General features: G+C 39.8%; 1 protein-coding gene across 2 annotated transcripts; it reads left to right on the forward strand.

The window, feature by feature from the left end:
* The first annotated feature begins 1,384 nt into the window (after window positions 1-1,384).
* LBR (lamin B receptor) lies at window positions 1,385-43,517 on the forward strand. 2 transcript variants are annotated; one of them, XM_067729639.1, is made up of 14 exons: window positions 1,385-1,514; window positions 6,405-6,582; window positions 8,172-8,387; window positions 10,356-10,439; window positions 10,697-10,889; window positions 12,226-12,422; window positions 14,314-14,368; window positions 17,036-17,227; window positions 17,966-18,069; window positions 18,982-19,107; window positions 22,129-22,297; window positions 25,039-25,119; window positions 25,217-25,339; window positions 43,184-43,517. In XM_067729639.1, exons 2-14 carry the CDS (start codon window positions 6,418-6,420, stop codon window positions 43,216-43,218), a joined length of 1,740 nt encoding a protein of 579 aa, XP_067585740.1. In that variant the 5' UTR covers window positions 1,385-1,514; window positions 6,405-6,417; the 3' UTR covers window positions 43,219-43,517. The 2 variants fall into 2 exon arrangements, with proteins under 2 accessions (XP_067585740.1, XP_067585739.1); XM_067729638.1 differs by lacking the exon at window positions 43,184-43,517 and adding an exon at window positions 26,077-28,039.
* The last annotated feature ends 28,572 nt before the right edge of the window (window positions 43,518-72,089 follow it).

The raw sequence follows: 72,089 nt of genomic DNA on the forward strand, positions 1-72,089 counted from the left end.
TTGCCAAAAATCACAAAGGTTTTCTGACTTTGAAGTGCAGTGTGCATTCCTATAGCTCAGATTTCCACCCAGAGCAAATTTGATGACAATGAAAATTTGATGTCAGAATTTGTTCTAGGGAAAGGCTCGGATGAACTCATTCACACTGGATGTGAATGACAGAGAAAGCTCAATATATATATATATTTTTTTTTTTTTTTTTCTTATTTTTGTAGTAGTAAACCTGGGTGTTTTGTAGTTATTAAGTGTGAGAAAATGAGAGCTCTTGCACCTGAAGCTGGGCTATAAATGGTAAAGCCTACTTATTATAATTTAATGGATAGTGCTTCCAAAATAGAAATTCACTTAAATTTACCTAGTAAGTTAGGTTAACCTAGTAGTTGGGTTAAGAAATACTTTGATTAAAACCACACTGCAAAATGGGGAACCTCAATGGATTGCTTTAAACTCTTGACCTCAAAGGAAGGAAACAAACTAACCAATAATGATAACCTGGAGAGAAAAAAAAGGTTTAGGATCCATAACAGATTCGGAGTTAACAATGTAATGATTCAGCATTTTGGAGGCCAAGTAAAACCAGACTTGTGGGACGCACGTCAAGTGGCATCTCACTGTGTACGGCACAGAATTTTCTCTTCCACGCCGCACGTTGTTGAATATCTTCTACCATATCTCTGCAGGACCTCCACTTAATGTTAATCCCCCTCCTCACAGCGGTCGGCCTAGGAACGCTGCGAGCTGTAGGGAATCCTTGGACATTCTTTACCAACCCCCTCCCACCCACTGGCCCCACTGCCCCCAAGCTGCGGTCCAGGCCAGTTTCTACCGACGTGCAGCCATCGCCAAGACAAAGGAGCCCCAGATTGCCTTCGTAGCCACTGCTTGGCCTGGAGTCTTCTGGTTTTTTGGGGTTTTTTTAAACACGGTAAGGAGAGCAGTAATAGTGTTTTAGCAAGAAGTACTTTCGGTCTCGGTCAATTGATCTTTAGTTATCACTACGCAAATTTACTTTATAGCCCTTTTATATCTCTCGCCAAGCCACTTCACACACCAATTTCCCTACTGTGCATCGCAAGACAACTGTGGCGAGTGCCGGGAGGGAAAGGGCGGGGAATGCGCGCGGTCAGCGGGCTAGAAAAGTGCCTGGGCGGCTGAGATAAGGCCCGCTCAAATATGCCTTCTGGGCCGCACCACGGCTAGACCCGCGAGGATCCTCTTCCCCCATCGCGGGCCTTGACGCGGAGTGGGGCGGGGCGGGCGGACGCGCCATGTCTCAAAACCAATCGACAGCGCCGGGCACTATTCAAAAGGCCGAGGGGCCAATGGGAGCCCTGGGAAGCCAACTGGGGGGCGGGACGAGGAGAGGGCGGGGCCGGGGGGCGCGCGCCCGGGCTGCGGGACCGCGGGGCGCGAGAGCGCGAGAGCTGGCAGTGTCGCGCGCGCGGAACCGACGCCGGTTAGCTGCTCAGCAACTCTCCCGGAGCTGTTCGTGTTCCCGCCGGAGTCCGGAGCAGGTGAGCGCCCGTACCCACGCCCCGCTCCCCACGGCGCAGTCTCCGAGGGGCCGCGGGGAGGCCCGCAGGGCGGGCGGGGCGGGCGCGGCGGGTGGACCGGGGTTCCTGGGCGCCGGGCCTGGTGCCGCGGCCTCGCCCTCCCCTTCTCCGAGTCGGTCCGGGCCGCTGCTGGCGAGGCTGAAGGTGCGTCCGGCCCGGCCAGCTGCGGAAATGGAGCTGCGGTTTTAAATTGCAGACGTTTCCCTCCATTTTGGACGCGCCGCGTCGGTGTAAAATGATGTTGGCTGGGGAGGATGAGTGGGTGGGTGACCCACCCCGGTCCCTTTGTCCCCGCCCTGCAGCACCAGCCCTCCCAAACCGGCTCCGAGCGCCTTTTTGACAGATTAGCGGGTGGCTTGGTGGGCCCTGCTCTCGGGGAGGCAGAAAAGGCGCGGCAGCCTGGCGGACGGGGAAGTGGGGTTGCAAAGTTGCCTTTAATTCTCGTTGGTTGTCACTGGCCTTGAGGGTCGTGGCGGTCTCTGTTCGGCTATTCTCCAGTGCTGGCTGCGCGCGTTGCATTCCCTCGCCCGGTGTTTCCTCACACTCAGGAAACGGGTACTTAGGCAGGTTTGCGTACTCCAGCTAAAGCTCGATCCTACTTTTTCATCTTTTTAAAGGCTTTAAAAAAATTCTTCGTAATGACACCTTCCGACACTCGCAAGGGACACTTAGCGCTTGATGGCAGAGGGCCTGGTTCCAGGCGGTTCCATCAAAATGATTGCACGGTCTGGTCGGGAGTCAGGCTGTGGATATTCAGAACGACCCAGTAGATACATTGGACAGCGCGTGGACAGTGCAAGGGTTCAGCCTGGAGCGAGCGAGCTTGCTCACGGGCTGTGGCGGGCATGCACCCGGCCGGAGCCCAGGTAGATCCACGCTCCTGGTCCCAGCCCTCAGGGACCTTGCAAATAAATACGTGCAAATCTGTAATTACACTTTGTAGCAACTGCCGTGGAGGAAAGGGTGTGTGGGTGTGTGTGTGTGTGTGTGTGTGTGTGTGTGTGCGCGCGCGCGCTAATTTAGACTGGGCACCAAGTCCAGTTTAAGTTTAGTTTCTGAGAGCTGTCTAGGGAGGAGGGAAGAGAGTGAGTAGGAGGGGAATTATTGTTACCTTCAGTTCTTTATATTGCTTAGGGGAGAAGTCAGGCCGTGCCGCCCCTACAGCCAAGAAGGTGGCGTTTCTTCTGCTTTGTGCGACAGAGGCAGGAGATAGGCCAGGGGTTCCTGTTTGGGTTTTGCCTGCCAGGCCAGCCTTGGGCCCAGGTGTTGAAGAGGGAAGCTGTCAAACTTCATTTGAGCTTCCCTTTCTCTGCCACGTTTAGACTAACTTGGGAAAGTGAGGAAAGATGATCAAAGGCCTCTGTAACACTGCGATCAGCAGAGAATAGCACATTCAGTTGTGCTGATAAACAGTAACATATTGGAGCTGATATGTGTGGAGATTCCAGTGCCAATTGCCACTGAAGTTAGCAAGCATGTTGTGGCTTAATAGAGAAAAGCCTGAGGGTCCCCATGTTTCCACTGCTAATGGGGAATGGAGACATTGTGCTCAGTAAACAAAATCTTTCTTTGCCAACCTACTTGGCTAAAACCTCCCTTCTGAGGGAGGCTGATCCCTGTGTGTTTTGATTCCATCAGGTGAGCATAGCGATGTGCGCAAATGTCCTGGGGCTTTTCTGTCCTACCTGGCTAATTCACTCCTGCAGAATTAGGATGTGATGCACTGTGTGACACTTGTGTGTGGATCTTGTGCAAAGTGGAGGTGCACATAATGTTGGTAGTTTCGCCTTTTGGAACATTTGTGTGTGAGATAGTGGTCTCCGAAGGAGCGTGCTGGTTTGTTCCTATTTTTTCCTTTTTTCAGCCATTATATGAAAGATCGTTATCGAGTCCTAATTCCTAACTCTTTTTTTAAAAATGTTTAGAGACCTAACAGATATCCACCAGCTATCTTAATTTGTTTAACCCCAAATATTTAATTGATAGCAGAAAAACCTCTTTGGCATTGACCTGTGTCCAGTATCGCACAGATACTGTGTGTGTGGCGTAAAATAGGTACAATGGAAAGATGCCAATAAATGTATTTTCCAAAAAGGACAGAATCTGCTCAAGGGCCTTTTAAAAAATCCAGGTGGCTCCCGAGTCCTGAGGGCCTGTGTTTCAAAAGTTTACAAAGAGTTGTTTGAAACTCGGATGGCATCTTCACGTAGAAAGATGTAATTGCCTTCTGCTCACCCTGGTTGACCAATGTCAGAGAACTAGTACTAATAGCAGTGGTTTGATTTTAGGGGGTCCGAGGAGAAGGAGGGGGCACGAGAGAAGGGCACATTTCCTTCCTCTTTCTTAGTGTTTGGAGGCTCAGAGCTAAATGTTGAAATAGGCAAAACTTGCTGTTGTCACCTTCCTTTTTTGTGCCCCTCCTCCGGGTCCCAAGGTGTCTACCGCCCTCTGCTTCCCAAGTGCCCCTCACGTGACTCCTCAGCCAGGTGTGACTTCATTCCCAGAGTGTCTGGGGTCCTCCCGGTGCCCCGACCCCTCCCCCCAACCTCCGCCCAGCCCAAACCTTCTCATTACCACAGTGATGCTCTCTCAGGTAGGTTTGGGAAGAAAGCCATCTCTTGTACCTAATGTGTAAATGGACTGACATCCTCTAATCACCACCTAAGTCTCTGTGTTTTCTTTCATCTACTGACCTAGCTCCTATCTATCTAAGCAAGTGAAGCTTGTGAAGTTTTTTCCTCAGGCGATTAACAGTGAAGAAATGTGGTGCTTGGGAAAGACTTTTTCTCAGGAGGGGTGTGGTAATCTTTCTCCTTTCTTAACTCTGGAGAGTCTTCAGAAGTTCTCAAGTGTTGTTTTTGTTGACAGGAGCCGGGTGAGGATTGTATCTTTATATGCCCAGAGGATGTTTCGGGAATTGCTTCGTTGGTGGGATGAGGGTGACTGTAAGGAGAGATTTTTGGGTCCTCCTGTCTCCTTCTTAGACGAGGCCCAGCTAGTTCAGTTGGTGTTGGAGCTGTCGGCAGGCGCTGGTTTTGTCCTGTGGAAAGGTGAATCTGTTGGTCCGAGGAGGGAGAAACATCACTACCTAAGAGCTTGAAGCACCCAGCAGTCAGTTGATGTTTGAAAAACAGGCCTCATGTAAGTGACAATTGCTGCAGATTGCTTGTGGCTTCTTAGAGTGTTGTTTTCATACCAGGCTTCGTGGGCCACGTTTTGGTTCGGTGGAGAAGAGGGTTATAACTGGGGGTTGATGTCTGCTGTAGGCTTTTGAAAAAAGAGCTAGGATGCTGGCCCAGGTATGTGGTTGGCAGTTACTTGGTAGGCATTTGAGACTTCAGCTGTAAGACTTGAAAGCTTGGTGAAAACCCCAAATTTGCTATTCATTTTAGATTTGGAGTTATATTGTTCTCCCTGTTGGTAGGTTATAGTAATGCTAATTACACAGCCTTGATTTTCCCCATCTGTTGCCTAGTTTACTGTTTTTAGTAAAGGTAATTTGTTAAAAGTTAGATAATACATCTTTAAAGCTTTTGTAAGACTACAGTCATCCCCCCTTATCTGCAGTTTCACTTTCTGAGGTGGTCACCTGCGGTCCAATAATATTAAATGGAGAATTCCAGAAATAAATAGTTCATAAGTTTTAAATTGTGTGCCACTCTGAGTAGCGGGATGAAATCTTGGGCTGTCCCTCTCCATCCAGCCTGGGATGTGAATCGTCCCTTTGTCCAGCGCATCTTGCCCATTAGTCACTTAGTAGCCATCTCGGTAATCTGTCGAGGTATCACACTGCTTGTGTTCAAGTGACCCTTATTTTACTTAATAATGGCCTCAAAGCACAAGAGTAGTGACTCTGGCAATTCAGATATGCCAAAGAGAAGCTGTAAAGTGCTTCCTTTAAGGGAAAAGGTGACAATTCTTGGCTTGATAGGGAAAGAAAAAAAATCCTATGCTGAGGTTGCTGAGACCTATGGTAAGAACGAATCTTCTGTCTGTGAAATTGTGAAGAAGGAAACAGAAATTCCTGCTAGTTTCGCTGTTGTACCTCAAACTGCAAGTTACGGCCACAGTGTGTGGTTAAGTGCTTAGTTAAGATGGAAAAGGCATTAAATTTGTGCCTTTAAGGTATTTTGAGAGAGGGACCGACCACCTTCATATAACTTTTATTAAAGTATATTGTTATAATTGTTTTATTATTAGTTATTGTTGTTAACCTCTTACGGTGCCTAATTTATAAATTAAACTTTATCATAGGTATGTATGTATAGGAAAAAACACAGTATGTACGGGGCTCTGTACTATCTGTGGTTTCAGGCATCCACTAGGGATGCCTGGGGGTCTTAGAATATATCCCTCTTGGATAAGGAGGGGACTACTGTATCTGCAGAGTTATCAATCAGAAAAGGTGTGTCCTTTGTGAGATTGTGCCTTATTAATTAAAGAAGTATAGTTACTGTAGGTGGGTAGCGTTTTGCATGGTGCAGATCATTTGGAGCCTTTATGTTTTGTCATATTTAATCCTTAGTGCCACTTCCGTGTACAGTGGCTGTATAAAGTGATTCCCAATGAGATATGGTGTAGCAGAAGGAACAACCTCTATGTCCTGACTCTGCCTCTTCATGCCATCTGTTTCTATAACCTTGAACAAAACAGTTAACATCTTTAAGCTTCAGTTTTCTCACCTTTAAAATAGGAGTTGTTCACCCTCTCCTCTAGAGGCTTTTGTAGCCTGAAAGTCTTGACCAGTTAAACATTTTGGAAAGTTGTACTTTAGCGTTTAATCTATGAAAAAAGACAAATGTAAGTGTGTATGCGCTGACTCTAATTTTTTTTTTTTTTTAAACTATTCAGTCTGATTTTCAAAATGCCAAGTAGGAAATTTGCCGATGGTGAGGTGGTAAGAGGTCGATGGCCCGGGAGTTCACTTTATTATGAAGTAGAAATTCTGAGCCATGACAGCAACTCCCAGCTTTACAACGTAAGATACAAAGATGGAACTGAACTTGAATTGAAAGAGAGTGATATCAAGGTAAGCACTCTGGTTTACAGAGCATGTTTATAATAGTTGGGAAATCACTGTAGGTGTGGTTTTTAAGCTTTAGAGCAGTCAGGTCTGGCTCTCTGCAGGCGTAGGGTCACTCTCCTGCTTTAGGTCAGATCCTGTTTTTTGGCTTTGGGAATGTATGAATGAGGCACAGTGCCCTGTTGCTAAGAAGCTGTCAGTCTGCTGAAGTCAGACACTTACATCGTCCTCTCCCTGGTTTAATGCACTCTGTCATTCTGTGACAGTTTGTCATGCATGGCGTTGGAGCACATCAAGGGTAGGGAAGGGCACTGGGTTTTGGGGAAGGCTTTCAGAGCTGAGTGCTGAGGACAGATAGGGAAAACTCAGGTGATGGGGTGGGGGGACTTCCACAGCGGACAGCATGCCAAAGGCTTGGGTCGGGAGTCACAGACGACCAATGCTGAAAGGGTGTGGTGGGCGAGGGCCGGAGGAGGGGAAAGAAGGAGCCAGAACTGGAGGGGTTTGGGCTTCATCCCAGACACCGAGGATTTAATCAGGAGAGTGACATTAATTAGATTTGAGTCCAAGGCTTCTCAACCTATCTGGTGAGGACCTGAGCTTGCAAATATCTGGTCCATGGTATAGAAGTATTTACGTAACATACCGTAATTACTAGGCAAATGGGAAAAAAAAAAAGGTACAAAATAAAACCCTAACTTTTCACTGTCAGATTCAATAGACATAAAATTGCTTTGTCAAAATGCTATAAAAATTGCTGCCCATCTCTTCTCAGTTTCATTCCTTGCTGCAGATCAGTAACGAACAGTTCTTGAGCCCGCAGCTTGTGGATCACAGTCTGAGTGCTCTAGACCAGGGGTTGGCAACATTTTTGAGTAAAAGGACTTGTACATATAGTTCGTGCACTGCAGGAGCAACTGTGGACATGGCTGTGTCCCCATGCAATTTTATTCATGGACACTGAAATTTGAAGTTCAGATGATTCTCACATGCCACCAAGTTTCATTCTTCTTTTGATTTTGTTTGCAGTCATTTGAGAACTGTAAAGCCATTCTTCACTCCTGTGCCACCCATACTGGGTGGGAGGAATTTGGGCTGCGCGTTAGTTTGCCTTCCTCAGGTCTAGGTTCCTGGAAATATTCGGAGTAGGTGAGGGCAGGGTAAAACATTGCTGTGTAATCCAGTCTTGGACTCGTTTTCAAGATCTGATCGTGTTTTATTCAGAGTGAAACTGAGATGAATTTTCTTGTTATTGTTTGTGTGCTAATTTTTTTTTTTTGTCCTATCATCTCAGTTTTAATCAATGTTATTTGTATCTCTTACATATGTTATTAGGAAAATGTACAGCTGCTTGGTTTAGAACATTCATTTCCTGGCAATACCTTCAAAGAAGAGTTAGGGGTGGAAAGGCTGCTTTGGTCTCAGGAGAGACGGGTCATTATAGCTGAAGCTGTTATTGGCCTCACCTGATGGATGCTCAGATCCCATGAGTTCCCAGGGTGCTTTTAGAGTCACTGGTGCAGTCATTGCCGTTGCTGCCCTCTGGCAGTGTGTTATGACTTATGGTGAAGCTCTGCCTTTTCTCCTCCCTCTAGCCTTTAACCTCCTTCAGGCAAAGGAAAAGTGGCTCAACTTCCAGTTCTCCCTCCAGACGCAGAGGGAGCCGCTCCAGGTCGCGCTCTCGATCCCCTGGCCGGCCCCCAAAAGGTTCCCGCCCATCCGTCTCAGCTTCGCACCAGGCTCACATTAAGGAAGCAAAGAAGGAAGCAAGGAAGGAAATATTGGAAGTTAAACTGACTCCACTGGTATTGGTACGTGTGTTTGGGAGATCTCCAGCCTTACAACAGTGTTTAATCTGCCCAAATCATGTCTTCCCCTTTATGTGTACTCAAGTGATTTGCAGTTAATAATATTAAAGATTACATGAAAAAATGAATGTTTGGAAGAATAGAAGGTATAATGCTTTTAAATACCATGAAAAAGAACATTTTTAAGTTATGAGTGCAATTTAATATTGTGGGTTTTTTTCTAAAAAAGCAGTGTTTAAATTTGAAATAGATGTAGATTGTAGACTGAACTGAATAGTTTTTATAGTGAATAAAAGTTCATGTAGAAAATAATGAGACATAACTGTATCTTATAAAAACATATTCTTGCTGTCTTAGTATCATTGTACTTGATTGCCTTCCCTATTCAGAGATGATACTTTTAATGGAATTTACTTTCAGAGTTCAAGGTTGGAAATATTAGGTAGGGTGTGCAGAGCCTGGAGGACCTTGCACAATGAACATTTTAGATAGTAGACCAAATTGAAATAATAAATAAACAGAATTGAAGAAAGGTCATTGTTTATTCTGTTCACTTACTGTTACCTCTTTTCTGGATAAAATGTACAGATTTTTGATAACCTTAAAACACTGGATTATTACATAGTGTTTTGTAGTCAGATTTTTAAATTTTAAGATGTTGGGCGTAACCTTCTGTGTTGTATTTTCCTGCATCACTTTTTTTTTTTTTTTTTGCGGTACGCGGGCCTCTCACTGTTGTGGCCTCTCCCGTTGCGGAGCACAGGCTCCGGACACTCAGGCTCAGCGGCCATGGCTCACGGGCCCAGCCGCTCCGCGGCATGTGGGATCTTCCCAGACCGGAGCACGAACCCATGTCCCCTGCATCGGCAGGCGGACTCTCAACCGCTGCGCCACCAGGGAAGCCCTGCACGTAGCTTTGACATCACATCATCCTTATTCTTTTGGACTCCTAATTGTGATCTTTGCAGTACCTTGCCTCACTGTGTGAATACCCCGTCAATTTGCAGTCAGTACAGTTCAGGGTCAGCTGACTAGCTATGTTACAGGATTACATTTGTGGTTGCTGTGGATTACACGTTGGACCTTTGAAAAACCGAGAGTGTAGTTTTTAGGTGGGTCCGTTTGCTGCTAAGTGGCTCGTTGGCACTTTGGTAAACTTAAGTATATGTTGAATGCTGTCACTGCTCAGTTAGACCTTGATTTGAACTAGAACTTGATACTATATTAATGCCGTCTTTCGACAGCTGGCCTCCCAAAAGATATATTTCTCTTTTTAATTAATCTGTCAGTGACTTTAAAGGAGCAAAGTCACCTATTTCAGCCATACATTGCCTGGAAAATGTTTTGTAAGCGAAAGTTCTTCCTCTGTACAGTCAGCAAGAAATTCCCTCCACTGCTTGAAGAGAATGACATTCAAGGAAAGAGACTGAATTGAGAAAGGAGACATTAGGGAGAGAAAATGTAAGGTTAAATAGAAATAAGGCAGATGAAATTCAGAAAGTAGGCAGTTTGTAGGTTACTAGTAATACTCCATAAGTAGCCACTATTTCTTAATTTCCTGTTATTAAGCTGTTTGGGGGCCGTGAATGTCTTTTCCTCTTTTTTTTTTAACCAGTTAATGAGCTGATTTACCAATTTTTACTGTATCTACCTCTCATAGTGAATATTATTAGAGCATCTGTTATCGAACAGTGAAATTATAAGATTTAGTCTAATTTTGTTTAAAAGATGGAAGATCTTATGTGGAAACCTCTACTGTAAGAGCCAATCTTTTGAAGATTAGGAAATTCTAATCAATTTTATTCCATTTCATTTTTTTAAAAAGTGGGCTGAAATTCTTCAGCATTACGGCTGTGAAAATCTTTGGTTGGTTTTATTGCTTGGTTTCACAGTACTGAACTTTTACCATCATGTACCTTTTTACTAAGTTATCATTCTTATGGTTAAAATGTTTTATATTCTTCAATTTAGAAGCCATTTGGAAATAGCATCAACAGATATAACGGGGAGCCTGAGCACATAGAGAGGAATGACATACCTCACAAAAACACGCAGGTACAGAGGGGTTCATTTTCCTCTCAGGTAATTTTTTTCCTTGTTAAAGTGACTTTCTCTAAAGAAGCACATTGAAAACCATAATTTTTCTTAGAATCTTTTCTAAGATTCTGTTCTTAAATTAAGACTGAGTATAATTTAACAAATTTATTCTTATTAGTGTATATGGCTATACTAAGATGCTGAATTACTTAATGTGGTAGCATTAATGATACTTACTGACTACAGATATTTAATACTTTTTATTTTTTAAATAGGAAAAATTCCCTTTGTCACAAGAGAGTAGTTATATACTTACACAGTATAGCCTTCATCCACGAAGAGAAGAGGTCAAATTAAAAGAAATAGATTCAAAGGAAGAAAAAATTGTTACAAAAGGACCTACGTCGTTGAGAACCTTTGAAGTGACAGCCACACAGCAGAAGGACTTAGAATTTGGAGGAGTACCTGGTAGGCATCAGAACCGGCCTAGGGAGGGCAGGCAGGGTGGGCAAACGCTGGTTGCGATAAAGTGAGCAGGAAAGGGCTTTCTCTGAAGAAATCTGAAGGCGGCCAGGTAGTGAGCCAGGTGGGAGCTTGGGGAAGAGTTTCCAGTCAGAAGGGACAGCAGGTGCAAAGGCCTGAGTAGGAGCATTTTTGAGGGTTATCATGGAGTAGAAAGGGTGCCACTGTGGCTATATTTAAAACTTTTAGCAATCTTTTTTTTTTTTTTTTTTTTCGGTACGCGGGCCTCTCACTGCTGTGGCCTCTCCCGTTGCGGAGCACAGGCTCCGGACACACAGGCTCAGCGGCCATGGCTCACGGGCCCAGCCGCTCCGCGGCATGTGGGATCTTCCCAGACTGGGGCACGAACCCGTGTCCCCTGCATCGGCAGGCGGACTCTCAACCACTGCGCCACCAGGGAAGCCCTTTAGCAATCTTTTAATAGGTTTTGAGCAAAGAAGTGCAAAGAAGTGATGAAAGGAAGGTTGGTATGACTGTTGTATATAGGAAGGACGGTGAGCTATTCGTGACTGGGAAATCTGCTAATAATCAGATCTCAGTGACAGGGCCTGGCTTGGCAGTAGCACTGGGAATAAGCTGCATGCATCCAGTGGGTTCATGGTGTCTACACTACCTGTTAGACAGGTTGCTCTTGAGGGTCAAAGATCTGAAGCATTCAGAGGTTTGGAGTTATTAAGTGGGTGGAGCTGGTGAGGTCTTATGACTTAGTAAAAGGAAGTACTTATTGGTTAAATGGTTCAAAATCCTGCATGGCTTAACTGCTTTGTATTTTGTAATTTATAACTCTTGGCTAACTGAATCTGTTAAAGATGGTGTCCAGCATCGCTTAAAAGTCTGCGCACATGTAACGTGAATGTGATACTATTTTAATTGTGAGAAACTTAGGGGTATAAAGTTTTTTGTTCTTTAAAGATGAGACCGATAGTTTTTAGATGTTCCAATCTTCAAGTTTTTAGATGTTCCAATCTTCAGTTTGCTGGAGTTTCAACATGTTTGCTCCCATAGTGGTTGGATTTTCAGTGTTTTAGAGCTTGGTTTCCGAGGTGGAATTTAGCTCTTCAGTGCTGGGCATTTGCTGTTTTACTACCTTCATGCCTGTGGTTGCTTCCCACAGGATGTGACAGGTAGAGTTAAGACTTTCTAATGATGCATTAGAAATTGGTTTCAAACAGCTAGCCAGACTTGAGTTTCGACCTTAGAAATTCAAGTGAGTTTTGAAAAAAATAAAATAAAATAACCTGGATTGAAATTAGAGCCTTGAATGTTCACTGATTATTTTCAGGTGTTTTTCTCATCACGCTTGGCCTGCCTGCTTTCCTCTTCCTGTTGCTGTTGATGTGTAAACAGGAAGAGCCCAGTCTTCTGAATTTTCCGCCGCCTCTGCCAGCTTTGTACGATTTATGGGAAACCAGGGTATTTGGGGCCTACCTCCTCTGGTTTTTCCTTCAGGCTCTGTTCTACTTACTGCCGATTGGGAAGGTAAGCGTTTGTTGGCGGGGCGTATGGTATTATGAGATTTTCTTCCCCTCGCTCCCATGTTTATATAAAGACATTTATAGTAGTTTTAAGGTTAAAAGCTGTCCTTGGTCATAACTACCCAGACTTACTTAGTTTTAGTTTGTTAAGCGTTTACTCTTGTATTCTGTAACACATACTTATTAAGCGAAACTTAAAGAATCTGACTGAGGGTTCTTGTGTATCTTTCCAAACCAAATAGAGAAGAATAAGCCATTTTTCAAAATAGCCTGACTAATGGTAGAGGTGGCTGGGAAAAAAAAATTCCCTCTCACTATATGTCCTTTCAGATGCAGAATTTTAAATTACCAGTTGATAAGAGACTGAGCTCAATGGACTTTAGTCCGTATCTTTTACTTTTTTTTTTAATATGATGAGTTTCTGATTTTCATCTCTTTCAGAAATTTGTTGTCTGGACCATTGAATGTTCTTTTCAGACTCATGCAGTGTCTTTAAAACTGGTCCTCATTGCTAAGTGTAGTTTTTTCTTCTTTCATTAGAATACTCTACTTGGATATATTTAAAAGAACATGAGATTCCCTAATCAATAAATAATTCATTTAAAGATCTTGTTCTTAGAGCTTTGCAAGTTTGCCAACTGTCTGTAAACCAAAGGATCAGTTTTATTAGGAGTGGCAAATGCCAGTGATAGGAGGATAGAGCTGCAGACTTGAAATACTTTGGAACCTCACCATAACATTGGCTCTAGCGAGGATTCTTGTGATGTGAACCTTCAGGTATTTTTGTGATAAGGCTCTAAAGTAAGAAATCACAAATTCAGATAAACTCAGGTAAAGCTAGTTCAAACTAGGTAATATTTATTGAGAAAAGCAGTTTTGATGGTTAAAATATATATATATGTTTGTATCTATATCTATATATATAGATAGCTATATATCGATTTTTTTTTCCCACAGACTAAAACCCAACACAGTAGTTGTTAGATACCTTTAATAGATAAGGATCATTTGAAATTAGCCTGTGGGGTTTTGCTAATCCTATAATCTCAGACAGATACTACATTTCTCCTGGGTTCCCTTTCATAGCTAATGAAAGGGTAAAGTAGTTTGGCCCAAGACAAGTGATACCATATTAGTATTTTACAATTTATAATGAATTGCACTATTTCTGAATAGTTATTTTGGGGAGTAAAATGTAGCTGCCATTGGGCAGGTGGACTTTTTCTCTTAACTCATCCTGTTCAAGTAGTGTGTTTCTTGAGTACCTTTTTTATGGGGATGCTGTGGGTGATCCAAATGAAGAGATGAAATGGTCCAGTGGACATGCTCTCGGTCTCTTATTGGAGATAAAAGAATCACATGAAATGATTGAATAACTAAGTGAGCGTATATGTATAAATAGCAGAGCAAGTAAGTATATGAGTCTGTATCATCAAATAGCACATGGGCCTTGGGATTGGGTAAGTGGGGTTGAACCCGATTGAAAGGATGACACCAACATGAGATAGTGGAGTTGTATTCTGCTTTGTAAGCAGTGGGGAGTCATTGAAGAGTTTTGAGCTAGAGATCGACTAGATGTACAGGTTTTTGAAAACACGTCTAGTCTTGTGGTGGGACATGGGATCATTGGGGGAGAGTGGCTATGGCAATAGTCTCAGTACACGGAGAAGTCATTACTAGATTTGTATTTGAGATAAATTCCTGAAGGTGGAATTACTTTACTTAAGGGAGTGCCATGAAGATTTTTGAGACTTGTTACTAAAGTTTCCTACTAAAAGATGATCCTCCTTCTTGGGCATGTTGAAATTTAGGTGATTTTACAAGACATGTGTATCATGGTAAAGTGTTGTGCTTTTAAAATTTTAAATTAAAAAAAAAAAACCTTTTCTTTTAAGGTTGTAGAAGGAACACCTCTTACTGATGGAAGAAGACTCAAGTACAGATTAAATGGTGATTTTTTTTTTTTTTTCCAAAACTCAAATTGATGACTCGATAGCTCAGACTTTTGGGTGCTGTACTCTTTAAACTGTCAAAGCTGATTATGCCAGAGGAGGAAATGGTAAATTTCTCTCAGTAGTCAGAAGAGCATGCAAGTAAACTGCTCGCACCTGCAGCCGATACGTCAGAATTATGCCATGTTAAGTAACAAGCCACTCAGTCACTGTTTTCCACTCTCCAGTTTTATTTTCTTAATAGCATTTATCGCTCATTGAAGCAATTTTGACTGTGTATCTTATCATCCTGAGTCATCCCCATGGCCTAAGTTCTGCACTGGTGTGGGCTTCCTGGCCACTCCTGCCCTCCGGAGCTCTTGCTCTTTTGCTCCAGCCACCAGCCTCCGGGCCGTCTCTAGGCTACATTCTCAGTGCTTTTGCCTGGAAAACTTTCCCCCAAAGTGTCGGCTGCTTCATCCCTGACGTGTCTCTGCTCAGAGGAGCCCTCAGATCCCTTTGTTTCCTTTACCCTGCTTTATTTTCCTCTGTGACAGGTCTTCCTGACATCAGTGTACTTGTCTCTTCACTGGGGTCTCCCCACTAGAAGGTGGCTCGTGGGCAGGGACTTGGCTGTGTTCATTGTGGTACCCTTTGTGGTACCAGCATAGGGACTGGCCTGTAGGAGGCGCTTGTTGGTAGGAGCCCTGAGTGGATGGAGTGGAAGTCTCGATGAGCGTCTCAAGAAGTGGGCATTGTCCCTCCTGACGTGGGCACCTCCTGGGGTAGGAGTGTGTGCTGAGTAAGAGGAACAGTCCACCTTTGGCACATGAAGACTTTGATAAAGTACAGTTAACCTGCTTTTAAGAAATACGTGTATAGTGTAGTTATCCTTAAATGATTTTCCATTTTAACTAGATTGGGTGGACTGTTTTCCTTTTCTTGGGAATTATACTGTAAATTTTAGTTCTTGGCCTGTTTTAATCCTATCACTTCTCACCTTTCGAACTGTGGATACTTTTTTCAGTGACTCATCTAGCATCCACTGTATCTGAAATCACTCGACTGGGCTCTAAAAGGGAAGCCAGGGGTGTTTTAGATGACTGCCTCTTGTGCCAAGTGGGTAAGGCGTTGAACCTAGCTCCACGCCTGACCCCTGGTAGATGCTTAGCACTGACTTGCTGCTACTGTCAGATACTTTGTTTACTTTTACCAGATTCCTTGCTGCTGGAACCAGGTTTAGAATCTCCCACACACCCTCTCTCCTGCGCCTTGCGGCCTCAGTGAGGCCAAGTCTGGGGAGGGGTGGGGTGTTCCCTTTGGGCCATCAGGTCTGTCGCTGTTCGTGTTTTGTGGGCTTCTCTCTAGGTACCCACTTACTTCTCGTCCAAGTGCTCTTCTTTTCTGTTTTTGCTTCCCTTTGAGGGCGTGGCTCACTCAGAGGCTGAGAACAGTAGTACTGGGCTCGGAGCTGTCGAGCAAGCAGGCAGTGGCTGAACTAGTTGCTTGATCCTTCCTTTGAAAATTTCCTCGTTACTCTGGTTCTAGTATTACGAGATTTTACCATCATCAACTAAGGAGAGTCCTGAGACATTTTGAATAATTTAATCCACGTAGGCTAGAGAGCAAGAAACGGCTTCATCTACCATTCTTTTTCTTTAATATTCGTAAATTTTATGAGCATTAAATGAATGCTTTACAAAGTTAAAGAAAAAGTTTAAAAAGTTAAAAGTTACTCTTTGGAGTAAACCTGACACTGTGGAAAATGTGGACTTAAATAATAAATTAGAGATGACCATTTGACTTTACAAAAGCTTTGGTTTTAGAATTCTTACAGAAATAACACCTACGTCTTTTCTGTGTTAGACTGTTTTTATCCAAATGTGATTTGACTGCTTACTCAGAGAACAGTTTTTGCAGGCACTCAGCTCCTGAAAGGAAAACTGTTTCTTGGGTCCAAAGAAGCAGCAGCCAGTACACTCAGCTTCTGTCTGTTGAGCCATAGCAGGGCTAGCTCGGAACAGGAGCTCCTCCTGCGGGGCCTCGTGGGTGCTTCTGACTTTGGAATGAACATCTGTGGGCCTGGCAGTCCCTCCCTGACGTCCCCACTCGGCTGGTCCCCTCAGTCTCCTGCCTGGCCCTAGGGAACATTTGGGTTGTGGCCTCTTCTTTGAGGGCAGGGTCTTGAGGTCTTTGTTTGGGAGGTAGAGTACGACCAGGATCCTTTGAAACCCTTATTGATAAGTTATTTCGGGTAAAAATGTTTATAATTTATAACCACCAACATTGCCCTAAAGGCTTTAAACTGTGTTTGTCAATAATTAGCCATTTGACTTTGGCCTCAGGGGTTTGGATTATGTGAATTTTGAGGTTCTTTTCAGCTTTTTAATAGTGAATTTCTGTGCACTTCTTTTCAGCTCTCTCTTCATTAAAAGCAGATGACTGTTCACAATGAAAAATAATAACTTAAGTATGAGAATATTTCACAAATCGTGTGCGAGATACAGCATCTGTATTGAAGACTGCTAACCTCAGGGGCACTGCTCGTTCATGTATTTGTGTGTGTGTAGCTTGAATAATGAAACTAAGATTTTACAAAATAATGTTGTATTATTTTATAATGGTGTAAATCCAATGTGAACCCTGGGTTAACATTCATTTTTCCCCCTCCCCTCCCTTTTTTAAGGATTCTACGCTTTTATCCTGACATCTGTACTCATCGGAGCATCTCTCTTCTGGGATGTAGAGCTTTATTACGTGTACAGTCATTTCCTTCAGTGTGCACTTGCGGCCACCGTTTTTTCTGTGGTCTTGAGTGTTTATCTCTACGCCAGGGCTTTGAAAGCGCCCCGGGATGAACTGTCGCCGGCCAGCTCTGGTGAGCAGTGTTAGAACGTGGGTCCCACAAACGCCTCCCACAAATGCCTCTCCACACCCTCACCCCACTGGCCCCTCAGCATCTGTTTCTAGGCTTTCATAGAATTCTCGCTTCAGTTTATGAGAGATGAAGAGAGATAGGAAAAAAAAGGAAAAGGTGAAAAAATTTAGAGAAAAGTAAAAGGAAGAAAATCTGATTTTTTCCCCTTGTGTTTTCCTATTTGTTTCTTCTTCCTTTTTTAGTCACTTGATGACAGTAAGACATTTGAACAACTTACAGCATTTTAGTAACATTAGTATTATAACAATTTAGGACAAATATTTTTTGTCCAAAATAGTAAACATCCTTTTAAAAAAAAACAACCAACAAATAATAGAGATTACAAATTGGTTGATTCTAACCTAAAGTACTTAAACATTAAAAAAAATTAAGTGGCTTATTTTTAAAATGGTGAGTCTACATTTAAAAAAGCTCTGGTTCCCTCAGAATCTAGGAATCTGGCCCCATAGGCCCCATGCCTATAGCAGCATGGATGTTTCCAGATGGGGCCAGCATCCCCTGCCCCCTGTGTCCTCACGGCCCCTCTTGGCTCTCACCACCATGCCTTTCCTCTCTGGCTGTTTGCCAGGCTCCTGGAGGTGATTGAATTGTGACCCTGGAGAGTGGACAGCAGTGCAATTTTAAAGCCTCATAATTGGGTTTGGAATACTGTTTGGATAAGGACTTTTCCCTTCATAGGAAACGCTGTCTATGATTTCTTCATTGGCCGTGAGTTAAATCCTCGGATCGGTACTTTTGATCTCAAATACTTCTGTGAATTGCGCCCCGGATTGATTGGATGGGTATGTCTTTTTTTTTTAATTTCAGTTCAGTAGTACAAATTAGTCTTGCATTTGGAAAGGATTGTAGACAATGTTAAAGTAAGCTGTGGGTGGTATGTTTTTAGGAATAATCACAGCATTGCATAAATCTGTCTACTTAAAATATTTTCTTGCTGTAAATATAGTCCAGAGGGATAAGATGCCCTGTTACAGGTTATTAAACATTAAAAGAGTTTGTTTTATTTTGATTATATCAGTTTATGTTTATGTAGGAAAATAATAGTGTATGAATTAAGAAAAAATGTATTTTCCTCCCCTTTAAAAAAATGTATTTTGACTTAATTTTAGACTTGTTCGAGTTGCAAAAATAAAGAGTTCCTTCATACCACTCTCCCCAATGTTAATTAACATTTGGCAGAACCATAGTATAGTTATAAAAAACAGCAATTAAAAAGAAAAACCCCCCACAAATTAACATTGTTACAGTAGTATTAATTAAATCCCTAGACCTTATTTGAGTTTCACTAATGTTTCATGCTGTTGGCCTTTTCCTGCTCCAGAATCCTCTTCAGGGTCCGACAGTGCATTTATTTGTTATTTGGCCTTAGTCTCCTCTAGTCTGTAACAGTTGCTAGTCTTTCCTTGTCTCTCATGACCTTGACACTTTTGAAGATACTGGTCAGTTATTTTGTAAGAGTGTCCTTCAGTTTGGGTTAGTCCAGTGTTTTCTCATGATTGGAGTGAGTTATACGTCTTTGGCAAGAACACCACAGAATAAGTGTCCATCTCAGTAAATCTTATCAAGGGACTCCTGAGGTTGATATGTCTTATCACTGATGGTGGCTTCTCGGTAAGGTGGTGTCTGCAGCTTTCTCAGCTGGGAAGTTACCACCTTTCTCTCTGTAGAAACTATACTTGCCCCTTTTATTTCAGGTGGTCATTAACCTGGTGATGCTTTTGGCTGAGATGAAGCTACAGCATCGCACTGTTCCATCCTTAGCAATGATTTTGGTCAACAGTTTCCAGCTCTTGTATGTGGTGGATGCTCTCTGGAATGAGGTAATTAATTTTAAGAGCTTTGGAGTCAGATGGCGTTGAGTGTGGGTGATTGACCTGACCCCTCTGAGCCTCAGCTTCTTCCACACAAAGTGAGGAGAATATAACCTGCCTGCAAGGCTTGTGAGGATTAAATGAGTTGTGGATCCACGTGACGCATTGAGCCGACACACAGTGAGCACTGACGGCGGGTAGGTGTCGAGAACTTTGGTGATACTTCCGTGTATGTCAGCTGCTCTGTCAGGTGCTAAATATTTAAGATCTGTGGATCTTGGCTTTGTGGGTGTGACCGATTCATATAAATAAAACTTTATTTATATGAATTAATGAACATTAATTTCTTAATGATTCTGTCAGATGAAAATGGATGGACAGATTATCATCGAGTTAAGATAGTGTTCTTTGGACTGTCAGATTGCCCTTTATAGTTCTTAAATAAAGGGGGAGATGTTTTATTGTTGGTGTTTCAGAATAAAAGAGTAGCTCTGATTAGATGGATATAAAACCAGAAATCATGATACATTGAGGAAAACAGTTTGAATAAAGCTAATTTCCTAACACTTGGCTTTTCTCATACGTTGATACATCATCAGTTTTTTCCGCTACTTGAAGACTGGTAAATGTTTGCTAATCTCGGTCTCACCTAACTATATTCCTCTTGAAAACAATTTCTTCCTTGGGTCTATTTTGCAACTGTTTTATCATTTACTGTTATCTTTGTCATCATCTCCTCCAAATTCCAAGTTGGGTTTTCTTTCAGTTTGAAAAACGAAATTGGCAGCCCTATGTCATAATGTTACAAAATAAATTCTCTTGGCAGTCTGTTGACATTTTGAGAGAAGGTCCATCTCCTTTAAGGTGTTTTTTTAAAGCTGTCTTATTTGGTCATATTCAGTCAAAATGACTTTAAAAGCTTGATATTGATTTATCCATAACCTTCCTTTTCTTTGGGAGGAGATTAGGAGCTCTTTGAGGTGAACAGACCTCGAGTGCAAGTAGCCACATTTGGATTCTTGTTGAGCTCCTGCCACTGAACACAGACCTGGGCCCAGCCTTAGAAGCTGCAGAGATTGTGGGAGCATCTGATACAGAGTCCTTTGAAAATTCCAAGTCTACTCAAAATTAAACATGCTTTTGAAATTAAAGAAAAAAACAACCAATTCTTGTAAATGCACTTAGTCTTGCCAGTTGTAGGTCTTTCTTTGATTATGTAATAAAGGGCTCCTAAGAAGATGGTAGGTTACATTTTACAAGTCAGATGATATTTCCTCTTTCGCTTTATCACCTCAGAGATTTTTTTTTTTTAACTTCCTGTCTGGAAGCTTTTCAGTGGTGAGTAATTCTTCCTTCTCGTTTTCTGTCGTGTCATGGTAGTCACTTTTGAAGTGACTTAGAAATTCACATTTTCTAGAGATTTAAACAAACACTGATTTCCGTTAATTAACAGAAAATGTTTGTATTTTAAGGCAAAACTGTTAAGGCAGTTTTTCACCAGGGGTAGTGGATTGAAGTTGGGAAGTTATTTTTTTAAATATGTTAGCAGTATCTCAGCCAGATTATAGTAGGCTTCTTGAAGAAAGGACTTGATTTTACGATTTTCTTTAGTATCTGGCACACTTTCGGGCAATTAGTAGATGCTTAATACTTTTCTTATTAGATTGGGTGCTAGGAATTCTTCTGCGTGTTGATGTGCCGCACCTTAGAAAGCGGAGAATACGAACTTAAATGACCCTTCCTGTGAGCCTCCGCTGGCTGTCCGGCAAATCCCCTGAGGCCCCAGGAACTGGGTAGGGCTGAGGGTTCTGCCCCTGCTGGCGCCAGCTGCTTATACCTTGTCCCTCGCTCACTGCCCACTCCCGTGTGCCCTGTCGTCATCACTGGTCTGCTCTTGTACCTGCTCCCGTGTGCGTAAGAATAGGCGCTCTTCACTAGAGGGTGACCCAAAGGGCCTGGAGTTGTTGCATCCATTTTTCTGTTCCATGGTCCTTTTGCTTGCTTTCTGGGAAAAAAAAATGCGTTTTGGAGATTATCATGCTTTTTCTTTAACCTAGAATATTGATTATTTTTTAAATTTTAATTTTATTGGAGTATAGTTGATTTACAGTGTTGGGTTAGTTTCAGGTGTGCCGCAAAGTGATTCAGCTATACATATATTCATTCTTTTTTAGGATCTTTTCGCATATAGGTGATGTTCCCTGTGCTACACAGTAGGTCCGTGTTGGTTTGATTCTTCAGCAGAGCTTACTTATACTTGCTAATTTTTCTAGTCAGCGGGGAGTACTGGTGTCAGAGGCAGATTGGAGATGCCCTTGGGCAGGGCCGACTCCACTTCCAGAGCCTCCACTTCCAGAGCCGGGCCTGCAGGTTCTGGTCCAGGGGATCTGGCTGCTGGCTTGCGCTGACCAAATCCACACGAGAGTGCGTTCAGGTCCTGATTTACCCTGAGCAGCGAGGCAGGCATTTTCCCATGTTGCCAGGTAGTGTGGAAAAGCTACATGAAAAGCCAGATTGCTATCAGAAGTTAGGTTGGTGCATGTGTGCTGGGTGCAGGGGTGGCAGGTGGAAACCCATGCTCCCAGCCTTCCATCTTCTAGTCTAGTGGCGAGAGTCGCTTATTTACAGGACAGTCACACGGTCGCTCCAGGCTTCAGCAGGTGGTGGGTGGTGGCATCTGAGAAGTGCCTTGTCTAGGGGGAGGGTTGAGGAAAGCAGCATGGGTGAGGCTTCAGCTGAAGCTGGAGCGGGGTGTTCCAGGCAGAGGCATGGAGGCACAGGGGTGTTGGCAGCTCTGTTGTTTCAGGATCGCGGAGGGAGAGGGTAGAGCGACAGGAGAAGAACAGAATGATACACGTGCCGAGGGAACCAGATGCCCACTCCCACTTTAAAACGGTTTTGGTTGGTGTACTTTCCCTTAGCCCTTTATAAATTTGACTGTAAACTAGAACTTTACTTGAATACTTTAAACATTGAAGCTTTTGTCCCCCAAAGTTTAAAAGAAAATTTCCCCCCTCCATACCCTTACAGGAAGCGCTGCTGACGACCATGGACATTATCCATGATGGATTTGGATTCATGCTGGCTTTTGGAGATCTAGTGTGGGTTCCGTTTATCTACAGCTTCCAAGCCTTTTATTTAGTCAGTCATCCAAATGAACTGTCTTGGCCAATGGCGTCTCTAATCATTGCTCTGAAACGTGAGTATTAACTTCGGTCTCTGTGTAGTAAATATTGTGTGTGCTGTGGATCTGCATATTTATAGTGTGCCCTTTTATTTACTTTTTTCAAGTCTGAGTGGCTCTTTTTATTATTATAAATGGATAAATAACCACTTAGTCCCAACAACCCAATTAAGTACTAAGTAACCAAGTTCATGTTTATAAAAGGGACACATATGGCAGAGTTATGTACAAGAAAATGCTGGTATACACTGGGAACAGCTATCTAGCAGTAGGACACAACTACAGATCTTATCAGAATGAGGTGACTGAGAAAAACAAGGCTGATGGGAGGGAAGAACAGAAGACACAGACATAATAAGATATCATCTTAGGTAGCAGAAGGCATCTGGAGCATGGGGCTCGATGCTAGCTTTGACACTAGCTGTGTATTCTTGTACAGGTTGCTTGTTTTCTCTGATCCTTGAGCTCTTTTGGAAAATCAGGATTGAATTTTAGTCTTTCCTGGACCTTTTTTTTTTTTAATCTTTATTGGAGTATAATTGCTTTACAATGTTGTGCTAGTTTCTGCTGTATAACAAAGTGAATCAGCTATACGTATACATATATCCCCATATCCCCTCCCTCTTGCATCTCTCTCCCACCCTCCCTATCCCACCCCTCTAGGTGGTCACAAAGCACTGAGCTGATCTCCCTGTGCTATGCGGCTGCTTCCCACTAGCTGTCTGTTTTACATTTGGTAGTGTATATATGTCCATGCCACTCTCTCACTTTGTCCCAGCTTACCCTTCCCCCTCCCCACGTCCTCAAGTCCATTCTCTATGTCTGCGTCTTTATTCCTGCCCTGCCCCTAGGTTCATCAGAACCATCTTTTTTTGTAGATTATACGTATGTGTTAGCATACGGTATTTGTTTTTCTCTTTCTGACTTACTTCACTCTGTATGACAGACTCTAGGTCCATCCACCTCACTACAAATAGTTCACTTTCGTTTCTTTTTATGGCTGAGTAATATTCCATTTTGTATATGTGCCCCATCTTCTTTACCCATTCATCTGTCGATGGACACTTAGGTTGCTTCCATGTCCTGGCTATTGTAAATAGAACTGCAATGAACATTGTGATACATGACTCTTTTTGAATTATGGTTTTCTCAGGGTATATGCCCAGTGGTGGGATTGCTGGGTCATACGGTAGTTCTATTTTTAGTTTTTTAAGTTACCTCCATACTGTTCTCCAGAGTGGCTGTGTCAACTTACATTCCCACCAACAGTGCAAGAGGGTTCCCTTTTCTCCACACCCTCTCCAGCATTTATTGTTTGTAGATTTTTTGATGATGGCCATTCTGACTGGTGTGAGGTGACACCTCCTTGTAGTTTTGATTTGCATTTCTCTAGTGATTAGTGATTAGCATGCCCTTTTAAATGGCCATGATTGGCTCAGGTTTGAAGTAATCTGTGATGGATGAGTTGAGTAATAAAAAGATTCTTGCATCTTACAAAGAGAATGGATGTTTCTTTCTTGGGTTCTCAGTGGTTCTTTAAACATAATTTTAAACAAACCATTTGGTTTTAAAATTTATTAAATTTAGTTTAAAATAATAAGTTCATTTAAAATTTTATTGTCTTAGTAATGATTCATTTTTTCTGTTGAGTGCCTGCCTTTTCTGGTAGCACCTTAAAAAGTAGGGAGATTGGTCTTGCCTTCCTAGAGCTTGCATTCTAGCGGGAGAAATAAGACGCTCAGACACTGCATTGAGTAGTAGGAAGAGTCTAGAGGAGGGACTTACAGACCGAATATGATGGGAGTTTAAGGTAGAGAGTGCGTCTCTCTGGGGGAACATCAGTGTAAACCTATTGGAGGATATGGTGCAGTGGGGAAAAGTGGGATGGGGAGGTAGATACATCGGACAGAGGGAACCACTTGGCCAGGGTGGATGCTGGAGACGAGCGAGGAGAACACTTTGGCCGGGTGCTCGTTGGTTAGCTTCAGGATGGCTTTTCTTTCGTTTCACTGTTGGTTAAACACCTCCGCCAGAGGGAGGGCAGGGAAAATTAGCACTGGACTTCAAATATTGCTAGTTTTGCTGCACTATTCAGTATTTATGGTAGAAGACGACATTCAAGCTATTGGTTGAAATTAAGATTTAGTTTCTTCATTGGTTTGGTTAAACGTGCCTGTGTGTTATTCAAGGCAGGATATGTATATTTTACAGTTAAGCTAAAAATAGGGAGTAGAGTTATTTCTTACTACTTCATTGAGGACTGATAATAAATAGTGATATGTCAGGGCCTCTTAATTTTGACATTTCGGAATTTGAAATAAAGCCACCAACTTGGAGGCTTACAGTGGGATTCGGCATATATTTATGTGCAAGTTGTTCTGGTGCAGATTCTGAGCTATAGTTTTATTAATAAAGCATTCATGTTGTGGCAAGTAGGTATCATAACTAACAGATGAACTCCAGTATTGATTTTATTGTAATGTGGGCTGCATTAGATTTTATTCATGGATGTAACTATATTTGTTAGTTTTGCCTTCATGGTAGATGATGAAAGCTGTACGATAGTGAGATATCGGGATCATATCTTCTTTTGACCTTCTAAGATTGAGAGGTTTTGAATTGTTAAGAAATAAAGCTATTCTGTACTTTGCAAATTTCCTTGGAGCACAGGAATAATTTCTAAATGAAATTACAGATGCTTTTAAATAAAGATTAAAGCTAAATTGTTAACAAATGAAATTTTTAAAAAATTACAGTGTGTGGATTTGTAATCTTCCGATGTGCAAATTCTCAGAAAAATGCATTCCGGAAAAATCCCTCTGATCCAAAGCTTGCACGTAAGTATTGGTTTATATTTATAGTATTTATACCACATAAAGATTTTATGTCTGTTTGTCTAGAGATCATTAAAAATGTATTTTTATTTTTGTATAGATTTAAAGACCATTCATACTTCAACAGGAAAAAATCTTCTCGTTTCTGGATGGTGGGGTTTTGTTCGCCATCCCAATTACTTGGGTGATCTCATCATGGCCCTGGCATGGTCCCTCCCATGTGGTAAGCATTTAAGAAGAGAACTGATTTGACTCTTTCTCCGGCCACCATAGGATGTGTGTGTGCTCGTTGGGTCTGGGTGTCGCCTGTTGGAGGTTTGGGTTGCCCGTCCCCCATCTGGGTGCTGTGCTTTTGGTGTATCCAGCACCGCATTCGTCCAGCGTCTGAGGGGAATTAGGAATTCACCGAGCCTGAAGTTTGAGTCTAAACTTCTGCAAGCAAAATTTTAAGTTTTAAGCTGTGCCTGGTAGCTTTTTTTCTAAGAAGAATATGTAGAAATTAACTTTCTATTTGTGACTCAGTGTACGTAGATTCTGAAAAACTCCGGTTCTTAAGAAGAAGAAAAGGCACACTCTGTTTTGTTTGTGTTAGTGTCAGCCCATACCCTGCAGTGCTGTCTGCCCTGCCCACCCTGCCCCTCACGGGTGGCCTGCCGTCCTCTTCCTGAGCACCGGCGGGGAGGAAACGGGGAGATTTGCTTTAAATACAGAGGTTCTGATTTTGAAGGATTGTTAGGGTGGATTAATCACTGTTCTCTGAATAGCTTTTAATTCAAATACTACCTCCTGCCACACACTAGTGGGAATTTATGAACCGGTGTAGTTGTTTGCCCCATTGGAGAAAATGAAGTAACGGGATGGTCCATTTTTAGACGATTTGGGGACCAGCAGGAAACAATACTGTGTAGTTGTGTAGTGATAATAAAAATATCTAGTACTATTTACTGTTGCTGTCCCCAGGTTTCAATCACGTTCTTCCTTATTTCTACGTGATTTATTTCACCGTTTTGCTGGTGCACCGGGAGGCTCGCGATGAACGCCACTGTAGGAAGAAGTACGGCCTGGCATGGGAGAAGTACTGCCAGCGCGTCCCGTACCGCATATTCCCATACATCTACTGATTCTGGTCTAGGCGCTGTCTAAATGCTCCTGCAGTTTTGGTTCCATTGACAAAAAAAGGAAAAAAACCCAAAATGAACCTTTCGTTGCACTGACAGGATCTTTATGTTTCTCTTTCTTTTTGAGGCAGGACTATAGAGCCAAGTAGTAAGTCTTTTAATGTAGCTGTGTTCATTTTTATTAAATCATAACAATTAACATAAGGAAAATATAAATAAAGATGTTAGAATTTGCATTCTAATAGGAAATTTTCAATCCTTAAAAATCTGAAAACAGTCTTACAAATGCACTGAATACTGTTGATGTTTAGGGTTTTTGATTACCTTTCAAAGTTTGATTCCTTTGTCCAGTTGGTTTTTCTTAAATGAAAACAGTTACATTTTAAAGTACATTTATGTTTTATTGCATTAAGAGAATAGAATTTGTTTCCCTTTAAATTAAATCATTTACTAGCTATGTGATTCGAAAGTAAAAACTGGTCCTTTCTGTTCAGTGCTGTACGGGAAGGGGGATGATTGATAGTGGACACTGTTTAATGAAGACCATTAGTAGTGGTTTGCTTAACCTCAACGTGTAAAACTGCATTTGAAACTGTAAATACATAGCTTTTATGTAATATATGGGGACTTCAGATTTTTCTGTATAGTATTTTGAATGTGAAATAATTTTCGGGACTAAGTATCTTTTTAACAAACATTTGCAGTATTTTAAATTAAGTTTTGTAAAGTACTACATGCGAATTAAACATTTTGAAAGAAGTGGAACTCATTTAATATTGTATGAAAGATGCTATTAAGAGTAGGAAGGGTATTTTTCCTAATCCAAAGTTTGTGAATTTGGCTTTGCTACCTCAACCGCAGGTGTTTGTTTGCCTTTATAAACTGTTGCAAATAGAAAAATAGAATAAATATATATTTTTGGAATAACATCACTATTTAAACATTTTTACACAGAGTGGTGTTTGAAAATTTGCCATTTCTGAAAGGCTAATATTTTTATATGTTTTTGACTTTTTAAATTAAACTGTGTTTTTGCTACTGTTAGTTCAGGCAGTTTATACTGTATTTTGCATAGCCTTTATATTTACAAAACTCTACTCCCTGTAAAGGAGTGTTGTATTCATCTTTAGAAATCTATTTATCTAAATACAATTTAAGGGAATAGTTTAAAATCGTTTCTTTTAGTTTAATAGCTGTGCATAAGGTAGCTTTAGCCATTAGATTCTCCTTCAGTTGAGATAGTCTCATTATTAATTGTCCTATAATGGAACAGTAGCAAATTCACTAAGGTTTCGTATTCAGAGTTAAATTGTTCTCCAGAATCTTAAACATAGGGGAATCTAATAAATATAGTGTATATGTTTGGGTTTTTAATTATACATTTTACATATGAGCCATTTAGATATGCAGTGTTTGTTCTACGCTGCAGTTCGAAGTGTATATAACAGAACTTACGTTAATGTGATCATGAAGAACATTCCGCATCCTTTAGTCTTTAAACATCGTTTTGGTGAAATTTTCAGTGTTTTATTAGTACTGATGTATGCAAGTTTTTTAATGCTTCTCTCCTGGCATCAAAAAATGGCGTCCCAGCCTATTCTATACTAGAGTCACCAATGAAGCTTTAGGGGAGGAAGAAGGACCTTTAATTCTTTCCTTGGTAATGAGAAAAGAGCTGTTTCCAACACAGTGCTGCAGTTTCTGGATATCAGCTACAATTTGTTTTTAATTATTTTGTTTTTGACATGTTTATTTGACAAGTTTTATAATGAAGTTTTAAGTTGGCAATAAAGTTGAAAATAAGATGTTGCTTTGATCACTTTGGAGTCTCTCTTTTTTTTTTGGCCTGTAACTCTGGGATCATTGGGACCAAAACAGGAGCCCTTAGATTACCACTCCCCACCCAACCCCTGTTTTTTTCTAGGATCCTTTGGGACCCTCCTGGACCACAAGGCAAACTGGGACCCCTGGCAAACTGCGGTTTGCATTGAGGCTCTCAGAAGTTGGAGCTTGAAAGGGGTTAGTGGAGGGCTCCCAACTCCCAGACAGTGGTCATGGATTTAGTATTTGCTCTTTGAGCAAATAGAGGAACGATCCCAAGTATCACAGACTCAGTAATACTTTCAAATGAATTTGTATTACTCACAAAAGCACCTAAGTGCATGTGAACGATAGTACATTTGTGTGAGAGAGGCATGTGTCAGTGAAATGAGATGAGACACTTTCATGTCTTCGTCTCTCTTCCCAGTGTGACATGGCTTTGCAGAACGTGGGTGTTTCGAATATGCACCAACACCAAGTAGGCTAAAAATATCATCGTATCATGTGATTCTTAGTCTTATTTTTGTACTCTTTGAGGAAAAGGCTTTGCTTATTGGTGGTTTCCATAACTCATGGAATGTTTTGTTTTAGCAGATTGTGGATAATTCCTAAAACTATTTTAACAAATGAATTGGACCAAATAAGATCCCACCTTGTATCCTTTGTTAAAATCCTATGTTTTATCATTTTCTTATTGATTCCTAAATGACAGGGGCTAGGTCTTTATAATTCTTTTCAATAGTGCTGTGTGTAATTAGATTCTCAGTGTATGTGTTTTTGATAATGGGACTTTCAGATAGTACAATTTCCTAGACACCAAAGTAAGTAGACGTTAATATTTTGTTCATGGCTGTTTGTTACAGAGTCTAGTTCTGGGTGTGAGCCCCACCCTCCCTACCCCCCCCTTATTACAGACAGAACGGATTGTTTGATCTTCATTTGTGGAGACGTGGGATTTGTTTTCTGCCAGTGGACCCATTGCTGAGGTAATGTGACGATGAACATGGCTTTGAATCCTAGCCCTGCTTCCTCCTGGCCATGTGAGCTTGGGCCAGTCACTTAATCTCTCTGAGCAGCAGTTTCTTCATGTATTAAATTTTGTTGATATACTACATAGTACATAGGTGGCCTTAAGATAATATAGGAATTTTTATGATTACTCAACATAATTGGTGCTCAATAATAAAAATCTACCTACAGAAACACATTTTGACATTTATCCAATTTTCTGAATTCTCAGCATTGAATTCTCAGGGTTGGTTTTTCAGTGGAAAGAGAAGGTCTGGTGAAGTCAGAACAAGACCATTTCTGTAAGGGAAGAAGAGCCTCTTTTGTCTCAAAAGTTGCCGTCAGGCCCTTCACCCTCTTTGAACCTTAGTTTCCTGAGCTATAAAATGAGGATACTTTTTGAGGATTAAATAATACAGATAAAGAGCTTAGCACAGTATCTGGCACACAGGAGATACTCAGTAAACGTTGGCTAATAAGCAACAGTGCCATCATTATCAGATAGATTGTGATCTGGAGGGAAGGAGCCTTGTTTTGTTCATCTCTATATTTGCACCACCTAGCACAGCACTGGACACACACACGCACACACAGGTATATGACATGATACATGTATATATTGCAAAATGATCACCACAATAAGTCTAGGTGACATTCATCACCATATATATTTATAATTTTTTTCTTGTGATGAGAACTTTTAATATTTACTCTCAGCAATTTTCAAATATGCAATGCAGTATCATTAACTATCGTCTCCATGCTGTACATTACATTGCAGGTCTTAATTTATTTTATGACTGGAAGTTTGTACTTTTTTGACCACTTTTACCCATTTCACTCACCTCCGTACCCCAGCCTCTGGCAACCACCAATCTGTTCTCTGTATCTATGAATTTGTTTTATTTTTTTTTTCTGGATTCCACATATAAGTGAGATCATATGGTATTTGTCTTTCTCTGTATGACTTATTTCACTTAGCATAATGCCCTCAAGGTCCATCGATGTTGTTGCAAATGGCAAGATTTCCTTATTTTTTATGGGTGAATAATATTTATTCCATTGTATATTAGAGAGTAGATCCCAAGAGTTCTCATCACAAGGAAAAAAACATTTTTCTTTTTCTTTTTGTATCTATGGGTGTTAACTAAACTTTTTGTGGTAATCATTTCACAATATATCTAAGTCAAAAAGTCTGAGAAAACCATAATTCAAAAAGAGTCATGTACCAAAATGTTCATTGCAGCTCTATTTACAATAGCCAGGAGATGGAAGCAACCTAAGGGTCCATCGACAGATGAAAGGATAAAGAAGATGTGGCACATATATACAATGGAATATTAGCCATAGAAAGAAACGAAATTGAGTTATTTGTAGTGAGGTGGGTGGATCTGGAGTCTGTCATACAGAGTGAAGTAAGTCAGAAAGAGAAAAACAAATACTGTATGCTAACACATATATATGGAATCTAAAAAAAAAAAAATGGTCATGAAGAACCTAGGGGCAAGACGGGAATAAAGATGCAGACCTACTAGAGAATGGACTTGAGGATATGGGCAGGGGGAAGGGTAAGCTGGGACAAAGTGAGAGAGTGGCATGGACATATATACACTGCCAAACATAAAATAGCTAGTTAGTGGGAAGCAGCTGCATAGCACAGGGAGATCAGCTCGGTGGTTTGTGACCACCTAGGGGGTGGGATAGGGAGGGTGGGAGGGAGGGAGATGCAAGAGGGAAGAGATATGGGGACATATGTGTAACTGATTCACTCTGTTATAAAGCAGAAACTAACACACCATTGGAAAGCAATTATACTCCAATAAAGATGTTAAAAAAAAAAGTCAAATCATTGTGCTGTATACTTTAAACTTATACAGTGCTGTATGTCAATTATATCTCAGTAAAACTAGAAAAAATATTCCATTCTATGCATATATACCACATTTTCTTTATCCATTTATCCATCAGTGGACACTCAGGTTGTTTCTATATCTTAGCTATTGTAAATAATGCTGCTATAAACATGGGAATGCAGATATCTCTTAAACATAGGGTTTTTGTTTCTTTAGGTATATTCCCAGAAGTGGAATTGCTGGATCACATGGTAGTTTTATTTTTAATTTTTTGAGGAACCTCCACATTGTCTTCCATAGTGGCTGCACCAAACTATATGCATTTAAATAAATGTTTAAGATCAACATAAGCTACAGAAGTTTTAAAAGATCTAAATAAATATTCATGATTGAAAGTCTCAGTATTGCTAAGATATCAGTTCTCCAAAAAGCAAGACAACTTTAAGGAAAAAGAAAAGTTGGAAGACTTTATACTACCAGATATTAAGAATCACTATAAGCTACAGTAATTAAAGGAGTGTGGTGCTGGCACAAAGACAGGCAAATAAATCAATGGAACAAAATTGAGACTCAAGAAATGGGCCCAGGCATATAAAATTACTTGATCTGTGACAAAGATGAAGTAGGGTAAGGATGACCATTTCAATAAAAAGGAAAGGATGCCAAGTCAATACTTGGATACTCATATGGAAAAAATGACTTTTGACCCCACCTCATTACACACAAACTCAATTCTATGTGGATCATAAGCCTAAATGTGAAAGGCAAAGCAATATAGCTTCTAGAAGATAACATAGGAGAATACTTTCATGACCCTGAGATAGGCAAATATTGCTTAAAAAGGACACTCAAAAATACTAACCCCCAAAGAAAAGATAGATATACTGAATTTTATTAAAACAGAGAAAAAGAAGACATCATAAAGTAAAAAGGAAAGCCACACACTGGCAGAAGAAACTTCTGATACATATATCCATATATATATCTGACAAAAGACTTATGTCCAGAATATATAAAGAACTTCTGTAAATCAATAACAAAAAGACAGCCCAATTAAAACGTGGGCAAAAGACTCAAACAGGAATTTCACAAGAGAGGATATTCACGTGTCAATAAGCATATTAAATGGTGTTCAACTTCATTAGTCACCAAGGAAATGCAAATTAATACCATGAAGAGATATCAATACATACCCACCAGAATGACAAAAATTAAAAGATAATACCAAATGTTGGCAAGGATGTGGACTAATCTTACACATTACTGATAGGTCTGTAGATTGGTACAATCACTTTCAAAAATGATTTGGTAGTATCTACACTTAAGCTAAATATATGACCCTCAATTTAATTCCCAGGTATGTATTCAAGAGAAATGAGTATTTATGTCCATCAAAAGACATATACAATAATGTTAAAGCACATTTAATCATAATAGTTCTAAACAGAAAACAACCCTAATGTCCATCAGTCAGAGTACAGATAAGTTGTGGAACATTAACACAGTAGAATACTACAGAGTGATGAAAAAGAGTAATTACTATATGCAAAATAAGGATGAACCTCACAGATGTAATGTTGAGCAAAAGAAACTAGAAACAAAAGAGTACATGCTGCATGATCCCTTTTATAAAAGTTCAAGATAGGAAAAGTAATTGATGATAAAAGACAGAATAGTGATTACCTTTGAGGAGGGCATTAACTAGGACGGGATGTGAGGGAGCCTTCTGAGGTGGTGACTGACAGTAGTAGTATAGCTTGATCTGAGTAGCTGAGTGGAATACTTAAGATTTGTGACCGTTACTCTGTATGTGTTATACCTCAGTGAAAACAAGCAGAAAGAAACTAGTAAAAGAGCAATAAACCCAAAGAAAGCAGAAGGAACTAAAAAGATGAACAGAGGTTAAAGAAGGGAAGGCAAAGGAACAAAACACCATTAGAGTTAATTAATAAAGGCAAAATTTGGTTTATTGGAAAAAGTAAATGAAATAGACAAACTTGGCCAGTTTAAATTAGGAAAAAAAAAAGAGATGAGGAAAAGGATGTATAATAAAGCATTTGGCTAGTCTATGTCCCTGGTTCCTGGAAGGTGACCTCTAAACCCTTGGAATTTGTTATTCATGGTGGGCTCCTGGGACTACCCCCGAAGGTTTATGCTAATGAGGTGGTTGTTGGTGGTCCCTGGATAGTTGATGCTAATGAGATGACTCAGGGTGGGGGTTGGCTATGCCAGAAAGAGCCACTGTAATATTAGAGGTCTGTGACATTGAGCCAAATGACAGCAGCCCAACCTCTGGGGATGAGAGAAGACTGAAGATTGGATTCAGCCATGTGAGCAGTGATTCAATCAAACATGGCTACATAATGAAACCCCAAACGAAAACGGAACACTGAACAACCCAGGTGAGCTTCCTGGGTTGGCAATACTCCATACACACCTAGCTACACCTCGATACCAGGAGGGTAACACGTCCCTGAAAATGTGGAAGCTTTGTATTTGGAACCCTCCCAGTCCTAGATTCTGCCTTATGTGTCTCTTCCTTTGGCTGGTTCTGATTTGTATCCTTTGGCTATAATAAAACTGTAACTGTGACACTTTCCTGAAGCTCTATGAGTCTTTCTAACAAATTATTAAGCTTAAGGGTGGTTTTTCATTTGGTGTGAGGAGTCTTGGGCAGAATTAGTCTTAGACAACTGTGCCCTTAACCTCAAGTTTGGCTAACCCCAGGTAGAGGACAAAGAGTAATTTGGAGGGCATTAAAAATCCTATTCACAAGGGAACCCCCCCTACACTGTTGATGGGAATGTAATTTGGTGCAGTCATTATGGAGAACAGTACGGAGGTTACTTAAAAAGCTAAAAATAGAGCTACTATATGATCCAGCAATCCCACTCCTGGACATATATCCAGAGAAAACCATACTTCGAAAAGATACATGCACCCCAATGTTCATAGCAGCACTATTTACAATAGCCAAGACATGGAAGCAACCTAAATGTCCATCAACAGAGGAATGGATAAAGAAGATGTGGTACATATATACAATGGAATATTACTCAGCCATAAAAAAGAATGAAATAATGCCATTTGCAGCAACATGGAAAGACCTAGAGATTATCACACTAAGTGAAGTCAGAGAAAGACAAATACTGCATGATATCACGTATATGTGGAATCTAAAAAAATGATACAAATGAATGTATTTACAAAACAGAAACAGACTCACAGACTTAGAAAGCAAATTTATGGTTACCAAAGGGGAAAGGTGGGGGGGTGGGATAAATTAGGAGGTTGGGATTAACATATATACACTACTGTATATAAAATAAATAATCAACAAGGACCTACTGTATACCACAGGGAACTCTACTCAATACTCTGTAATCACCTATATGAGAAAAGAATCTGAAAAAGAATAGATATATGTATATGTATAACTAAATCACTTTGCTGTACATCTGACACTAACACATTATAAATCAACGATATTCCAATATAAAATAAAAATTTAAAAAATCTTATTCACAATAGCAACAATTATAAACCACTTAGGAAAACAATCTAACAAGAATTTTCTAAGACCAATGTGACAAAAACAAAACTTACTAAAGAATACAAACGACCTAAGTAAATGGAAAGAGAAACCATGTTTCTATTTGGGTTGGCCAAAAAGTTCCTTTGGTTTTTTAAGTAAAAATAAAAGACATATTTTTCACTTTTATCAAGAACTTTATTGAACAGCGTATTCACCGTTTTGTTCCACTACCTTCTGCCATCTTTCAGGCAACTTCATAATTCCATCTTCCCAAAACTTTTTTTTTTTTTTTTTTTGTGGCAGTACGTGGGCCTCTCACTGTTGTGGCCTCTCCCATTGCAGAGCACAGGCTCCGGACGTGCAGGCTCAGCGGCCATGGCTCGGGCCCAGCCGCTCCGCGGCACATGGGATCCTCCCAGACCAAGACACGAACCCGTGTCCCCTGCATCGGCAGGTGGACTCTCAACTACTGCGCCACCAGGGAAGCCCTTCCCAAAACTTTTTATCTTTTTGAGCAAAGAACTGTTCCAGGTGCCTTTTATAGTCTTCCAGGGAATTGAAATTATTTCCATTAAGAGAATTTGTAAAGACCGAAATAAATGGAAATCCCAAGGTGCAATGTCTGGTGAATAGGGAGGATGAATCAGAACTTCCCAACCAAGCTCTAACAGTTTTTGCCTGGTCATCAAACAAACATGAGGTCTTGCGTTATCCTGATGAAAGACTATGCGTTTTCTGTTGACTAATTCTGGACGCTTTTTGCCAAGTGTTGCTTTCAGTTGGTCTCATTGGGAGCAGTACTTGTTGGAATTAATCGTTTGGTTTTCCGGAAGGAGCTCATAATAGAAGACTCCTTTCCAATCCCAGCATATACACAACATCACCTTCTTTGGACGAAGACCGGCCTTTGGTGTGGTTGGTGGTGTTCATTTCGCTTGCCCTACGATCTCTTCTGTTCCGCATTATTGTACAGTATCCACTTTTTATAGCCCATCACAATTTGTTTTGAAAATGGAACGTTTTCATTATGTTTAAGTAGAGAATCGCATGTGGAAATACGGTCAAGAAGGTTTTTTTCGCTTAACTTATGTGGAACCCAAACAATCAAAGCAATTAACATAGCCAAGCTGGTGCAAATGATCTTCAGCGCTTGATTTGGGTATTTTGAGTATGTTGGCTCTCTCCCACGTGGTATAACATTGATTGTTCTCAATTAATGTCTCGATTTTATGGCTATCAACTGGTCTACCCGACTGTGGAGCATTGTCCAGCGAGAAATATCCAGCACGAAACTTTGCAAACTACTTTGCCACGTCTTATCAGTCACAGCACCTTCTTCATACACTGCACAAATCTTTTTTTGCATTTCAGCTGTGTTTTAACCTTTCTTGAAATAATAAAGCATAATAGGCCAAAAATGTTGTTTTCTTCCATCTTCGATATTAAAATAGCTACACAAAAATTCACCAATTTTGATGTTTTTTTAAAAATGCACCCTGATATGACAGCTGTCACAATACAATCTAACAAAACTAAGTGCTACTAGAGCCATCTTATGGAAAAAACCAAACTTTTTGGCCAACTCAATATTGGAAAAACTCAATTTTAAAAAGATAGTAATTCTTTCCCAGATTTATAGGTAAATGTAATGTAAGCTGATCAAAATCCCAACAGGTTGTTTAAAAAGTGAAATGTGGTCGGCCTATTCTCAAATTCACCTAGAAGAGAAAAGGTACAAAAGTCAAGATAGTTTTAAAAAGGAACAATGAGTTCATGGACTGGATGACAACACCAATGCCAATACTACCCAAAGTGATCTACAGATTCAACATAGTCTCTATCAAAATCCCAGTGATGTTTTTTGTAGAAACAGAGAAATCCATCTTAAAAATTCATATGGAATCTCAAGGATAACTGAATAAACAAAGTAATATTGAAGAACAAAGTTTGAGGTCTTACACTTCCTGATTTCAAAGCTTATTACAAAGCTACACTAATCAAAATAGTGTGCAACTGGCACAAAGACAGACAATAGAACAATGGAACAGAATAGAGAATGAACCCAGAAATAAACATGTACATGCTCAAACGATTTGCAACAAAGGTGCCAAGATATTCCATGGGGAAAGGACAGCCTCTTCAACAAATGGTGTTGGTTAAATTGGATATCAATGTACAATATGGACTGTTACCTTACACTATACACAAAAGTTTACTCACAATGGATCAAAGACCTAAACGGAAGAGCTAAACTATAAAACTCTTAGAAGACAACATAGGGGAAAAGCTTTATGACATTGGATTTGTTAATTATTTCTTGGTTATGGCACCAAAAGCATAGACAACAACAACAAAAAATAGATAAATTGGGCTACCTCAAAATTAAAAACTTTTATACATCAAAGGACACTATCAACAGAGTGAATTGGCAACCCACAGAATGGGAGAAAATATTTGCAACTCATACATCCGATAAGGAATTAACATCCAGAACATATAAGGAACTCCTACAATACAACAATAACCAAGAAATCCTGATTAAAAATGGGCCGAGGACTTGAACAGATATTTCTCCAAAGAATATATACAAATGGCCAATAAACACATGAAAAGATTTCAGTACCACTAGTCATTAGGGAAATGTAAATCAAAAGCACAATGAGATACCACTTCACATCCTTTGGGATGGCTACTATCAAGAGCCAGAAAATAACAAGTATTGGTGAGGATGTGGAGAAATTAGAACGCTGTGCACTGTTGGTGGGAATGGAAAATGGTGCAGCCACTATGGAAAAGAGTATGCCATTTCCTCAAAAAATTTAACAGAATTACCATATGATCCAACAGTTCCACTCCTAGATATCTACCCAAAAGAACCGAAACAGGGACTCGAACAGATATTTGCGTACCCATGTTCATAGCAGCACTGTTCACAATGGCCAAAAGATGGAAATGACTCAAGTGTCTATGGACAGATGAGTGGATGAACAAAATGTGGTGTTATGGACTGAATATTTATACCCCCCCCGACCCCCACCAATTCATATGTTGAAGCCCTAACACCCAGTGTAGCTGTATTTAGAGATGGGGCCTCTGAAGAAGTAATTAAAGTCATGTGGATGGGAGTCTTGATCCAGTAGGATTAATGTCCTTATAAGAAGAGACATCAGAGAGCTTGCTCTCTCTCTCCACACATGCACACCAAGGAAAGGTCATGTGAGGACATAGCTAGAAGGCAGCTGTCTGCAAGCCAGGAAGTGTTCCGCAACAAGAGAAGCCACTGCAATGAGAAGCCCGCACACTGCAACAAAGAGTAGCCTCTGCTCGCCACAACTAGAGAAAGCCTGTGTGCAGCAATGAAGGCCCAGCACAGCCAAAACAAAACCAAAATAAGTAGTAGTTAAAATGGTAAATTTTATGTTATGTATATTTTACCACAATAAAAAATAGTAAAAATATAATAAAAATTTGATTAAAGAAAAGGAAAAACGAGGACTGACTTGCTCTACCAAGTCTCCACATATAACTTTACAGCTTCTAGACATGTGTGGTGTTGGTCCTGGTATAGAGAAATAGATGCCTAGAACAGATTGGAATTTAGTAAACAACAACAATGGCCTTCACATCAGTGGGGCAATGGTGGGAGAGCGACTGGGCTGGGGGTGGCCTTGGGCATCTGGCTGTCTGCACACTCACACTCCCCGCCTAAACTGCCTCTATTCATAATCAACACGTTGCCCAGTGCCCTGAGTTTCATTGCAGGCTGGCTGGGGGTATCTCCTTGAACCTAACTGAACTCTGGAATGAGTAGGCTGCTGGGTGGCAGGCAGTTCAGCTGAGCCACCCTCAGGAGAGGTTTGCCCCACTGGTTTGAAATGCCACCTTCAAATCCCAACCTAGCAGCATTCAGTCTTCATTTATGTCAGGGGAGAGTTTTTCATAATTTTTTCCAACCCCCTAGAAGAAGAGTGGGAGAGACGGCATTTGATGGCATTCGGATTTGATGGGGACAGCACCATGCACTGTGCTGCAGCCATCAGACCATGGGCCCCTTGCCTAGAGCATGGCAGCGGTTCCCATTGCCGCTGGAGGGAGCAGGCTCCCTGGGAGCTGGCCTGCGCTCACCTCTCCAGCTTCATCCTAACCATTCTCCCTTTGTCAGTCTGTGGCTGTGGTCATGATGAACATTTGGTTTCTCTAACGTGCTTTTTTCCTCTCTCACCTCTGTGCCTTTGAATGGTATTCTCTCTAATAAAAATACAATTCCCAGTTTAGTGCAGTGGTTAAACATGTGAATTTCCAAGTCAGACAGGCTAAGTTCAAATCTTGGTTCAGTCCCTTAGTAGCTGTGTGACTTTGGACAAATTACTTAACTTCTCTCTGCCAAGGTTTTCTTGTCTGAAAATAGGGATAATAATAGTAACAACACCATAAGATTGTCAAGAGAATTGAATGACTTCATATATCCGAAGTCCTTAGAAGAGTGCCTGGCACCTGGTAAGTACTCTACAGTAAGTACTAAGGGTGTTAATTACTCTCCTCTTATTCGGTCCTGACCTGGATAATGCTTAACTGGTAACAAGCTTCAAGTCTCTTCTTAGAAGTTATTTCCTTAGTGGCCTTCCCTGACCCTTAGTTCTGGTCTCCCTGTTTCAGGCTCCAAGAGTATTCATCTATTCTTATATTCATTCAGAAAGTCATTTGCTCTTTCTTCAAATGTTGAATATTTATTGAGAAGTTTTTCGGTGGTGAGGGCTGCATTAGGTGCTTGGAATACAATAGGGAGTAAAAACACACCTGGTTCCTGCCTTCATGGAGCTTACAGTCTAGTGCTGCCCCTTTGCAACACCCACTATACCCCGACCACACATTATTGTAACAGGCTCTAGCTGGATATCTGCTGGACGTTTGTGCCAAGCTGGTGGGGCCTAGGACCCGGCAAACATTTATTTATTCTTATGAAATGAATAAATGAATGAAGTGGCTGAAGCAGGGAATCAGTCCCTTGGGTAGCTGCCCATCTCCAGGAGTCCACTGTTAAAATGTAGGTGCCTTTGGGAGGCATCTAGTGTTGTTGGTCTCTGACCTCATAGAATTAACGGCATAGAGATGAGAAAGTGAGACACCTGCTGGGGTGCAGGTGAGGTCTGACAAGGATGTGGGTTTATTTTGGTTCATGAGGAGATGGGGCGAGGGAGGGATGTGGGTGGAGAGGGAGAAGAGAGACTGCTCTAGTGCATGCAAGAGGTCCTGGTACCTGTTGGGGGGCAGGTAGGGATGTCATAGGGGCCTCTAATCCTAGAAGGGAGGAAGACATGGGGGAGTGCTGGTGGAGGGACTGGAGACAGACCTGTCTGGACCAGGTGTCTCTGGTCCCGGTTCTCATGCTCACCTTGTGGAAAGAAGCAAGCTGGGAGCCAATATCTTGCAGGAAATCCTTCAGAGAACTCATTCTTTTGATCAGTGGGGTGTTGGGGGTTTTGGCTAGGTGATGAGCTGGAGTGCTTCCAAGCTGTGACAAGTCTCATATACCTATTGGAAGGCAGACCACAGGTTGGTGTAGTTAAGGGCACAATAATTGCACATTTTCAGATGATCTGAGCAATTTCTTCCAGCCTCTCCTAGATTCCTCCTTTTCTTTTCATCTCAAGCTCTCCCCTTTCTCTGGACCCTAGTCCTGTACTTTAATGAAAACCAGCTATGGCTTTAAAGCTTTTGAGACCACAAAGCACTGGAACACATTGGATTTGGGTAATAAGGGATGTTGTTATTACAGTAGGAATCCTGGCTGGGCCTTGTGGAATCTTGTGGATTGGTTTTGAGTTACTGCCTTCAAACAGTAACACTTACTTATTGTTCAGTGGTGTAAGAGACAGTTTGGTACAGACTTTGGAACTAGATTTTCTGTGTTCAAATCTCAATACTTCCACTTTCTAGCTGTGAAACCTTGGGCAAGTTACTCCATGCTTTTGTATCTCAGTTTCCTCATCTCTAAAACGAGGATGATAAATAATAATACCTACTTCATATCATAGGGTTACTATGAGAATTGAGTTAGTATGAGTAAAGCACTTCGAAAAATGTTTGACACCCTGTGAGGTACTCCTTAAATGTGAACTATTCTCATGCCTTTCAAATTATTTGTATTATGTATTAATTACACTTAAAAATTGCATGTGACTATTTTTTTATTTCTTTTCACATTTCTTCCTGCTAGTGTCACAAGCATAATAGAAAGAGGAATGTACCAGGTTTTGTTTCTACCTCTGTCTCTTAGGGCAAAGTGACCTTGGAAGAAACTCTGAATTTCTTAGGTCTCCATTTCCTCCTTCTAAACTGAAGATAAGAATCCCTCCTTTGCTTAAATTCACATGTTGCTATGAGAACCCAAAGAGGCCAAGCATGTGAAATTATGCTGTAAAACCATTAAGCTCAAAACAAAAATGAAGAAGAAATGTAAAGCAGCTTTCATACATATGGACGATGTCTTGCAGTGTAAGCCATTTGCGCCCAGGTATTAAAGAAATTCAGCCTCTGGATGAGATCATTAACCCAGGAACTGAGGGGTTTACTTGACTTGTAGGCATGTTTCTGTTGGGATCTAGAAACAGGCACATAATTTTTGAAAGATTTGTCGTTGGGATCATTAAGAACATGTCTGCAAACTTTGGTGACAGACTCAATTGCCAGGGATAAATAACTTGGCAAGAGGATGCTGTTTTCCAACTGAAAGTACTTAATGAGAAATCTGAAGGCTAATACCAAGGCAAATCAGCATAATCTTAAAAGTGCTTTGGATAAAACACTTGCAAGTTTCCATCCTGGCTAGTCTTTTATCATTTTTCTCAAGTTCTTTAATCCATCTTCTTTCCTGCCACCGCTCTTCCTACCCACCTCTTTCCCCATATATGGGAAGATCATCTTCACAGGCCATTAAGTATTAAGTAATCTCAACCTTCTGGCCTTCCCCTATACAAAATTCTATACATCTCCATCCATCGTTTCTTTCTCCCCCTCTTTTCCTTCCAGTTCTGAGTCAAGTTGATTCCTGCCCCTGTGCTCTGCATAGCTGTTTTGGAGTATTTTTTCTGTTCTGTAGCTCCAGCTTCCTATTTTCCATCCCTTTGTTTACTAACACACTCTTCTGTCTTAAATACACAAACCACCTAACACTTAATCTTACTTGTTTGATTCTCAAAAAAACAGCAAACTAAATTCAAGACTACATTAAAAGGATCATAAACAGTGATCAAGTGGGATTCACCCCTGGGATGTAAGGATGGCTAAACATATGAAAATCAAAGAATGTGATATACCACAATATAAGAATGAAGGATAAAAATCCTATGATCACTTCAATAGATGCACAAAAAGCATTTGACAAAATTCAACATCTTTTCATGATAAAAACTCTCAATATTTGTTTGTCTGTTGATGGGCATTTAGGTTGCTTCCATGACCTGGCTATTGTAAATAGTGCTGCAATGAATATTGGGGTGAATGTGTCTTTCTGAATTATGGTTTTCTCAGGGTATATGCCCAGTAGTGGGATTGCTGGGTCATATGGTAATTCTATTTTTAATTTTTGAAGGAACCTCCATACTGTTCTCCATAGTGGCTGTATCAATTTACATTCCCACCAACAGTGTAACAGGGTTCCCTTTTCTCCATACCCTCTCCAGCATTTGTTGTTGGTAGATTTCCTGATGATGCCCATTCTAACTGGTGTGAGGTGATACCTCACTGTAGTTTTGATTTGCATTTCTCTAATGATTAGTGATGTGGAGCATCCTTTCATGTGTTTGTTGGCCATCTGTATGTCTTCTTTGGAGAAATGTCTATTTAGGTCTTCTGTCCATTTTTGCATTGGGTTCTTTGCTTTTTTGATATTGAGTTGCATAAAAGGAAAAAAACACATTTCAAAGGCTAGCGTGATTCTGACTACCCATTGCCTCAATGAACTACACCCACAGATAACGGATGCAATCAAGTATAACAAATCATTTTACTTTGGTAAAACCTGTAGAAGAAACGTGAGAATGATCTTAAGAATAACTGACCACTGAGGGGATGCGGGGTGGGTGGGCAAAACTGGTAAAGGTGGTCAAAAGGCACAAACTTCCAGTTATAAAATAAGTAAGCAGAAAAATAATAAAATAAAAAGTTATTTAATAGGGAAACAAAAAGCTCTTTCTTCCTGTTTACCAGCTATATCTCGCACTTGGTAAGTTATAACTAAGTACTGACTGGATAAAAGCTCTGTAAGAGCAGTTATTCCTTTGACTGATCCCCAGGGTCACAATTAATTAGGAAAAAATATGGCTTCAAAAACCTATTAAGTGATAATGATAAATGTGGTTGTGCTGGTTAAAAATATGTCAAGTTCTTTAACATTCACCCCTTCAAAAGATGGAGTCTAATTCTCTTCTTGACTGGAGCCTGGACTGGGTGACCTCTTCTATCAAACAGAAATAAAATGAAAGGGATGGAGTGGGACTTTTTTTTCTTAAACTTTAAAATCAAATTTTGTTAAAAAAAACTCAGCTCGTAAAGTATATATTATTCTACCCTCTGTCTTTTTTTCCCAGCTTTACTGAGGTATAATTGACAAATAAAACTATATATATATATATATTTAAGGTGTATAACATGATGATTTGATATAAATATACGTTGTGAAATAATTACCACAATCAAATTAATTACTACATCCATCACCTCATATTCTCTAGCATATTTCAAGTATACACTACAGTATTACTGTTAGGGGAACCACTGACTGAAGACACCCGCCCCGGCCAGGCCCAATAGCAGCCACTAGCGTGAGGCATCTTACAACAGGAGGTCCTGGTAAGGAACACGAAGCTATCACTAATCGGAAGAATTCGGGAAAGGTCAAAAGGAGAGAGGAGATTCCAGTCCACATATCCTACCAACCTCCCAGAGTCCTCCTCGCTGGAAACCATCTTGACTGAATGATGCGCGGTACCCGCAGGAAAGACCCTGAGTCAGAGTGATTGGCCAGAGGCAACCTGGAAACTAACCCCATCACCATAAAACCTGAGACTGAGAGCCACGTGGCAGAGCAGTTCTCCTGGGGTCCCTCACCCTGCTGCTCTCTGCCCAGGTGCTTCTTCCCAATAAAGTTTTTTGCTTTGTCAGCACGTGTGTCTCCTCGGATAATTCATTTCTGAGTGTCAGACAAGAGCCCCCTCTCAGGCCCTGGAAGGGGTCCCCCTTCCTGCAACATTATTAACTGTAGTCACCACGCTATACATTAGATCCCCAGAGCCTCTTTATCTTACAACTGAAAGTTTGTACCCTGTGGCCAATATCTCCCCATTTCTCCCTAAAGTGGGACTTTGGAGACCAGGTCTTAAAAGGCACTGCAGCTTCTTTTCTCTTAGTTAACTCATGCTGGGGAGTGACAGTTGCCATGTTTTGAGGACCATCAGGCAGCCCCGTGGTCCCTAATGTTGAGGCACTAAGACTTCTGGCTAACGTATGAGCTTGTGGGTTTGGGAGTAGATCCTCCTGCCTCAGTTCAGCCTTCACGACAGCAGCCCCAGCTGATTTCCTGACTGTAACATTACGAGAAACCTTGAGCCAGAACAATGCAGCCACGCTGCCCCAAGGATATATGTTGGTGCAGTTTTTATTAGATTATAAATTGATTCATAAGGAACCCACAATGTTTAAAAATGAATTGTATCAGCCTAGACCAAAAGGGACAGAGACAGTAAAACATGAAGAGAGGACACTTCAGACAGGAAGTACAACTACTGACAGGAAGCAGCTGAGAAAACTATTTAGCTGCAAACATGGGCTATTTCCTACGGAATTGGAAGGCTAACTCACAGGGTGGAACCAAGATCCCAGTGGAGGGAGGCAAGAGCCCCTGAGTCCTCCCAGGAAGTAAGACTGAGTCCTAATCAAGGAACTGCATCATTTACCCATTTGGATTTCAGAATTTCTGTGGACTAGTGAGGGCTGCGTGCCTTCCACTTTCCCCTCTTTGAAGGGAAATGTCCATGGAAGCACAGTCCTATGCTTTTCCCATCACTCCCTGTGATATATATGGTGGTGGTTGGGCCAGATCAAGTGTTTTTAATTCAAAGAGCTTCATATGAAGAGGAACCACTTAAGGAGTTATACACAAGGGCCTGCACCCGAAGAGTCTCATCTGCTCCGGGACCTCACAAGATCCTTGATCTTAACACTGCAATGAAATGAGAACTTGCAGGTGTCTGAGAGGAGGTGAGTGCATTTTGCTTATGGAAAGAATGTAAAACATTTGTGGCCAGAGGGTGGATTCTGAAAGTTTAAAAACCTTGCCCCAAATTCTTTAACTCTCCTCTCAAGCTGATTCTGTGGCTGCTTGACTAATAGAACACTGTACAGAATACTCATTCTGTGTCATGTCTGGTCCTAGGCCTTAAGTGTTAGAGAGAAAAAAAAAGAATCACTGACAAAGAAGACAAATGTTCATAGGGCCAGGAAAGTGGGTAGTGGTGGCTTTCTTGATATCTTCAAGGAAAACACTGACCAATTAACGAGGGCCACAGGGAAATATCAACTAACAAGCAGAATCACTGATAAAAAATTCATCTGCAGAGGGGCTTCCCGGGTGGCGCAGTGGTTGGGAGTCCACCTGCTGATACAGGGGACGCGGGTTCGTGCCCCGGTCCGGGAAGATCCCACATGCCGCGGAGCAGCTGGGCCCGTGAGCCATGGCCGCTGAGCCTGCGCTTCCAGAGCCTGTGCTCCGCAACGGGAGAGGCCACGACAGTGAGAGGCCCGCGTACCACAAAAAAAAAAAAAAAAATTCATCTGCAGAAACTAAGATTTTGACAAGGAACAGGTAGAGGTGGCAAGTAGGAACTGTCATAAAACTGCCAGTGTTTAAAGCAACAAAGTAACTGAAATATACGGTTTCAGAATCCCATTCTGTAGTCTGATAGAATTCTGCCAATGGAATTGTATGCTGCATGTTACTGTATTTCTTATTCTCTTGTGCATACTCAAAGTAACAGCCTGTATACAAAAACCATGCCCACTGCACTTTTTTTTTTTTTGCAATTTAAAAGATTTTCAAGGATAATTTTACCTTAAGGGTTGACTTTAGCCTCTAAACAACTAAAACATTAAACAGTTTTTTAGAACGGAAATCTTAAAAACAACAACTTCTAGCTTTTCCTGCCTTAACAGGAATGCTCACCCAGATGGCGTTGTCTTCCTTCTCATCTTCCATCACCTCCCCTATGCAAATTCCCACCCATCACACTGATGTCTAGTCCTCCCTCCATGTGTTCAGGCCGGAGGTCTGCAGGATTTGTGCCTCTGCTAGCAACCATCTGCCAGGGGCACAACTGCTGTGTGTAAACTGGAGTTTCTTGCTTCACAAAGATGGAGGTCTAGATGGAAGTTAAACACTAAGTAGAGAGAGGACAAGGGAAGATGCAGAATCGCATCTTCTTGGGTGCTTGGGGTTGGGGTAAAATCCTTGAATCCCAGCTCTCCTTACTGTATGTGGCTGCACCCTGAGAACCTCAGTTTCCTCATCTGAAACTGGGGATAACATCTATTTCATATAGTTGTTTTGAGCATTAAATGAGAAACAGACATCAATTGACAAGCGGGGATCAGATCAATACAGGTGAGCTTTCTTCTGCTTCCTTGTGCTCTGTATTTTATACTCTAGGTTCCTGGAGGGCATGAACCATTTATCATTCTTTTTATTTACTGGCCAGCATAATGCTGTATTTAACAGTGTAGACTCCAGGTTGTGCCCCTGTGGAGGGTCTTGAGAGTATGGATGGGTAGACGAAATGGTAATTAGTAGAGTAATGGCAATTTACTTTTGTAATACTGAAAGTTAATAAAAGCCATTAAAAGTGAACATTAAATACAGATTTTAAATAATGCAGCAATATTTAGTTAAAAAATAATCAAGTAATGTTAAGAAATGAAATCCTTTCCTTACCTCATCAGTAGAGAAACTGAAGTCATCTTTCAGCACCTCAGGATTGCAAAATTTGTAGAGAAGGGTGTTTAAACATCTCCTGTCCCAGCTGTCAGGCACCCGGCCACCGTAAACCACCTCCCCAATCAGGTAGTGCAGTGTCTGCCACGGAATATTGGACTGTGCGCTCAGGAAATTTTCCAACACTTTTACGGCAACCTTTAGAAAATCCACTAGTTTTCATTATTTTAGTATGTGTTTTCAGGTTGCTTTCATGATTTAACATAAAATCAACAACTCAAACAGCTACATATATTTTCACTTTAACAATATGTGGAAATAAAAAGAGGAACAAAAATATTAGGCTATACATTTTTATCCATTAATTCTTTTGTTGTTGTTGAACAAACATTGAAATAGTTAATTGATTAATATTATTATTTTTTGAATAGACAAAACAAACATGTAGTACTGAATTCAGAAGATACAAAAGGATAAACAAGGGAATGTAAGTTTTCTCCTGCCCCCTACGCTAGCCATCAGATCCCCTCCCTTGAGGCCATCACTGTTAACAATGTCTTTGGTACCCTTACATAGATAGTTTATGTAACTTTATGCACATAAATTGATTTAATTCTTCCTTTTCTCCCTCCTTACCTCACCTCCTCTCTCCCTATCCCTTTCTACCCTCCCTCTGTCCTTCAACTGTCTCTCATCTCTCCTTCTGTCTCATCCATCTTTTTTCTGTTTTCTTGTCTTTATATGCACTGTCCTGAAATTGAACAATATATCTTGGCTATCGTTGTTCAATGGCTGCAACAATTCATATTTCCACTAACAGTGTGTGAAAGGATTCTTTGCTACTGTTCTCTCTTCCCTTCTACTACTAGGAGGTGTTGCCTTATGTAATTTTTTGTACTTTGCTGTTAGTTTAATTTGTATTTCATTTGCTACTGGTTATTTTTAGCATCTTATGTCTATTGGTCAAGAGTTGATCTTCTGTACATTTACCGATTTTTCCTTTGGATTGTTTGTCTTTTTCTTGTTAATATGTAAGAGCTCTTTGTATATTATAGACATTTACTCTTTGATAGTTATTTGCATTGCAAATATTATCCTAAATCTGTGATTTGTTTATTGATTTTATTTTGTCACCATTTGCCATATAGAAGTTTTTATAATCAAATATGCCTATCTTTTCTTTTATGGTTCTGGGTTTCCAATTTTAATTAAGTTGTCCCTAACTCCATGATTGTACATGTAATCTCCCAAATTTATTTTTAAAGATTTTTATGGTTTTATAAGACGTCTAAAATTTACTCCATTCTGGAATTTATGTTTGTATGTGGTATAAGATAAAGGGCCAAACTAATTTTCTCCCAGCTGGATGGCCAATGTAACCAGTAACCCTTACTTTTTAAAAAAATCCCTCATTACTGAATTAAAATACTTTCTATGCTGAATATTAAAATTTCATATAAACTCAGATATTTGGAGAATACAGAATATTTCTGTATTTTCCATTATGTCCCACCGATTTATTGTCTACTTCTGCCAAACACTATTGGATTTAGTATAGTGGATTTTTTTTTTTTTTTTTGGTATGTTTTGATATCTGGTGAAGGAAGACTCTTGCAGTATTTTAATTTTTTGTGCATTTCTAGTTTATTCTTCAGTGTGTCTTCGTCCATGTGGATTTCATCAATTCCAAAATCTCCCTAATAGGGTTCTAATGACATTAAATTTATTAGTAATTTTGGAAGGATTGGTAGTTTATGATATGGGAAATCTTCCCATCCAAGAGAGAAGGCAGGATTAAAAAAAAGAGCTGTGGAATCAGACTGCCACAACTGTGTAACTTTGGTGAGTCTTGTAAGTGTCCTGTGGCTTCATTTCCTTATCTTTAAAATGAGGATAATTAGTGTACTCATTTCATAAGGTTGTTGTGAGAATTAAATAATTCATATAAAGTAATAAGAATATTTTAAGCTCTCAGCAAATGTTATTCTTCTTTTTTCCTCCTAATTTACAGTATTCATTATTTAGGACACATACAGCTCTTGTTAAATTTTTTCCTGAATATTTAAAATTTTTTTATCATTATTGTGAATGTACTATGTGTTCTCTACTTCCATTTCTAGGTGTTTATTGCTAAGGAAAAGTTACTGGCTTTTATATGTTTATGTTTTTACCCAGCCACTTTACCAAATTCTCTCATTACTTCTAATAGGGTGGGGTTTTTTCCTTTTAAACTAGTCTCTCAGGTTTTCTATATATAAAATTATATCATCAACAAAAGGTATTTTTTTCTTTTTTCTCTCTTTTTACAGCATTAATATGAATTATGTATTTTCTTATCTTAGTGCATTTATTAGAACTTTTAAGGCTATGTTGAATGACAATGGTGATAAAAGGCATCCATGTGTGATTCTTGATTTTATTTGAAACAATTTCAGTGTTTGGCTATTTAGAATAATATTTGCTTTAGTTTTTTGGTAGTCGTTTTCATATTTAAGCCGTTCTTTTGAATCCTGTAAGAGTTCTTATTAGGAACGGTGCCTGAATTCGTAATAAAGCCCTTTCTACAACTATTGATCTGATCATTCAAATTCAGATTATAGATTTCCAGATACTGAGCCACTCTTCATTCTTGGAATAAACCCTACTTGGTCATGGTGTATTATTTGATTCATTGTTGAAACCTATTAATAGTTTAATAAAGAATTTTTATATCAAGTCCTAAGTGAAATTAGCCTATAGTTGTTTTCTATATTATCCTTACCAATTATTCATATTAAAATTTTGCTGGTTTCATAGAATCAACTGGGGAGATTGCCATCTTTTTCTAAGGTCTGGAATAGTTTTAAAATTTTTTTAATTAATTAATTTAGTTTTGGCTGCGTTGGGTCTTCGTTGCTGTGCGTGGGCTTTCTCTAGTTGCGGTGAGCAGGGGCTACTCTTCGTTGCAGTGCGTGTGTTCTCATTGCGGTGGCTTCTCTTGTTGTGGAGCACAGGCTCTAGGAGCTTCAGTAGTTGTGGCATGCGGGCTCAGTAGTTGTGGCTCGCAGGCTCAGTAGTTGTGGCACACAGGCTTAGTTACTCCGCGGCCTGTGGGATCCTCCAGGACCAGGGCTCAAACCTGCATCCCCTGCATTGGAAGGTGGATTCTCAACCACTGCGCCACCAGGGAAGTCCTGAAATCGTTTAAATAATGTTAATATATCTGTTTTTTAAAGTTCAGAGTGAACTAAGTTGTGAAACCATTTCACTCTGGTGTTATTTGCAATTTCTCATGGCAATCGGTCTACTCAAAATTTCCATTTCTTTTTGAGTCAGTTTTGATAATACATATTTTTCTGGGAAATCATTGGCTTCATCTAGATTTTCAAACTTCATTAGTCTCATCAAAAACCAATTTTTAAATTTATTTTTCTTTTCTACTTTTTTGTATATTATATATTTCATTAACTTTAAAATTATATTTACTTTTACTTCTTTTTGTTGTTTTTTCTAATCTCTTAAGATGAATGTTGATTTCTTGTATTTCTTCTTTAATAATGAATATTCGAGGTAGATTTTGTTTTTGCTTTTCCTGAGCATAGCTTTGTCTCTCACATTATTTTTGGTATGAAGTAGTCTCATTTCTATTGTGTTTGAGATATTTTGTGACTTCCCTTTTTAATATTCTCTTTATCTTCTCTTTTAATATTCTTATCTAGAGGCATGTTTCTTACTTTCCATCTTGTTAAGATATCTTGGGTCATATTTTTACTATTTATTAGTTTATGATTAGAGAATGTGACATAAAATCATTAAATATTTTTCTTTGTGGCCATTTTATGATTGAGTTTTCTAACAGCTCCTTAGCTATATGAAAAAATGTGAACTGTCTATTAGAAAGATGTTAGGTTCTATATACATCTGTTCTATATACATCTGTTAATCAAGTTTGTTGATTATACTCTTCTTTTCTTTTTCTTATTTTTGCTTATTAGAGCTGTCTAATTCTGAAAGAGCTTTTTGAAATTTCCCACAATTACATTTATATAATGTATGTGTACACATATACATGTGTGTATATAGACATAATGTATGTATATATGTGCTATAGTGTACCACTCTCTGATTAATCTAGAGACCACATAGTGAAACAGCTGAGAGCACAAACTCTGAAGCTAGACGACCTGTGATCGAGTTGTGTCTGTTCTGCTCCCTCATTAGGCAAATTGCCTAACCTCTCTGTACTTCATTTGTAAACTAAGGATCATACTGCCTTCTTTATAGGGATGTTGTGAGGTCTCAGTTAATTAATTCATAAAGTACTTAAAACCATGCCTGAGAGAAAGCACTATAAAAGTTAACTATTTTCACGACTCTTATATCTTCATAAATTATTTCTCTTGCTACTGTTTTGTGCTTTTTTAGCTTAAATTCCATTTTGTCTGATATTAATAATACCATTCCTGCTTTTTGCTGTTTTTATTTTCTTGGTAGTTTCAAGCTTTTTCATTAATGTAAGGGTTTTTCATATAAATTGCTTATAGTTTTGTTTTGTAACCCAATGTAATAATTTTGCTAAGAGAATGCAATCCATTTACATTTGATGTAATAACTGTTAATGTGCCTTTCATATTGCTTTACATTATTGTTTATTTTAGTATGTTGTTTCTCTCCCTCCCTCTTGTTTTTAGTAGGTTGATCAAATTGTTATTTATTTGCCTTTTTCTTCTTCATTAATTTAGACATTATACCATTTCCATTACAGGTTACCTTTCCTTTCCTTGAATTCATATTAAAATAACATTTTTTTTCAAGTGAAGAGAAGATATCAATTATTTCCCTACCAAAATTTTCCATTTCCCCATTTTTTTCCCTCTGCCCTCCCTAACGTTAAAACCAGTAATAAGGTGAAACATTTAGAAAACTTTTACTTCCCTCCTCTCCTCTTTCCTTTCCTCATATAAACACTTCAGAAGGTTTTCACTCTCCTCTTCACTCTTCACGTACATGCTTCCCTCTACTCCAACTCCTAGGCTTTGCTGAGATAATTTAGTACTCTTAGCTTAAGACTATTAAGGGAATTTTTCTTGTAGTATGACTCTTCCTCTTAAATAATATATATTTAGTACTTAGACTACTCACCCTCAACCGTTTATTATTATCCATTTAGATTTAATAATGTACTGAAAAGCTTACCAATATACTGCTCACCACAGTTTCTACTTCTTTTCATTTTCCTTTATTTTGGGTCTCTATTCTGATATATTTGTACATAGTATAGATCTTACTAAAGCATTTTCCACAGATAGAGAGCATGAATTATATATTATCTAAGTCCTAGCTGATATGCAAATATTCTTCTTTTACCTTGACAGGGTGAATGACACCTTGGCTGGGAATAAGATTCTTGGCATGCAGTCTTAGTCTTCCAGATTCTCTAGATGTTATTCCATTATCTTCTAGCTAGTGATGTAGATGACAAGTCTAAATGTCATCACTGTTCTTATAAAACTTGTCTTCAAAGTTTGGAGTTCAGGAATTTTCCAGCTGATGTCCAAATGTATGTCTTTATCACAACTCTACCTGAATTAGTAAGGATTTTCAATCCGTAAACTCAAATATTTAATCAGTTAAGAGACAATAAAATAGATTTTTTCTTAGTTTGTTTTTTCCATCTATTCAATTTCCTCCTCAGGAATTCATATCATTTGAATGTTAGGGGTTCCCTTTAAATACCTTCTTAATTTTTGCCTTATGATTTCCATCTTACTGTAGCTTTCTTCCTATGCTCTGAGTTATTCCTTGTATTTGATTTTTCTAGCCATTAATTCAAGTCTCAACCATGACCATTTTTTCCTTCAATTCTTCTACCTCTTTTTTTTTTTTTTCGGCTGTGTCGGGTCTTAGTTGCAGCACGCAGGGTCTTCGTTTTCATTGAGGTGCGCGGGATCGTTTGTTGTGGCGCGGGCTCTTTGTTGTGGTGCATGGGCTTCTCTTTAGTTATGGCGCACGGGCTTCTCTCTAGTTGTGGCATGTGGACTCCAGGGCGCATGGACTCCAGGGTGTGTGGGCTCTGTAGCTGTGGCGTGCGGGTTTTAGTTGCCCTGTGGCATGTGGGACCTTAGTTCCCTGACCAGGGATTGAACCCACGTCCCTTGCATTGGAAGATGGATTCTTTACCACTGGACCACCAGGGAAGTCCCTACCTCATTTTTTTTTTAAGTTCAAAAATCACGGTGTGTGTATACAACTCCAATTTGTTGATGAGAATACATGGAGTCTATGCACTAATTAACACCTCTTGCTACATGTGTGTAAATGAGTCATGCCAAAACAGTGATGCTGGCCCTTTTTTTTGTGATAATACATAATCTTTGGAGATAGTTTATAATCATAAATTGAGCTAATAAGACAAAAATTAAAATTCCATGATTTGGAAGAAGGCAAAAGGATGACCACGTTATCTTTTCAATGTCATACTGAAACGTTGTCTAACATGCTCATTTAAGGATTATTAAATACTTCAGGAGTATCTACTTTTGTTTTGACTTACTATTTACTATTGATTAGAGTACTTTACAACTCTGTGAGAGTATATGCTAACTTATGGAAAACTGTTAGCCCTGTGTCTGTTTCTTTCTGATAACAATGCAAATGAAATTTTGTCCTGTAGAAATACAAATGGTTTCTGGCTCATAAAGAAAATTACAACTCAAAGGTTACAATTTTATTGCTTGTAGGACATTTACCAGTTTTATATGTAATTTGGTAATCATATTTCATTACAATATCTTTCAGTAACTACAAATATTTCTGTTCTCTTATCCTTTTAAAAAAATAAATTAATTTATTTTATTTATTTTTGGCTGTGTTGGGTCTTTATTGCTGCATGTGGGCTTCCTCTAATTGGGTGAGTGGGGGCTACTCTTTGTTGCAGTGTGTGGGCTTCTCATTGCAGTGGCTTCTCTTGTTGCGGAGCACGGGCTCTAGGCACGTGGGCTTCAGTAGTTGTGGCACGCGGGCTCAGTAGTTGTGGCTCACAGGCTCTAGAGCGCAGGCTCAGTAGTTGTGGCACAAGGGCTTAGTTGCTCCGCGGCATGTGGGATCTTCCCAGACCAGGGCTCCAACCTGTGTCCCCTGCATTGGCAGGCAGATTCTTAACCATTGCACCACTAGGAAGTCCCTCTCCTATACTTAAAAAGATCAGTTTAACCATCCTGCTGGTTCTTCTATCAATGAGTTAAAAAAATATTTGACAAGTGCTCATTTAAAAAAATTGTGTGTGTAAAATGTGTATGTGCATGAGCTTTTGTATCCTTATGGGCTCTTATAATTTTCTATTTCTTGTGTTCTTTCTCTTTGTCTATGGGATCTTGTTAGATATGTTACTTTTCCCGGTCTTGTCTTTGGAACTTAGGTCCAGGTTTTGGGGAGCTTTCAGTGGTGATAGCCTTACATATGGTGGAAAATATATTGATGTTTAGTCCTATGGGTTGGTAGATAGCACCAGTCAGATTGTCAGTCCCCTGAGGAAACTCTCCAAGTTGCCTGACAATAAGCTGGCTGGGTCTGGAACTCCCCCTAGTGGGAGGAGCTGTGTCCAAACTCAACTTCCCACTGAACCAGAAGTTCCTACTTCCTTAATGAGAGGGCTGTGCATGAATCCAATTTCCCACAGTTTCAAGGTGCTAGCATTTGGAATTTCTAGACAACTCCCTGAACATCAGGTACCAAAACTCAGACATCTTGGCAGCAAGGCAGTCTCTTTCCCACTGGTAACGATGCTCTCACATTTGCCACATTAAAGGGGAGAACAAAGGAGGGGAAGGGTATTTCTTTTGGAGAGCAGTGCCATGACGTAACCAGCTGCTTCTGGGTTAATGGATCCTCTCTGCCAAATGCCAAAAGGAGGGCAGCATCCCGTGAATTCCAGCCTGCACCAAGTGACGCTGCTGGCATTCACCCAAGCTCTTTGCATGACAAAATACCCTGCCATCACCTGGCCCTTCATAATCCTCCATTTATTATCTCCCTTGCAGATGGTTTAGTATATACTGAAAAAAATATATACTATAGATATATGTGCAAAAATAAGACCATACTATACATGTTCTAACCCAATTTTAGTAATCAATCTTGTAAATGTGACTAACTTCTTCTATATCAATAATAACAGGAATTCTTTAAAGGCTTTTGAAATATATTATCAAATTGTCTTCTGGAAAGTTAGGAAAAATTAAATTCTCAATAGCAGTATGAGATAGTGCCTGTTTCTCTGCATTTTTTAAACTTATTTTTTTAATATTTATTTAATTAATTTATTTTTTTGGCTGCATTGGGTCTTCGTTACGGCACACGCGGGCTTCTCTCTAGTTGTGGTGTGCAGGTTTTCTCTTCTCTAGTTGTGGTGCACAGGCTCCAGGATATGTGGGCTCTGTAGTTTGCAGCATGCAGGCTCTCTCGTTGAGGTTCACAAGTTCAGTAGTTGTGGCACTAAGGCTTAGTTGCCCCACAGCACGTGGGATCTTAGTTCCCTGACCAGGCAATGAACCCGCATCCCCTGCATTGGGAGGTGGATTCTTTACCACTGGACCACCAGGGAAGTCCCTGTTTCTCTGCATTTTTGTTTGTTTATTTTAGCCACTGTGGTAGTGAAAGGTGGTATCTCATTGCGGTTTTAATCAGCATTTCCTTGATGATTGCATTTGGCAGTGTTCTCCAGAGTAACCGAACCAATAGGTTGTATATACATATAGAAAGAGCTTTATTATAAGGACTTGGCTCACACAACTGTAGAGGCTGACAGATCTCAAGATCTGCAGTTGGCAGTGGGAAATCCAAGAGAGCTAGTGGTGTAGCTCTAGTCTGAAGGCCAGCAGGCTCGAGACCCAGGAAGAGCCAATGTTTCAGTTCAAGTCCAAAGGCGGGAAAAAAGACCAATATCTCAGTTCACAGGCAGTCAGGCAAGAGGATCTCCCTTTTTGTTCTATTTGGTTCTTCAACTGATTGGATGAGGCCCCCCCAGTTTAGGGAGAGCAGTCTGCTTTACTCAGTCTACTGATTTAAATATGAATCTCATCCAAAATCAACCTCACAGACACACTCAGAATAACGTTTGACCAAATATCTGGGGATCGTGCAGCACAGTCAAGTTGACACATAAAATTAGCCACCACAATAACTGATGGAGTTGAGCAAGTTTTCACAATCTTATTGCCTTTTTGTATTTATATTGTGAATTGCTTATGACCATTTATCTAATACATGGTGCAAGTATTTCCCCCTCAGTATATCGTTTGCCTTTGCTTAAGCTTTGAGTAAGGTTTGGACAGACGTGTGCTTGAGCTCATGTTCCTTGAAAAATACCCAGAATGCAGCTGTTTCATGTTATGTTCTGGTTACGTGCAGAAGCACATACTCTGATAGGCAGTGTGACTTGCAGTGAGTATGACAGCCCCTTGTGAAAACTGAAAAGCATAATGCACACGTAGGAGAGATGGAAGGGGAGTCATCTAGGGTGGGTCTAGGAGATAGACACCCAGAGGCAGAATCCAGATTTTCCTCAGAAAGTTTCTTTTGGATCTGCCGTTACATATAACTGAGTGGGTAATCCAGGCAATGTTCTGCACTGAGAGCACCACTGCAAGAAGATTAACCTGGTAAAAATGTAAGCAGGGGCTACCCATGTTTCCTTTAGCAATAAAGAAAACACCCTGCTCTGGAGAAAAGATAACCCTCCTCCCCCATTGGTGGGAATGTAAATTGGTGCAGCCACTATGGAGAACGGTATGGAGGTTCCTCAAAAAGCCATGTGATCCAGCAATCTCACTCCTGGGCATATATCCGGACAACGTTAGAATTTGAAAAAATGCATGTACCCCTATGTTCATAGCAGCACTATTTACAATAGCCAATGACAAGTGAGTGGATAAAAAAGACGTGGTATATATGCACAATGGAATATTTCAGTCATAAAAAGAATGAAATAATGCCATTTGCAGCTACATGGATGGACCTAGAGATTATCATACTAAGCAAAGTAAGTCAGACAAAGACAAATATCATATGATATCACTTATGTGTGGAATCTAAAATATGACACAAATGAACTTATCTACAAAACAGAAACAGACTCACAGACATGGAGAACAGGCTTGTGGTTGCCAAGAGTCGGGGGCAGGGGAGGGATGGATAGGGAGTTTGGAACTAGCAGATGCAAACTATTATATATAAAGTGGATAAACAACAAGGTCCTATTGTGTAGCACAGGGAACTATATTCAATACCTGGTGATAAACCGTAATGGAAAAGAATATGAAAAAGAATAGTATATATAACTGAATCACTGTGCTGTACACCAGAAACTAATACAACATTGTAAATCAATTATACTTCAATTAAAAAAAAAAAACAGCCTGCAGTATTAAACACAAATAGAGGGTTCTATATAGAGAATAGTGAAGAAAGGCTCTTAAGCTAAAGTTTTTCCCCTACAATGGGTCAATGTAATCTTTCTTGCTTTAAATGAATAAGTAAAAACAACAAACACTTTTGTGGTGATTTATATGTGTCAGACACTGTTCTAAGTGCTTTGCCTCTATTGACTAGTCTGCCTCTTATAATGCCCTTTGGCCTAGGTACTTTTTTGGCCAAGGAAACTAAGACCCAGAGAGGTTAATAAGCTTGCTCAATGGCTTGTAAATCCTTGTTCAGCTACAAGCGGAGGGGCTGTAATTTGATTCCCGAAAAAGTGTAAGTCCGTGCTTTAAATGTTAGCCAGCCCTTATTGCCTAGTTACAGAGTTCATTATCTTAGAACCATGAAAAACACTTAGTATTTGTGTAGGTACACACTAGGCGTTCTGTATCTTATTTATTTGTTGTTATTCTTGTTTAAGGTACCACACTTACCTCCAAGTCTGAAGAACTAAACGCGTATGCAAAATTCCAGCCCAACATTCCATAAATTTTTCTTTCATTGATCAGAGCATTGAAGAAACATAAGCTGAATAAAAGTTTTTTCCACCATGGTCCACAGTCTGGTTTTTCAAATATCTCCTCTGTTACCTCTCCACTCCCACTATATCCAAATGTCTGAAGTAAGTTACTTTTCAACCCCTGGGGATTTTCCAGTGCAATCTCTAAAACAGATGTGAATAAAAACAACATGTGAGGACAGATACAGGCACTAGGACTAGGGGGGACTTTTCTTTGCATAGAGAACTACCTAAGAACTACCTGTTTTTAAGATTCAATGGCAAATCGAAAATCTTGTGTTATTCTTTTCCCATTCGAAAACTTCTGTAAAAGGATTGTATCAGATTTCCTATTGCTCCAATTCATACCTTAAAATAAGTACAACATTGTCATTAAAAGCACTCCTGTTTGCTCTGGACTCCCAGCATTTTAGAAAGTTTGACAGTGAAGAGTTATTATATTCTAAATGCTCAATGGCAGCTAAATGGCTGTAACAGAATCAGGGTTGCATGGCCTCTGCAAGGCAGCAGATAGAGGGGGCTCCAAATTATAGGAAACAGAGAACTCATGGAACCAGCAAAAGTATCTAATCGTAACAGATAATTAAGGCAGCAGATAGAGGGGGCTCCAAATTATAGGAAATAGAGAACTCATGGAACCAGCAAAAGTATCTAATCGTAACAGATAATTTGGTGTGTTACTAAAGTGTTCTGCTTGAATTGAAAATCACTTTGATTGATTTTTTAACTAGGAAAGTTGAAGTGAGGAGGTACAGGAGGTAAACTGGGGACAGAATCACTTGGAGGGCTTTTTCTTTTTTAAGAGTGTGGCTGTAAGTCCAAAACTGAAGGCTCTGAAAATGTTTCTTTACTTGCACAGTTTCCAAAGACATACATACATAGACATACAAACGTATATGTGTATTTCACATCGTGTGGGTATATATATAGGATACATATAAATGCGTGTAGATATGTATGTATGATATGTGCGTGCGTGTGTGTGTACGTGAACATGAGATTTCTGAACCAAGGATAAGACTGCTTGATTTATTCACAGAGCACTTACAATAAAATGTTCCTTAAAGCTCTATCTCTGTCCCCAGCACCTCCACCTCCCAAATGCCCTGCTCCTGGCCAAAGATAAAAGGCTGTTTGACGTCATCATCTGTCTGGCCCTGGGAGGTAACTGGAATATCTTTGAGTCTCAGACTAAAAGTTGCGGATTTCTCCAATCCATGTCCCATCTTCTACAGGGGCAGGTTTGTGGGGAATTGGCTCAGTACCGTCGGCATGGAGAAATACACCCAGGGGCCGGGGAATAGCTGGGGGTCAGTGTAACAGGGAGAAGTTTCTTTGCTTCCCACGAGTAAATTTGATTTATTCTCAGGCTGGACTGGGACTCTATCAGGAAACTGTCCCATCTACCCCATTTCCTCTATCTTCATCCCAGTTCTGTTAAGTCTCTGGCACACATTCTGCCTATGCCATTGGTCAGTTTTCTTTGCTATTAGGACTCCACTTTTGGGTCAGCTGGACACTTGTTTAACAGAATCGACCATGTCTTAGTATTTATTTAAATTTAATGGTAGCTATGATTAGAAGTCACAGATAATTTTTAATTAGGACTTTTTAGTCAATAGTTTCAACCTGCTTTTTGCCAGACCTTTTTCAGAGAATTAATAATAAATTATGAAACAGTTAGGGGGGTCAGAGACAGGAAAAAGCTAGAGAAGCAAAGAACAAGGAAAGGACACAAATTCTATACTCTGTACTCTGGTTTATAAGAGTTGGAAGCCTAAGCATCCTTGTTTGAGAAAACAAACATCTACACTGTGAATCACTTGCAAGCAAGGATCTTGTCTATACTTTTGCATCCTTCCTGGTCCACAGTGCAGGGATGAGCACAGCAGAAATTTAGCATACTACAATTAGCACTCTCTTCTTAATTCAGAATTATGAATGCAAGATAATTTACATTCAAATAGTGTTTCTGAGTCAATATGAAAATCTGTTATACCTTGTCCTTACCTTTAATCTCTTTTGAAGAATAGGAATTGGGAAAGAACTGTCTGATTTTGAGCTTAACCATAGCCTAAACCCAGGCTCTATTGTCACATTTGGACTATTAAATCTGCAAAATAAAAAATTCATAAATATTTTAATGTGAAAAATTTAAATGAAACCAACATGTTCTAAGAATCATAGTTATTTTAATGTTTGAAGTGGTCTTAGATACCCTTTTAATAATCAAACCATAAGAACTTTCATGTTGCATAAGACCCATTAATTCCCATTTTGAAAAAGTAGTTTTCCCTCCCTTAGGTACAAAAGTGATATAGGCTTATTGCAAAAAAACTTGGAAAAAATTACAAATTAAGGACAAAATGACGAGTTCTACTGGTCAAATCTGGCACAATTGAACATCATAATAAACAACGATGGTAAAAGTTTATAATCCATTGAATACAGTAGAAATCCATGAGTCCATGCTGTTATAAATAAACAAATAAATAAATGGGGAGAAAGAAAATTCCCTTATAGTAGAACATAATTTAATAAATTTAGAAGGAATTGTGGAGTTAGAAAGTTACCGTTTGGCAAATAATTCAATAATAATTCAGTCAAAAATTATCAATGGAAGTGAAAAGTAGTGGGTGAAAGTTTGAGATGTATAGATCATCTGAAAGTCCCTACAGTTGGTAGATACCACTTTAATTAAATGATCAAAATTAATATTCTATACTTCTATAAACCAGAGTATAGAGTATAGGATTTGTGTCCTTTCCTTGTTCTCTGCTTCTCTAGCTTTTTCCTATCTCTGGCCCCCCTAACTCTGTCCAGTAGTGGGACAGATTAATGTCCTGTGCCTCTTGCTATGATGTACCAAGAAGGATACAACGTCACTTCTGTGGTATTCCTGCAACACTGCATAACCTAACTCTAACCATGAGAAAATAGCAGACAAATCCAAACTGATGGACACTTCACAAAATAACCGGCTTGTACTTTGCACAAAATGTTAAAGTTGTGGAAGACAAAAACAGACTGAGGAACTATTCTAGAACAAAGGAGATTTAAGAGACATGACAACCGAATGCAATGAGAAATCCTGAATTGGAACCTGGACCTAACTTTTTTCTTCTTTTTCAATAAAAGATATTATTGGGACAATAGGCTAGACATGATTAATTTCTGTTGATTCGATAATCAGTATACACGCTGCAGTACTCAGAGGTCAAGTGGCATTATGTCTGCAACTTACTTTCAAATGATTCAGAAAACATTACATATACATGTATGTACATATGAAAGAAATGAGAGGGCAAATGTTAACAATCATTAACTCATTTAAAGGAAGAGAGGTTAAGGGTATAGTTTTTGTATCATTCCTGCAATTTTTCTGCAAGTCTGAAATTATTTTTTTAATTTAAAAAACAAACCAAAAACAACAAAAGCAAAAAAACACTAAACAAAAAATTAAACAGAAAAACAAAAATAATCTGAAATCCGACAGAGTAGGTGTAAGTATACTTTTCTCTTTTTCCCCTCTCTGTCTGCATCTCTCTTTCTGTCATTTTTAAAAGAAAAATATTACACCGTACATACATGTACTTTACAGGCTACATGTCTGTAGCCTGCTATTTTTCCTCTTAGCAGTATTTTGTGAACATATTTCTTTAATTCCTAAATTTAAGAAAAATTTTTTCACATTTTCCTCACCCAGTGTGGGCTGCTAAGGTGATAGTAATAAATATTTAAAGGCTTGATTTGATAAAGAAGTATGAATTTCCCTTAATCATTCTCTGATAATATAGGATATTTTTAATGTATCATTAATTACTCTTATTAAGCCTTTGAAACTCCGTTCTGAAAAACATTTCTCTAATCTCTTTTTAAAAATGATACATTGTTTTCTGCCATTCTGTTGTTTCTCTCTGTCTTAACACACTTTTTGAAGGTTGATACAATGACTGTCTGGTTGATGCTGTGTCCTTAGTCTCTAGAATGATTTTTGGCAAATAGTATAGTTTCCCTATAAATATTTATTGAATGAATAATGAATGAAAAAACTGGTAGAAATTATTGTGTCATACTCCACAGTTTGCATCTATTGAAATCATACAATTAAGTAATCTTCATCTTCTGCCTCAAGTGATGAAATAAATGTGAAAAAGAGAAATTATGAAATAGTTTTTAAACTTCTAAAAGAATAACTGTCTGATAACAGAATGAATGACATTAGTGAAGTTTTTAGAAATTTAAGCTGGGCAGCTGCATTTTGGTTTCATAGTCCCCTTGTGGATGCTCACAGCAGAATACAGTGTAAAGAAGAGGAAGCGGACAGAAATGCAAGGCTGGAGAAAAAACTATAGAATGTTGCTGGTTAAAACCTTACTAACGCAACACATTGCTAATTCTTCACTCAAAGTTATATCATTCAACTTCCAAATACTTCCATTGCAAACAAGAAGGCTGAACCTATGGAAATTTTTGCCCGCGTGAACAAGTGCCTTGGGAGATACAGCCTAGAAAAGTGGGTTGAGGTAGAATAAGTCAGAATAAGTACTAAATACAGCCCATAAAGGAAGTCATCACCGAAAGTATGGATATGAGGTATCCTATTCTGCTGTTTGGAATCATATAGGATGTTAAAAACTATGTAATAGATCTATACGTCTGTATATACATGGGTAAGTATTCGTGTATATCTACTGAGAGTGACAGTTTGAGAAGGAGAGAAAGAGAAAGTGATAAACAGGATGGAAAGTAAAAACTGAAGAGGGCTTTTTTTCTCTAATAAAAACTGATATATTCTTAGTGAAGGTTTCAAGTTCTTGGAGAAAAGAGAACCCTCATAAGGTAACCTAAGTTTCCTCTGAGAGGCCCAACACATTATTTTATCATTGTTTAAGCACACTGTACATTGCCATTTCCAGTTTTATTTCTTTTTTTTTTGCGGTACGCGGGCCTCTCACTGTTGTGGCCTCTCCTGTTGCAGAGCACAGGCTCCGGACGCGCACGCTCAGTGGCCATGGCTCACGGGCCCAGCCGCTCCGCGGCATGTGGGATCCTCCCGGACCGGGGCACGAACCCATGTCCCCTGCATCGGCAGGCGGACTCTCAACCACTGAAGCACCAGGGAAGTCCTATTTTTATTTTTTCAATTAAAAGTTAAAAAAAAATTTTTTAATGTTTTGAATTTTATTTATTTTTTTATACAGCAGGTTCTTATTAGTCATCCATTTTATACACATCAGTGTATACATGTCAATCCAATTCTCCCAATTCATCCCAGCCCCACCACCCCCACCCCCGCACAGATTCCGAAGACTCTTCATGGAGCCCACAGCTTTCATCAGGCACAATTTGAAAAATATTGGTTTGGAATGACTTTATATATTTAAAAATCCATTCTCTACTCTATACTAATAAGTGCTACTGGAAACACAAAAACAAAAAGAACGTTCAAAATGCAATCTTACTTTTTCCTCTAGGAGAAGCTTATCAGAGCTGAAATACTGGGACTTCAATATTATCTGTCTTTAAAAATATAACATTTGGGCTTCCCAGGTGGCGCAGTGGTTGAGAGTCCGCCTGCCGGTGCAGGGGACATGGGTTCGTGCCCCTGTCCGGGAGGATCCCACATGCCGCGGAGCAGCTGGGCCCGTGAGCCATGGCCGCTGAGCCTGCGTGTCCGGAGCCTGTGCTCCGCAACGGGAGAGGCCGCAACAGTGAGAGGCCCGCATACCCCCCAAAAAATATATATATACATATACATATATGTGTATATATATATGTGTGTATATATATATACACACATATATATATACATAACATTTGACTCAATTCAGCTGTGAGAGACATTACCTAAATTTGGAATTGTATTCAATCTCAGAATCATCAATCCTTACAAAATATTGTCCTCTTTTCTGATAGATATCCTTCTTCAAAATTGCCTTTAAATTTGGAGCTAATGTTTCAGGGAGATTCTGAAAAGCCCAATAGACATAAATAAAAAATTCATTTTACAACAAATAGATCAGTTGAAAAGGCACAACATTTAAAACATGTAAATCTTGTTAATACCTAGATATTGGTATCTATTTATTTGTCATTTTTTCCCTTGACAAAGTTACCTGTCACTTAAAGCTCTTAGACTTTATGCTCAGTGCCTACAATCTGTGTGTCAGCTGCCTGGAATTAGGCCATTTTGTGTAATACCTGTAAGAGGACACGCCCTCCTGTTTTCATAGCATTTTCAATGTTTTGGATGTAATTGCTCTCCTCAACGGAGAGTTCCTGGAGCCTAGATCCTTCCATCTGACAGATCCAGTTGTGTGCTTGCTTATGCAGGTCAATCAGCAGTGGCCACTGCAGGCTGTTCTTGACCAAGACGGCATTCTCTGTTGAATACTGACCAAGAGGGAGCCCCCGATGATGCCATCGGTGGATCTGGAAAGAAATCATTAGTGCTTTCTCTGTTTCATAAACTTCTTCATATTTTTAATATCCTATAGGATACTGAAGGATCCTATAGATTATCAGATAATCTTTAAAAGGACTAAGGAAATGAACAACTTAAAACAACTGGGATATGAAATTTTTGGTAGGGTGAGTAATTATTCAGAATATTACACTTCTCTGTTTAACACTAAGGATGAATGCTCATCACAGCACACATGCTATGGGAAACAGAAAAGAAATGTAAGATAGAGTACTTGTTCCCAAGGATCTTAGGATATATATGAAACGTAATAGTACAGAATTATACAGATATATTAATAGCCACTCTAATGCACACCTACCACCCACCAAGCACATAAATGCATTATCTACTTAAATTTCTACAACAACCCTTATTTCTCAGAAGGCAGAACTGAGGTTACTCTCAGAATAAAAGGCAGACCTAGGGTTTGACTCAGAAGCTAACTCCAAGACTAATAAACTTTTCATCCTTACATGGCCTCTCTTTGCCTGCCACTCTGATTTCATGCCAGCAGCTTGGGAGAAAAAAGCCACGAAGGTCCACCGAGATCAGAGAAGGAGGAGGACCCCAGGGAACCTTACAATGAAAGGAAGCAGGGGCCTCCCCAGGAGAAGCCAAAGATATTGTTTACTTTCAAAATACAAGAAAAAAGTTTCTTGTTTAAGCTTGTGAAGAATAGGATGTTCTTGAATTCTACATAAAAGAACATATGAAAGGTGGTGAAGACTCCTGAAAAACACAAGTATTTCTGTTGGCTGGAATATATTGGGTTGGCCAAAAAGTTCTTTCAGGTTTTTCCATAACGTCTTATGGACATAGATTACAATAGATTATACTTGAGTGCAAAGAAGAGAGTAAAAGTCAGTGTTGTGATAGAAAAAAACTCTGAACTCAATAGCAAATCAAGTTGCTATTTAAAAAAATGAATCATTCTGATTTTCATACTTTTATTATTTTACTAAAGTATGTATTCCTAAACACTTGTATTACTAATTTTTGAACTTTAGGGAAATGAAATCTCATAGTATATACTGTTTTCTGTCTGGCATCATCCATGCTGTTTTTTTTTTTTTTTTCTTTTTTGCGGTACGCGGGCCTCTCACTGCTGTGCCCTCTCCCGTTGCGGAGCACAGGCTCCGGACGCGCAGGCTCAGCGGCCATGGCTCACGGGCCCAGCCGCTCCGCGGCATGTGGGATCCTCCCGGACCGGGGCACGAACCCGTGTCCCCTGCATTGGCAGGCGGACTCTCAACCACTGCGCCACCAGGGAAGCCCCATCCATGCTGTTTTATAGCTGTATTTATTTATTTTCCCTGCTGTAGAGTATTCCATTTTATGAATATAACTAGATTTTTATCCATTCGACTTTTGAGGGCACTTGGATTGTTTAAAAGTTTTTGGCTAGTATGAATATTGCTACAATGAACATTCTTTTATATTCTATGGGTCAACTTATATATGCATTTCTTTTGGGTACAAACCTAGCAGTGGCATGTTGGGTCATAGGGTATGTACAATTTTAATACTTGTAGCTAAAATCAGTTTTCTTTCTTTTTTTATTGATTTACAACATTATGTTAGTTTCAGGTGTACAGTATACTGATTCAATATTTGTTTTGCAGATTATATTCCATTGTAGGTTATTATAAGATATTGAATATAATTCCTTGTGCTTTACAGTAAACCCTTGCTGCTTATCTATTTTTAGGTATAGTAGTATCTGTTAATACCATACAGTAAGTGCCCTATATATGAACGAGTTCCATTCTGAGCATGTGTTCATAAGTACAATTTGTTCGTAAGTCCAACAAGGATAGCCTAGGTACCCAACTAACACAATCGGCTATATAGTACTGTACTGTAATAGGTTTATAATATTTTCATGCAAATAATACGTAAAAAACAAACAAAAAATAAAGAAAGCATTTTTAATCTTACAGTACAGTACCTTGAAAAGTACAGTAGTACAGTACAACAGCTGGCATACAGGGGCTGGCATCGAGTGAACAGGCAAGGAGAGTTACTGACTGGAGGAGGGAGGGGAGGTGGGAGATGGTAGAGCTGAAGGATGGTCAGCAATAGGAGACGGAGGGCAAGCTGCAACTTCACTCACGCCTGGCATTGATGGCACAGGTTCTGGTTCCTTGCTGGATTCAATCCTATCTACCCTCTTGAAAAAATAATCCAGTGATGTCTGGGTAGTAGCTCTTTTTTTCTCTTCATAGATGACATGGTAGCACTGGATTGTATTCTGAACGGCTGCTGCAACCTTCGTGTACTGTTCTAAGTTCAGGTCCTGTGCCTCAAAAACTAACAGTGCCTCCTCAAATAAAGAAGATCCCCTTGCCATTTCCTGCATCGTGAGTCTCTTGGGTTATTCAGTTACTTCTTCCTCTTGTCTCTCTTCATCCTTTCTCTGGGCCTCCAATACCACCAGGTCTTCATTAGTAAGCTCCTCGTGTTGCACAGCAAGGAGTTCAGTGAAGTTGTCCTCTTGCAGGTCTAGCTCCAGCTTCTCGCTGAGGGTCACTAAGTTGCTGAAAGACCTCTTTGGACTCCTCATTCACCTTCTCAAATCCACGAAAATTGTGAACAAACTGCAGGCAAAGGTTCTTCTAATCCCCATTCATGGTGATGGCTGTAACCTCATGCCAAGCAAAGTCAATGTTTTTTATGGCCTTGTAGATGTTATAGTCACAGAAGTTCATTGGAACATTAATTTTTTTTTTTCTGGGACAATGATGTGTTACTTCCAAATTGTTATAGATATTTAAGAGGAAAATGCATACCTTCTGTACTTCAGGGTAGTTATTCAACGCTATAACCCACTGGCACGTAGAGCAACAAGCAACAGAAACTAGAGCAATCTTGCTTGGGTTGAAATCAGGTAAGATAAAAATCTTTTCCAGCTTTATGAAAACCTAGAGAGAATACAGTTCACGTATTACACAAGAAAGAAATATTATTTATCTGAAGTTTTCCCCAAACTACACTAGAATGAAATTTTATTTCATATAAAAAATACTCGACTACTCTTCAGAAGTAGAATCAAAGACATACCCGGGTACAAAATGGCTCCAGTACGACTAATTTTTTTAAGATGAGGGGAAAAGCCTCTACTATAAACATCTTGTTATTACTGTTATTGTTACAGTAGCTATATTATAGTTTTTTAAAAAGAACTCCATTTTAAAACAAAAATAAAACAAGTTAACTTTCTCCAGCTCTGTGGAATTTGGTGTATAAGGAGGTCTGAAGTCTCCTTTTTGTGCACCTTGTGTGAAGTGACTTGGAAAACCACCCTCAACTTCTGCCTCGTAAGAGGCATGTTGGCAGGGCACAGTCCCTACACAAAGGTCTATCTGGTCAATTATGACAGTGTGGCTTGGGGCACACTGGGGCTCACTGAGGACATTGTCTAGCTTAGTTGTGTTACATGCCTATGGAGCCATCTCATCTAAATGGTACAAACTAGTTTAGAGTTAGCTATACAGTATTTCTCAGATACTTTGGGGAGCCACAGTCAGAATCTTTCTCAGACTGATATTCTTTTTCCCTTCCTTTCCAACCAGACATTTCCTCTCTTGCCTGGAAAGACAGAACCATTTTGCTGAATAATTTAGAAGGAAGGTGGTCCATTCTCAACTTATTACTTGTGTTCTTATTACTGTTTAAAATACTGTTAGGCTTTTAATCACTTCTTTGGATGAGCTATTATTTTTTTGAGCTTGGAAGATCTATTTAAGTATAACCATAGGGAATCACTTTTGCTAGGAATGCTTCAGAGAGTGAGGAGCTGTTGCATTAATGCATGAATAGTATGGACAGCAACACTAACATTCTGCTAAAAAAATTCACATTGTTCAGATATTACTCTACACTTCCTAATAGCACAGATCATTATTGTAACTAACTAATTAATTGTGTTGTAGCTATTTAATGTCTGTTTTCCCTGTTTCAATGTAAGCTTCATAACATCAGGGAATGCGTTGGTCTTTAAACTATCGTAATGTCTCTTACACGGAAGATACTCCATCAATATTTATTGAATTAATTAATGAGTACTCACCCTTTCAGCTGTGACAGTGCCATTCCTATGTCTATAAATCTTTCAGTCTGTCCCTGAACTTAGCTCTCAGCTCAACATCTATGTAATATCTCTGCTCAGATATTCTTCCAGCCACTATGCATTATTTAGTTCCAAAGCCACTTTATTTGTTACAGCAGCAGTCACTAACTGGTACCAAAATCTGTATTAGTTTCCTGTGGCCATTGTAATGAATTGCTACAAACTGGGTAACTTAAAACAGCAGCAACTTATTCTCTCATGGTTATGCAGATTGGAAATCTGAAATCAGGATGTAGGTAGAATAGTACCCAGGTGGGGCCTCAACATGGCCTGCCCCACTCTGCTGGTGCTCTGAACTCCACTGCTTGCTCAGGACTTTGGTCCTGCCCTCATCCTCCTTGTAGTCCTACCGTAAATCTACATTCTTCAGAATTAAATCTTCTCCAGCAAAACGCTATAGTAGGTATTGAGACTACTTTATTTAAAAAAAAAATTTCTGTGCTCTAACCTGTCCCCCATCTCCTCCCACATGAATCAATATTTGTAAAGTGCTCAGAACAGTGTTTGGTACATGTTGTTATATGAACGTTTGTTACATGAATAAAAATAAATCTCAGAGATCCGGTTCAAGGTGGTGACGTAGGAGGATTCTGAACTCCCTCCCTCCCGCGGTCACACTGAATCTACAGCTTCACGTATGGAACAGTCATCTCTGGAAGAAAACCAAAAGCTACCCGAGTGACTCCTACACTTGGATCTGCATAGACATTTTTCCAAAGAAGACATACAGATAGCCAACAGGTACAAGCAAAGATGCTTAACATCACTAATAATCAGGGAAATACAAACAAAACCACAATGAGATATCACCTGTTAAAATGGCTATTAACAAAAGACAACAAATAACCAGTGTTGGTGAGAAAGTGGAACACTTGTGCACTGTTAGCGGAAATGTAAATTGGTGCAGTCACTATGGAAAACAATATGAGGTCTCCTCAGTCAATTAAAAATAGAAGTACCAAAAGATCTAGCAAGTCTGATTCTGGGTATTTATCTGAAGGAAACAACAACACTAACTCAAAAAGATACATGCATCGCCATGTTAACTGCAGCATTATTTACAATAGCTGAGACATGGAAGCAACCTAAGTGTCCATTAGTGGATGAATGGGTAAAGAAAATGTGAAAAATAATACATATACACATGCAATGGAATATTACTCAGCCATAAAAAGAAGGAAATTCTTCCATTTTTGACAACCATGCTAAGTGAATAAGTCAGATAGAGAAAGACAAATACCATACGATCTCACTTATGTATCGAACCTAAAAAAACAAAAAAACAAAACCAAAAATGAAGTCATAGATACAGAGAACAGATCGGTGGTTGCCAAAGGCATGGTGAAAATGGGTGGAGGTGGTCAAAAGGTACAAACTTCCAGTTATAAAATAAACAAGTCCTGAGGATGTAATGCACAACACGGTGACTATAGTTACTAATATTGTATTGTATATCTCAAAGTTTCTAAGAGAGTGAATCTTAAAAGTTCTCATCACAAGAAAAAATTTTTGTAACTATGTGTGGTGATGGATATTATCTAGACTTTTTGTGGTGATTATTTTGCAAAGTATACAAATATTAAATCAGTATGTGGTACACCTGAAACTAATATAATGTATGTCAATTATATATCAACAAAAAAAACCTCAGACACCTTTATCCATACATTGCACTTTCATAGCATTATACAATCCATCCAGAAAGATTTTTTCCCACTATTGACCTCTTCTATTCTCGTTATATAAAGAGATTCTGAGATACAACATTTTTCTGATTTTGGTGACATATTGCTTCTCCTTGTCACTTCCAGGAAAACTTTGATGTTTGCACATGCAGCTTGCTCTCTGATCTTTTAACCCTCACCATTGTCTTCCAATTCTAAAACAGAATTCCGATTTTAATACTTTCATTCGAATCTTGTAGATTATAAATACAGAATGAATCAATTATGCATTAATTAGAGATTAACTTTTACCTTCTCAGGTATGCTGTCCTTGTCAAGGTTAATCAATTTTTTCAGGAAACCAGTTTCTGAAAGAAGTAACTTTGCTGTACCCCAGTTAGGTTCCTTTTGCAGAAGAACACAAACTGCATTCAGGACTGTCAGTATGAGGTAAGGAGGCTGGGTATATACTCTGTAATAAATGGTGAAAATCTAATCAACTTCACAATTGAAATCAAAGGTACCCTGTAAACTATCTCAGAAGATAATACACGCAGGTTTTTAACAAGTATTTTAGTAAAAAGTACTATTTGCCAACAAATAGTTATTTCATTATTTGGGTGTCTTTAAAAATTTGGGTTGTCTTTAATACATGGGTATCTTTGCTTTAGGAAGGTGAAATGCATAAAACTTAAATATGTAGAACATCTGAGTTGGATGTTAATTCTTTTCATTATAAAAGTATTTGCTGCACAGTTCTTTAAAAAGGAACCCTCCTATTTCATCCCAGTGTTGATTTACTGATGACCACTTGACAGAGACACTATATGTGCACGGTGGGGGGGGCGGGTAGTTGGGGGTCAGCCCTATTCTTGTAATTTGAGAGGTGCTATAAGGTGCAACTCCCTTTAAACACATCTTCTGATTTTTCTTCATTCTGGTCTAAAACTCCCACGATAAGGATCACAGATAAAACAAAGTCAAGGGAGGGAGGGTAGATGGGAATTTGCCTCTGGAGTTATTAATAATATGATTATTGGAACACTGGAAGTTGTGTCCTAATCAGCTGACATGCCACTGCACAACTGATGAGAAGCTGACACTTTGGAAAGTGTCAAGATAACATTCACAAGAAGTAAGGTTTAATGAAAAGTCACTGGGGTGGTGGTCACTGTGCACCAGCACTGGGGACTGGGAACAAATGGGACTGGTCTATCCAGGGTACTGAGTCTCCCCCAACTGAAAGATAATAACAGAGGAACTAGGAAAAGAGAGACGAGGTTTACAGAAGAGAAATAAGAAGCCCTCAAATTTTTCAATTTTGCCCAGGTTTTGACTCTTTTAAAAGCAAACAGGATGGGAACACAATCAAATTAAGATGAAATATCTATGAACTTTAGTGTCAGTTAAAGGGAAAACAGGATTCAATTGACTATAGTTCAACTTATGTGCCTCTCTCCAAAAAAAAAGATCTGATTTAAAGGGAGACTTATTTACACTGGAAATCCGCTTTAAAGTTCTCCATTACTACAAAGAAGTACTCTGTCGTTGACCCTTACTGCTTTATTCCAATCTGCATTGTCTACCATCTTCTTTTTTCTTCTAGTGGCTAGTGTTGCAAATTGGCAAAGGATTGTACTGTCATGGGGCAAGATGAAGGAAACAGCAGCTGGGAAAGAGAATGGACTAAATTGTGTATCTGCTAGACGTCTCTGCTGCATGTCCTAAGAATAGCAATGAAGATCATATCATAAGGCGTTTCATTTATCTGGCATTTTGAAGTGAAGTGAAATGTACATTAGCAACATCACAAGAGAGAGTCTTTAAAAACAAACAAACAGGGCTTCCCTGGTGGCGCAGTGGTTGAGAGTCCGCCTGCCGATGCAGGGGACACGGGTTCGTGCCCCGGTCTGGGAGGATCCCACATACCACAGAGCTGCTGGGCCCATGAACCATGGTCCCTGAGCCTGCGCGTCCGGAGCCTGTGCTCCGCAACGGGAGAGGTCACAACAGTGAGTGGCCCGCGTACCGCAAAAAAACAAAGAAACAAACATACGCAAGGAATTCAAGGACTTGGTTACTTTTCTTTAGCTTTAGTACTAGGTCAGGGGAAAGAGCCTGCTTAATCAGAGGAAACCACTTAGCATTAACATAACCTTTTTTGAGCACTTGCCTAATGCCAGACTCTATTCTAAACATTAAAAAAAAATTTTCTTTATTGCTTTGGCTGCGTCGGGTCTTAGTTGCGGCACATAGGATCTTCGTTGAGGCATGCGGGATTTTTCACTGTGGCATGTGGGCTTCTCTCTAGTTGTGGCAAGCGGGTTTTTTTCTCTCTCTAGTTGTGGCGCGCGGGCTCCAGGCCGCGTGGGCTCTGTAGTTTGTGGCACATGAGCTCTCTAATTGAGGCACGCTAGC

This window comes from Pseudorca crassidens, chromosome 2, assembly GCF_039906515.1.
Source record: "Pseudorca crassidens isolate mPseCra1 chromosome 2, mPseCra1.hap1, whole genome shotgun sequence".
NCBI classification, from domain to species: Eukaryota; Metazoa; Chordata; class Mammalia; order Artiodactyla; family Delphinidae; genus Pseudorca; species Pseudorca crassidens.

Bases quoted from the DNA above. Each gene is read 5' to 3' on its own strand.
- LBR (XM_067729638.1), top strand. From the start codon at position 6,418: ATGCCAAGTAGGAAATTTGCCGATGGTGAGGTGGTAAGAGGTCGATGG. The intron at 18,070-18,981 runs GTATGTCTTTTT...CTTTTATTTCAG, and splicing joins GCCCCGGATTGATTGGATGG to GTGGTCATTAACCTGGTGAT. The intron at 22,298-25,038 runs GTGAGTATTAAC...AAAAAATTACAG, and splicing joins TCTAATCATTGCTCTGAAAC to TGTGTGGATTTGTAATCTTC.